Consider the following 72,089-nt stretch of genomic DNA (forward strand, 5'->3'; position numbering starts at 1 on the left):
TTAGAGGCAGGTGTTTTGCGTTCTCCTCTAATTAAGAGTCATATTTAGGTAGGGTGTTCTCACTTTTTGTTTGTGGGTGATTGTCTCCTGTGTCGTCGAATGTATGTACCATACGGGACTGTTTGGCTGTTCGTTTATTTTGATGTCGTCTGTTTCCTGTCCGTGAGTTTACGTTTAGTTATGTAAGTTTATGTTCAGGTTTCGTCAACGTCGTTTTCTTGTTTTGTATTTTTGAAAGTGTTTTGTTTTTTCGTGTTGCCATCATAGTTTTTCCAAATAAAGAGATGGCCTATTTCCCTACTGCTGCATTTTGGTCTGATGATCCTTCTCTCCTCTCCTCGTCCGAGGATGAGGAGAGAGACAGCCCTTACATTGTGAACCTTGCTCTTGACCGCTAGGATACCTAACACCCCATCACCAATGGGCTGGGCAGGCAATGCTATCAGATCTCTCTAACATTTTAGCAGGAGTTTGTGTCCTATGTATTGTGCACCATGTACAACAAATAAATAGTTCAGTGAAACCAATCCAAGTCTCTGACAAAGGGTTGGTTTCCCGGACCCAGAGTCTACTCCTGAACTAAACCACACTGTCAATGGAGATTCTCCATTGAGAATATGTTTTATTCTAGGACCAGTCTTAATCTGGGTCCTGTATTCCAGCCCTTAGTCTTGTTCCCAACTGCTGTTAGGAGCCAGGTCCTCGGGGCATGGAGCAGTTTGGCATTGCTGGAACTTCGGGTGCATGGAGGTTCATAGGGGAGAGTAGGTCTGACAGGTAGGCTGGTTCGATGCCGTTAAGAGCCTAGTAAATGAGGAGAATTTAAAACTAATTTATTTGAGAGACAGGTAGCCAATGGAGATCAGCAAGTGAATAAAAGGTATGACAATATTTCACAAATTAGCAAATGTTTTACATGTCTGATTTTCACCATCCTCACCCCCATTCATTATTACACTGAAATAAGTACACAAAACAAAAATATAAATGCAACATGTGAATTTTTGGACCCATGTTTCATTAGCTGAAATAAAAGATCCCAGAAAATGTCCATACACACAAAAAGATTATTTCTCTCAAATGTTGTGAACAAATGTGTTTACATCCCTGTTAGTGAGCATTTCTCCTTTTCCAAGATAACCCATTCATCTGACAGGTGTGGCAAGAAGCTGATTAAAAAGCATGATCATTACACAGGTGCACCTTGTGCTGGGGACAATAAATGGCCACTCTAAAATGTGCAGTTTTGTCACACAATGCAGTGCCACAGGACAATAAATGGCCAATCTAAAATGTGCAGTTTTGTCACACAATGCAGTGCCACAGATGTCTCATGTTTTGAGGGAGCGTGCAATTGGCATGCTGACTGCAGGAATGTCCACCAGAACTGTTGCCAGAGAATTTAATGTTAATTTCTCTACCCAAAGTAGTTGTTTGGTAGTACGTCCAACCGGCCTCACAACCGTAGACCACTTGTAACCACGCCATTCCAGGACCTCCACATATGGCTTCTTAACCTACAGGATCGTCTGAGGGGGAATAGGGGGGATTCAAAAAAGATTAAAATAATCAAAACTTGATGATTAATTAGTTCATTATTTGAATCAACTGTGTCAAGCCTTGTGGTCCACAGGACCACGTTTGGGAAACATTGCTTTAAGGGTTTGAGCGAGACGTTATCCCACTGACATTCTGAGAACATTTTAGGAACATGACGTTATCCTCGGGACGATAAGAGGACGTTCAGTACAGATCCCGGTTCGGCCACTGATTATTTGCTCTTGCGCTCTCAGTAGTGATGTGCCTAGACACGTCTTTTTTTTTTTATGGTTCCACCCATTGCAGGTCAAAATGTGGTTGGTTCATTCCACAATCCCGCTCTAACACAGTTGATTGGCAGGGAAAGGGGATACCAAGTCAGTTGCACAACTTTCCACCTTACCGTCTCGAATCAGCGACCTTTAGGTTACCCAGCTTCTGAAGACATAGGCAATGGCTGGCTGAGCTACCTAGATTTTTTTTTACCCAGAGACCAACAAAGAAAAATCATGATTGGATATTTTCTCTTCAGTATTAACCCTGCTCTTTCCAAACTGAACAAAACAAACTGAAGAGATACTATCGAAAAAATGAAATAAATAGAAAATAAAACAAAATCTAAAAAGTAATCAGGGAAGCCCCCGGGATAAACTGGGAACTAAAACCTCCAGGTGACAATGACACAATGTCCTGACCACTTTTGTAACGCTCGTCTTCCTCCTCGTCTGAGGAGGAGCAAGGATCAGACCAATATGCAGCGTGGTTTGAATACATACTTATTTATTATGTAAACGAAGACGGAAAAACACTTAAACAAACTACAAAGCAATAAACGACGTGAACAGACCTGAACTTGAGAACATAAAACATGAACGCACAAACAGGAACAAATGAACAAACTAAACAGTACCGTGTGGTGAACAGACACAGCAACAATCAACCACAAACAAACAGTGAGAACAGCCTACCTTAATATGGTTCTCAATCAGAGGAAACATAAAACACCTGCCCCTGATTGAGAACCATATCAGGCTAATAACAATGACCCCAACATAGAAACACATAACATAGAATGCCCACCCAGCTCACGTCCTGACCAACTAAACAAAGACAAAACAAAGGAAATAAGGTCAGGAACGTGACAACTTTAGGCGACCACGTTCCGGGAACGTCCTAATGACACATTTTTGCCAGCAGAATATAATTTTTCAGCCCAATTCTGAAAACTGTAGAAAACCAGAACTTTCCTAGAAAAGAGCCTTGAGGAACATCATACTTAATTGGCGAATTATAAAGATCAGATACCTAATTTGACAAAAAACATTCTCAGTGGCAATACATTACAAACTTCATGCTTTTTAAAAATTATCTTCGGGCCACGTATTTCTATAGTCAATTATAACAACTTAAAAAACACATAATTAAATATTACAAAAATAAACAATAATGTTATGTTTCAGGGTTAAGGCCTCATACCTTTTTACTAGCCTGCCGGATTTTAACAATCCTAATGCCATACATAATAGGATTGAAAAGGGGTGGACATATCAGACAATTAACAAATAAAATAGTGTGAAGTATAGGTGGAAGATCTGCAGTTTCATATCTGCCTTGTAGAGTCAAAAATAACCAGCCAAAGAAGAAGTTCAGCAAAGAGGTTCTATGTGGTGTACAGGTGTTAAATGCTTTCTGTAAAAGACTTAACATATTTAGAGGAGATAGCCAAAGAAAGCACAGTTACAAGACCCCATATTATATTTTTGTGTAATATTTGAACAGGCAAGTAGTTTTCACAATGCACTCTGTCTATAACATTACCACAACATTGCAGTTGCAAACTCAGGGAGATAATGATGGCGTTGATGAAAAAAGAATACACCAAGGACAGGCCATTTCGGTTGTCGATGTGTTCAGATAGTCGCTGGTTAAAGCCCAGGTTGGGGCAAGGTGAGGGACGGAAGCAACACTGTTACACATGGCCACAGTGACATTCCTAAATAAAAATAGTAGTTTGGAAGGATAGTAAAGCACATCAGAAGAATACACATCCTTAATGTTATGAACAGGCTGTGTTAGTGGTCTAAGATCCTGTTAAAACAATGTATGTGTGGGGACCCTCTAGTCTGGTACTCTACAATGTAGAAGAAGTATGTAACATCACCAATGGGCTGGGCAAGCAATGCTATCAGCTCTCTCATTATCTGTTAAGCAGGAGTTTGGGTGCTATGTATTGTGCACCATGTACAGTAAAGAAAAAGTTAATTGAAACCAATCCAAAGCCTCTGACAAATGGACGGTTTCCTGGACCCAGATTAAGTATCGTCCTGGAATAAAATACACTTTCATGGAGAATCCGTCCATTCTTCTTGTTCCCAACCACTGTCAGGTATCTTGGTATTGTTGAGGAACTACCTAGTTAACCTAGTTAGCTTCAGTCTGAATGAGGGAGGGAACACAACAGTCTGAGGAGATGTCATCATTGGTAGCCTGGCCCCAGATCTATCTGTGCTATCATTCCAACTCCTTGTCATGTATGGAATGACAAGGGGTGGAATGATAGCACAAACAGACCTGTACCCAGGCTATATGCGTATTAGAGCACTATAGTTTTTCCTGACCATATGATCTAACCAGGGAAAACAGGGAATAACTCAGGACCCTGAGTCCTAGCTATAGTCTAAAACCTAGGCCCAGAGCCTTTCCTGCTCAGGTAAAAATTAGGACTGTTATTGACACTCTGCGCTTCCCTAGGCCCACAGTACAGTTTCAGAGCCTATCAACCCAGAGGCGATGACAGAAGTTGTGTGTCCCAAATGGCACTCTATTCCCTATATTGTGCACTACCTTTGACCAGAGGCCTCTGATCAATATAGGGAATAGGGAATATATATAGGTAATGGAGTACAATTTGGGATACAATCAAGACCAGCCGTGCCTCTCCTGGAGCCCCTCGGGTCTCTACAGGTTAATAGCTGCATTAATTGGTTCCTAGGGAACAAGGTGATAGAGTGGACTAATGACCTGGTACCTAATGACTCGATAAACATGTTTATTATGCTCTTGATATTGGCTTCTGCTGTCCCCATGGCAAAGTATGGATGGAGTAAAACAAATTACTGGTGTTTCGCACATAATTGTCATTGACAGAACTCCAAAACTTTTGACAGCTTTTTACAGGATGGATAGAGTACATGACAAATGTGTTTTATACATGCACTCATCATCATTACTCTTGCTGTATTCTTTTATTCTGTGGGTCAAACATATCTCACAGTGACCCTGGAAAAACAAGATGGGTATGTGGTTGTCCCACCTAGCTATCTTAAGGTGAATCCACTAACTGTAAGTCGCTATGGACAAGAGTGTCTGCTAAATGACATAAATGTAAATCTGGTCCTCCAATTTATAAATAAAACCAAAACAGTATATGCAGTATATTTGTTATTATCAATGAATTATCTGGATTTTGTGAGGACAGAATAAGCTATTCAAATTAGGCAACATGTTACTCTTGTGTCCCAGGTAGTTTTCTTTCTGGTACTACTCAACATTTCTGAGGAATACCAAAGCTAGTCATCTGTCAGATAGCTGGCACACATATATCATGTTACATTGAACAGTTGGCCCTCAGAAAACATGACATGCATTCAGATCTCAGACAGAATGTAGTTTGTTTTCATGCTACAGTATTTCCCTAAATTTCTCTCTCAAAATGTCAAACAATCCCCAAGCTTGTCTGTACTGTACAGGCCTATTTTCCATTAGGGGTGGATGTAATGGTGACGTGTGGGCTATAAGGTGGGTTTACCTTATCCACATTTACTGTACATCAGTTTATCCGCTGTTACATACTTAGATACAGCTGTCAATTTAAGTAAGAATTCAAAGTAATGAACTTCAGTTTTTTTTGTTCATGTAATAATAATAATGTATTACATTCTTGAAATGCTTTTCATTCTACAACAATATCTCAAAGTGCATCAAATTAAAGATAAACAAAAAAAGAGTACAAAATAATGTACCCTACTGGTCAAAAGTTTTAGAACACCTACTCATTCAAGGGTTTTTCTTTATTAAAAAAAAATTCTACATTGTAGAATAATAGTAGACATCAAAATTATGAAATAACACATATGAAATCATGTAGTAACCAAAGAAGTGTTAAACAAATCAAAATATATTTTATAATTTAGATTATTCAAATAGCCACCCTTTGCCTTGATGACAGCTTTGCACACTCTTGGCATTCTCCCAACCAGCTTCATCTGGAATGCTTTTCCAACAGTCTTGAAGAAGTTCCCACATATGCTGAGCACTTGTTGGCTTCTTTTCCTTCACTCTGAGGGCCGACTCATCCCAAGCCATCTCAATTTGGTTGAGGTCGGTGGCTTGTGGAGGCCAGGTCACCTGATGCAGCACTCCATCACTCTTCTTGGTAAAATAGCCCTTACACAGCCTGGAGGTGTGTTGGGTCATTGTCCTGTTGGAAAACAAATGATAGTACCACTAAGCCCAAACCAGTTGGGATGGCGTATCACTGCAGAATGCTGTGGTCACCATGCTGGTTAAGTATGTCTTTTATTCTAAATAAATCACAGACAGTGTCTCCAGCAAAAGCACCCGCACACCATAACACCTTCTCCTCCAGCAGCTCATGACTGGAGGGCAGCTCATGACTGAAGGGCTGCTCATGACTGGAGGGCAACTCATGACTGGAGGGCAGCTCATGACTGGCGGGCAGCTCATGACTGGCGGGCAGCTCATGACTGGAGGGCAGCTCATGACTGGAGGGCAGCTCATGACTGGAGGGCAGCTCCTGACTGTAGGGCAGCTCCTGACTGGCTGGCGGCTCTGGCGGCTCCTGACTGGCTGGCGGCTCTGACGGCTCCTGACTGGCTGGCGGCTCTGGCGGCTCCTGACTGACGGACGGCTCTGGCGGCTCCTGACTGGCTGGCGGCTCTGGCGGCTCCTGACGGACGGACGGCTCTAATGGCTCGGGACAGACGGGCGGCTCTGAAGGCTCGTGGATGGCTCGGATGGCCCTGGGCAGACAGATGGCTCGGATGGCGCTGGGCAGACAGATGGCTCGGATGGCGCTGGCCAGACGGATGGCTCAGATGGCGCTTGGCAGACGGATGGCTCAGATGGCGCTGGGCAGATGGATGGCTCAGATGGCGCTGGGCAGACGGATGTCTCAGACGGCGCTGGGCAGACGGATGGCTCAGACGGCGCTGGGCAGACGGATGGCTCAGACGTCGCTGGGCAGACGGATAGCTCAAACGGCGCTGGGCAGACGGATGGCTCAGATGGTGCTGGGCAGGCATGCAGCTCAGACGGTGCTGGGCAGACGAGCAGTGCAGGCAGCTCAGACGGCGCTGGGCAGACGAGCAGTGCAGGCGGCGTTGGGCAGGTAGGCAGTACAGACGGTGCTGGGCAGACGAGCAGTGCAGGCGGCGTTGGGCAGACGGCCGACTCTGACCTGCTGAGGCGCACAGTAGGCCTGGTGCGTGGTGTCGGAACTGGTGGTACCGGACTGGAGACACGCACCTTAAGGCTAGTGCGGGGAGCAGGAACAGGGCACATTGGACTCTCAAAGCGCACTATAGGCCTGGTGCGTAGTTCCGGCACTGGTGGTACCGGGCTGAGGGCACGCACCTCAGGGCGAGTGCGGGGAGAAGGAACAGTGCGTACAAGGCTCTTGAGACGCACAGGAGGCTTGATGCGTGGTGCCGGAACTGGACGTACTGGGCTGGAGACACGCACCACAGAGAGAGTGCGTGGAGGAGGAACAGGGCTCTGGAGACACACTGGAAGCCTGGTGCGTAGTGTAGGCACTGTTGGTACTGGGCTGGGGCGGGAAGGTGGCGCCGGATATACCGGACCGTGCAGGCGTACTGGCTCCCTTGAACACCGAGCCTGCCCAACCTTACCTGGTTGAATGCTCCCCGTAGCCCGTCCAGTGCGGGGAGGTGGAATAACCCGCACTGGGCTGTGTTGGCGAACCGGGGACACCATGTGTAAGGTTGGTGCCATGTACACCGGCCCGAGGAGACGTACTGGAGGCCAGATATGTAGAGCCGGCTTCATGGCACTTGGCTCAATGATTAATCTAGCCCGGCCAGTGCGGGGAGGTGGAATAACCCGCACCGGGCTATGCACACGTACAGGAGACACTGTGCGCTCTTCCGCATAACACGGTGTCTGCCCGTACTCCCGCTCTCCACGGTAAGCATGGGAAGTGGGCGCAGGTCTCCTACCTGACTTCGCCACACTATCCTTTAGCCCCCCCCCCCCCCCCCCCCCCCCAAAAAATGTGGGGTTTCTTCACGGGCTTCTTACCGCGTCTTCGTGCTAACCTCATTCGCCGGTATCCCTCTGCACATTGCTCCATCGAATCCCAGGCGGGCTCCGGCACTCTCCCTGGGTCAACCGACCACCTGTCTATTTCCTCCCAAGTGGTGTAACCCAGATCCGGCTCCTGCTGCCGAGCTAGCTCCTCGAAACGCCGCCTCTCTGCTTTTGCTGCCTCCAGCTCTGCTTTGGGGCGGTGATACTCCTCTGGCTCTGCCCAGGGTCCTTTTCCGTCCAGCTCGTCCTCCCATGTCCATTTCTCCTGGTCCCGCTGCTGCTGCTGCTGCCGCTGCTGCCCGTTGCTGCGCTGCTTGGTCCGAGTTTGGTGGGGGGTTCTGTTACGGCAGCCTTCCCTCTCTTCACTAGAAGAGAGAGTGTAGCAGGGATCGGACCAACACGCAGCGTAGCCAGTGCTCAACATGTTTAATAACACTAATAAACAGTGAACACTTAACAAATAACAAAATGTGGCAAACCGATAACAGTCCTATCTGGTGCAGAACACTAACACAGAGACAGGAAACAACCATCCACAATCCCCAACACAAAACAAGCCACCTATATATGATTCTCAATCAGGGACAACGATTGACAGCTGCCTCTGATTGAGAACCATATTAGGCTGGACACAGAAACAGACGAACTAGACAGACAACATAGAATTCCCACCCAGCTCACGTCCTGACCAACACTAAACAAGCAAAACACATAAGAACTCTGGTCAGGACGTTACAGCTTCTCTCCATACATATAACCACAATAAGCACTGTGTTCGTAAAAACTATGGAGATGTATAACACAGTTATTATAATGAAATAGAAGTACTTTAAGTGTCCACTGTCACTATATCCAGCTAGCATAAATGACGTGAATCATGTTGAGTTTTCCATTTTCCTAATAGTACTTATATAAATATTTGTAGATATATTTGGTTCACAAGACAAGGATAACAGTGTCTATCAGGTGAAACTATCAATCTCTTATTGACATCTCATAACTGCCACATTCTTAGAATTGCTAAAAAAAAAATCAGATTCTGCATTATTTCCACAGAACCTGTTACGTGGCTGTCATGGACATTGAGTAGAACATACAGCACACTTAATTCATCCCGAGTGTAGTTCACTAATATTATATATTATACAAATACAATTGACAAACCTTCTTAGCTTACCGGTCTTTGCTCTACTGTTACACTTACAAACACTCCCATCATAGTGTGTGAATCAAACAGGAGGCTAGTCGTGCAGACCCATACGGTGGTAGAACTCCCAGGGATAAGTCATATATACATCTCCCCACCAGACCATGGATCAACCCCTGTGTCCACCCATCTCACTCTTTCTCCCACTTGCCTGTCTCCCCCTCTGATGTCCTTACTGTCTGAATATAAAAAGTACAAAAAACACCTAAAACAACAAAAACAGGACTTCAGTCTAAAAAAGGGTTGAAGTCCGGATCACCTGGTATCTTTCTCCAGACTGCCGTGGTGTAGACATAGGCATATTGTATGTTCTGTGTCAGTGGGCTATTCCACATAAACTACTGTCACATCACTGACCTTTTATACCTTAAAAAAAACAAAAACATTATGCAGCAGTTTGTTTACTCAAACTTCAATGCACTCATGGTCGATCCCCATTTTCCTTAGATCTGTTCATGTTCAAGTTTGTTTATTATATACACATGGTGTACGTGGAGTACACAGTGCAACTGTCACGTTCCTGACCTGTTTTCTGTTGTTTTTTATGTGTGTGATGGTCAGGGCGTGAGTTTTGGGTGGGCAGTCTATGTTTTCCGTTTCTATGTTGGTTTTGGGTTGCCTGGTATGGCTCTTGATTAGAGGCAGGTGTTTTGCGTTTTCCTCTAATTGAGAGTCATATTAAGGTAGGGTGTTCTCACTGTTTGTTTGTGGGTGATTGTCACTGTGTCTGTGTTTGTTGCACCACACGGTACTGTCTCGTCTCGTTCGTTCGGTCGTTCCTGTTTATGTGTTCCTCGTTTCATGTAAGTTCATAGTTTAGGTCTGTCTAGTTCGTTTTGTTGTTTTGTAAAATTATTCAAGTGTTCTTCGTGTGTTTAGTTTCGTCTTGTTAAATAAAGTTCATTATGTATTCACAACCCGCTGCGCCTTGGTCAACTCACTCACCGAAAGAGAGCCGTTACAGCAACGAAATGCTTACTTGCAGGTTTACCTCTCAACAATGCAACACCAATAGGAAAGGAGTTAACTGAATGAAAATAGTAAAAAAAAAAATCTCAATGTTAAAAAAATAGAATACAAATTTTGCTAAAATATCTACAAAAAAGTCACTCAATTTAATTAAAGTAGGATATTTACACATGTGTAGGGGAATTGTGCAATAACAAATAGACATTGTGCAGTATTATAAATACAGTAGGAGTACAGTAGCAGCAGTCATGGAGTGTGTGTGTAGCGTAGGTGTGTGTGTGTGTGTGTGTGTGTTTGAGTGTTTGAGCCTTCGTGTGATTGAGTGCATGTGTGTTAAGGTGGAGTTCAGTAGTCTGATGGCTTGTGGGTAAAATCTTTCTATGAGCCTGGTGGTTCCGGGACCCAATGCTCCGGTTTCGTCTGCAAGATACATACAGTGCCTTGCAAAAGTATTCATCCCCCCTGGCATTTTTCCTATTTTGTTGCATTACAACTTGTTATTTAAATGGATGTTGTGTAATGGACGTACAGTAGAAGTATTAGAAGTTTTGAATCCAGTGTTGTTTTGCGTGTCAGTTCATAAACCATGTGCCATGGAATCGGTACATCAATAATCTCTTTCCAACTTGTCACGTTCGTTGGAATAAATGGACCAAGGGGCAGCATGCAAAGAGTTCCACATGTTTATTAAATGAAACTAACAAAAAATAAAAAATAAAGGTATCCTTTCTGCATAACACAAAAACAGTCATGAAGGAAAACAATTACCTCACAGACCATTCATGTGCTTTCGCATGCATATTATTATTTGACCCTGCTGGTCATCTATGAAAATGTTAACATCTTGGCCATGTTCTGTTATAATCTCCACCCGGCACGGCCAGAAGAGGACTGGCCACACCTCATAGCCTGGTTCCTCTCTAGGTTTCTTCCTAGGTTCTGGCCTTTCTAGGGAGTTTTTCCTAGCCACCGTGCTTCTACACCTGCTTGGCTTGCTGTTTGGGGTTTTAGGCTGGGTTTCACCTCACCTCGATTTTAATTACAGGTTGTAAGGCAACAAAATAGGAAAAATGATAAATAAATTCGCAAGCTACTATATATTTATGCTGTATATATTTTTACTTAAGTATATTTATAACCAAATACTTTTAGACTTTTACTCAAGTAATATTTTACTGGGTGACTTTCACTTTCACTTGAGTCATTTTCTTTTAAGGTATATTTACTTTTACTCAAGTGTGACAATTGGGTACCTTTTCCACCTCTGCAAATTTGTTTATGTCCCTGTTAGTGAGCATTTCTTCTTTGAAAATATAATACATCCACCTGACAAATGTAGCATATCAACAAGTTGATTAAACATGATACTTACACATGTGCACCTTGTGCTGGGGACAATTAGAGGCCACTCTAAAATGTGCAGTTTTGTCACACAACACAATGCCACATGTGTCTCAAGTTTGGAGGGAGCGTGCAATTCGCATGCTGACTGCAGGAATGTACACCAGACCTGTTGCCAGATAATTTAATGTTATTTTCTCTACCATAAGCCGCCTCAAGTCATTTTAGAAAATTTGGCGGTACGTCCAACCGGCCTCACAACCACAGACAACGTGTAACCACACCATCCCAGGACCTCCACATCCGGCTTCTTCACCTGCTGGACCATCTGAGACCAGCCAATGAAACTGAGGAGTATTTATATCTGTAATATGGCACTTTTGTGGGGAAAACTCATTCTGATTGGCTGTACCAGGCTCCCCAGTGGGTGGGCCAGGCTCCCAAGTGGATGGGACAATGCCTTCTTAGTCATGTGAAATCCATAGATTAGGGCCTAAAACAGTTATTTCTGTTGACTGATTTCCTTATATAAACTGTAACTCGGTAAAATCGTTGAAATTGTTGCATGCTGTGTTTATATTTTTGTTCAGCATAGATTATTTTCCATTCTCCTGATAACATAATTCATAGTCTAAATCAAACAATATTATACTTTGCATCCTGCAGTGAAATGATTTATTTATGAAGTATGCTAAATCCATAATTCAGACGACCATTTCTAATCCATGATAATCTGTTTAAACTAAACTCCTCACTTGATTCTTATACTTGTGAGATTGCCATTTTTTTAAACGCCCGCTATAATGTGATATGCAAATGGCCACCAATACCTGGTATTCAAGGAAAACAGGGAGAGAAACAGTTACCATTTTGGAACACAGGCCCTCCAGCATTAAACAGGGCATGTCTAGCCGATGTTTATTGGCTAGCTACTTGGTGGTATGCGCTAGCCCTAGCTTTCAATAGGTGACGTGACTAGGTCTGAGACCCAGAAGTAGCCTTGTTGTTTCACTTGCTCTGGAGCTTTTATGGAGTGACAGGTGCTTCATGGGTGACATGCTTCATGGGTGACATTGTCGATGTGTTCATTGGGTCCCTGGTTTGCGCCCAGATTGGGGCAAGGACAGTGACGAAAGTAACACTGTTACATTGATTCTCAGTTTGATGACTCAGTTGATCACTCAGTTGGTTTCTGCCTGGCTACTGTAGTTGCTGTGGAGGAGATCAGTGAGCGCAGTCGATGTGAAATGACTAACTAGTTAGCAGTGCGCGCTAGTAGCATTCAATCAATGATGTCACTCGCTCTGGGATGTGGAAGTAGTTGTTTCCCTTCCTCTGCAAGGGCTGTGGATTTTGTTGATTGACAGGTAATGATGTTTCATGGGTAATGGTTGTCAATGTGTTCAGAGGGTTCCTGGTTGGAGACCAGTTTGGGGCAAGGTGAGAGACAGAAGCAACACTTTTATAGTACACATGGTCAAAGTGATATTCTTAAATAAAGATAGTAGTTTGGTAGGATAATGTAGCACATCCGAAGAGTACAGACTTAGGGTCAATACTACTGTTGGCTATTGTCATTATGTTGAACACATTTAGGGCAGTAACTTGGAACAGCATTGTGTAAACCTCTGTCCATGTAAAGAACGGTTTAAATGAAAATGTATTGCACCACAAAATAATGTACAAACCAAAAAATGCAATTCTGGCACAGGCTTCTGGAAACAAATTAGATATAAAATAAACAAAAAAAGGCACTGTCGGGAACAGTCTTTTGATGCTTTTATCTTCTAAGGAACTCTTACTCATTGGCCCTCCCACTGCCCCCCATTCACTCACGTGAATATTTCAGGCAGGTTTACATTGCCTATAGTATTTCTGCTTCTGTACCTTTCTGCCTCTTTGATTCACCAAGACTCATACCTGCTGTAAATGGGCAAACAAATATTAGCTGCAGAAGGTATTCAAATGTCATATAAAATGTCATGATTTGGATTGCACTGTACCTGTAACATCTGCTTCCAACTCACACACTTAACACAGCTCACTCTCAAACACCTAGATCCCCTGAACACAGCTCACTCTCCAAATCCCAATCACCTGTTCGCACACCTGTATGCCATTATCACACACTATTTAGTTCAGTTCTTTGTACCCCATCACTGTGAGGTATTGTTTGTTTTGTGACACACGTCTTTCAGAGCTTCAATCTAAACTTACCTAAAAGTGTGTGCCCTCTGGCCTGGAGGGAAGCAAAAGTCAATCCGCTACCCAAGAATAGTAAAGCACCCTTTACTAGCTGAGATAACAGACGAATCAACCTGTTACAACCCTTAGTAAACGTTTGGGAAAAAATGTTGTTTGACCGTATACAGTGCTATTTTACAGTAAATAAATGAACAACAGATTTTCAGCATGCTTATATGGAAGGGTGTTTTTCAACAAGCATGGCACTTACACAAATAACTGATGATTGTCTGAGAGAAATTGATAAAAAAGATTGTGGGAGCTGTTTTGTTTGACATTATCAATCATAGTATGCTGCTGGAAAAACTTAAATGTTATGGCTTTACATCCATTGCTATATTGTTGATTGAGAGTCCAACAGATCACAGAGGGTGTTCTTTAATGGTAGCCTCTCCAACATAATCCAGGTAGAATCATGCATTCCCCAGGGCAGCTGTGTAGGCCCCTTACTTTTTTCAATCTTTACTAATGACCTGCCACTAACTTTGAGTAAAGCCCATGTGTCTATGTATGCAGATGACTCAACACCATACACATCAGCTACTGCAGCGAGTGAAATCACTGCAACACTTAAAGAGTTGCAGTCAGTTTCAGAATGGGTTTCAAGAAATAACTTAGTCGTAAATATTTCAAGAACTTAAAGCATTGTATTTGAGACAAATCAATCACTGAACCCTAAACCTCAACTAAATATTGTAATGAATAATGTGGAAATTGAACTGCTTGGAGTAACCCTGGATTGTAAACTGTTTTGATCAAAACATATTGATGCAACAGTAGCTAAGATCAGGAGAGGTCTGTCCATAATAAAGCGTTGCCCTGCCTTCTTAATTAACAACAATATCAACAAGGCAGGTCCAACAGGCCCTGCCTGTGTCGCAGCTGGACTACTGCCCAACCGTGTGGTCAGATGCCACAGAGGGACTTGGGGAAATTACAACTGGCCCAGAACATGGCAGCATGGCTGGCCCTTAAATGTACATGTAGATCTAACATTAATAATATGCATCAATCTCTCATGGCTCAATGTAGAAGAGAGATTGACTTCATCACTACTTGATTTTGTAAGAAGTATTGACATGTTGAATTAACCATGCTGTGTGTTTAAACCACTAGCACATAGCTCGGACACCCATGCATACCTCACAAGTGTCACGTTCCTGACCTGTTTTCTGTTGTTTTGTATGTGTGTGATGGTCAGGGCGTGAGTTTTGGGTGGGCAGTCTATGTTTTCCGTTTCTATGTTGGTTTTGGGTTGCCTGGTATGGCTCTTAATTAGAGGCAGGTGTTTTGCGTTTTCCTCTAATTGAGAGTCATATTAAGGTAGGAGGTTCTCACTGTTTGTTTGTGGGTGATTGTCGCTGTGTCTGTGTATTTTGCACCACACGGTACTGTCTCGTCTCGTTCGTTCGGTCGTTCCTGTCTATTGTGTTCCTCGTTTCATGTAAGTTCATAGTTTAGGTCTGTCTAGTTCGTTTTGTTATTTTGTAAATCATTCAAGTGTATTTCGTTTCGTGTTTTTCCGTCTTGTCATTAAAACATTATGTATTCATCACCCGCTGCGCCTTGGTCAACTCACTCACCGAAAGAGAGCCGTTACAGAATCACCCACCAAACCCAGATCAAGCAGCGGGTTAACGGACAGCAACGACAGCAGCAGTGGGAAAAGGAGGATTGGACATGGGAAGAGATCCTGGACGGTAAAGGACCCTGGGCAGAGCCAGTGGAGTGTCGCCGCCCCAAAGCGGAGCTGGAGGCATCGAAAGCGGAGAGGCGACGTTATGAGGAGGCAGCACGGAAGCAAGGCTGGAAGCCCGCAAGTACTACCCTACAATTTCTTGGGGGGTGGCTAAGAGGTAGTGGGCCAAGAGGTAGTGGGCCGAGGGCAGGTAGGAGACCTGCGCCCACTTCCCAGGCTAACCGTGGAGAGCGGGAGTACGGGCAGACGCCGTGTTACGCAGTAGAGCGCACGGTGTCTCCTGTACGGGTGCATAGCCCAGTGCGGGTTATTCCACCTCCCCGCACTGGTAGGGCTAGATTGGGCATTGAGCCAAATGTCATGAGGCCGGCCCTACATATCTGGCCACCAGTACGTCTCCTTGGGCCGGCTTACATGGCACCAGCCTTACGCGTGGTGTCCCCGGTTCGCCAACACAGCCCAGTGCGGGTTATTCCACCTCCCCGCACTGGACGGGCTACGGGGAGCATGCAACCAGGTAAGGCTGGGCAGGCTCAGTGCTCAAGGGAGCCAATACGCCTGCACGGTCCGGTATTTCCGGCGCTACCTCCTCGCCCCAGCCCAGTACCACCAGTGCCTACACCACGCACCAGGCTTAAAGTGCGTTTTAAGAGCCCTGTTCCTCCTCCACGCACTCTCCCTATGGTGCGTGCCCTCAGCCCGGTACCTCCAGTTCCGGTACCACGCACCAGGCCTATAGTGCGCTTCGAGAGGTCAGTGTGCCCTGTTCCTGCTCCCCGCACTAGCCTTGAAGTGCGTGCCGTCATCCCGGTACCTCCAGTTCCGGCACCACGCACCAGGCCTACTGTGCGCCTCAGCAGGGCAGAGTCGGCCGTCTGCCCAACGCCTTCTGCACTGCCTGTCTGCCCAGCGCCGTCTGAGCCATCTGTCTGTCCAGCGCCGTCTGAGCCATCTGTCTGCCCAGCGCCGTCTGAGCCATCTGTCTGTCCAGCGCCGTCTGAGCCATCTGTCTGTCCAGCGCCGTCTGAGCCATCTGTCTGCCCAGCGCCGTCTGAGCCATCTGTCTGCCCAGCGCCGTCTGAGCCATCTGTCTGCCCAGCGCCGTCTGAGCCATCTGTCTGCCCAGCGCCGTCTGAGCCATCTGTCTGCCCAGCGCCGTCTGAGCCATCTGTCTGCCCAGCGCCGTCTGAGCCATCTGTCTGCCCAGCGCCGTCTGAGCCATCCGTCTGCACAGCGCCTTCTGAGCCATCCGTCTGCACAGCGCCTTCTGAGCCATCCGTCTGCCACGAGCCATTAGAGCCGCCCGTCTGTCCCGAGCCATTAGAGCCGTCCGTCAGTCAGGAGCTGCCAGAGCCGCCAGCCAGTCAGGAGCTGCCAGAGCCGCCAGCCAGTCAGGAGCTGCCAGAGCCACCAGCCAGTCAGGAGCGGCCAGAGCCGCCAGCCAGTCAGGAGCTGCCAGAGCCGCCAGCCAGTCAGGAGCTGCCAGAGCCGCCAGCCAGTCAGGAGCTGCCAGAGCCGCCAGCCAGTCAGGAGCTGCCCTACAGTCAGGAGCTGTCTTACAGTCATGAGCTGCCCTACAGTCATGAGCTGCCCTACAGTCATGAGCTGCCCTACAGTCATGAGCTGCCTTACAGTCATGAGCTGCCTTACAGTCATGAGCTGCCCTACAGTCATGAGCTGCCTTACAGTCATGAGCTGCCCTACAGTCATGAGCTGCCCTACAGTCATGAGCTGCCGTACAGTCATGAGCTGCCCTACAGTCATGAGCTGCCCTACAGTCATGAGCTGCCCCACAGTCATAAGCTGCCCCACAGTCATGAGCTGCCCCACAGTCATGAGCTGCCCCACAGTCATGAGCTGCCCCACAGTCAGGAGCTGTCCCTCAGCCCGGACCTGCCAGAGTCCCTCAGCCCGGACCTGCCAGAGTCCCTCAGCCCGGACCTGCCAGAGTCCCTCAGCCCGGACCTGCCAGAGTCCCTCAGCCCGGACCTGCCAGAGTCCCTCAGCCCGGACCTGCCAGAGTCCCTCAGCCCGGACCTGCCAGAGTCCCTCAGCCCGGACCTGCCAGAGTCCCTCAGCCCGGACCTGCCAGAGTCCCTCAGCCCGGACCTGCCAGAGTCCCTCAGCCAGGACCTGCCAGAGTCCCTCAGCCAGGACCTGCCAGAGTCCCTCAGCCAGGACCTGCCGCCCCTTATCCCGGTGCTGCCCCTTCATTTAGGTGGTTTTAGTTGGAGGGTGGTCATTGGGAGGGGGATCCAGAAGCGTGGAGTGACTATGGTGGTGTGGGGACAGCGTCCGGAGCCTGAGCCACCACCGTGGTCAGATGCCCACCCAGACCCTCCCCTGGACTTTGTGCTGGTGCGTCCGGCGTTCGCACCTTGAGGGGGGGGTTCTGTCACGTTCCTGACCTGTTTTCTGTTGTTTTGTATGTGTGTGATGGTCAGGGCGTGAGTTTTGGGTGGGCAGTCTATGTTTTCCGTTTCTATGTTGGTTTTGGGTTGCCTGGTATGGCTCTTAATTAGAGGCAGGTGTTTTGCGTTTTCCTCTAATTGAGAGTCATATTAAGGTAGGAGGTTCTCACTGTTTGTTTGTGGGTGATTGTCGCTGTGTCTGTGTATTTTGCACCACACGGTACTGTCTCGTCTCGTTCGTTCGGTCGTTCCTGTCTATTGTGTTCCTCGTTTCATAGTTCATAGTTTAGGTCTGTCTAGTTCGTTTTGTTATTTTGTAAATCATTCAAGTGTATTTCGTTTCGTGTTTTTCCGTCTTGTCGTTAAAACATTATGTATTCATCACCCGCTGCGCCTTGGTCAACTCACTCACCGAAAGAGAGCCGTTACAACAAGACATACCACCAGAGGTGCTCTTCACAGTCCCCAAATCCATAAGACTACGAGAGGCACACAGTACTACATGGAGCCATGGATACATGGAACACTATTCCAAATCAAGTAATTCACCCAAGCAGTAAAATCAGACTTTTAAAAAACTGATAAAAATACACCTTGTGAAACAGTGACGACTGTGAAGAATTATACACACAGGTACAAACACACACATACAAACACACATAACATGCACACTATTCAAACACGTACACCTGGATTGTGTGTTGTAGAGTAGTGGCTGGAGGAAACACACTTAATATATTGTAAAATCTATTTTAATGTTTAAAAATTGTATCATGCATTTTACTGCCTTAATTTTTGCTGGACCCCAGGAAGAGTAGATGCTGTCTTGGCAGCAGCTAATGGGGATCCATAATAAAGACAAATACACATACAATACTGTAGAGTCCAAAGATGTTATTAACTGTCATGTCTGAAGGTGAACAGGCATGTTTCACTACCAGATAGTTGTCACAATATACTTTGTCCATTACATTTCCACACAATTGCAAATAAATAGTTAAAGACAGTGTTATGAGGAATTTTGCAAAAGAGTACAACCATATTACACAAATACACACCCTGTTGGGTGTTAAGATGATGTTATATGGTTGTGAATAACATAAAGCAAGGTACCTGTTCTAGGACATGACTGCTAAATTGCAGAATTCCATAGATTCATATGTGTACATGCAATAGATCTGTAGGTAACAGTACACAGTGGAAACTGAATGGGAATCTGAAACCAAATGAGTCATGAGAGCAGGAAACAAAGAAGTGCTACCATATAACTCATTCACAAACAAGAAACAGATAGACTACATGGACAAAAGTATGTGGACATCTGCTCATCAAACATCTCATTCAAAAAATCATGGGCATTAACATGGAATTGGTCCTTTGCTGCTATAACAGCTTCCACTTTTCAGGGAAGGCTTTCCACTAGACGTTGGAACATTTATTCAGGGACTTGCTTCCACTCAGCCACAAGACAATTTGTAAGGTTGGGTACTGCTGTTGGGGTTGAGGGGTAGGGGGAAAAAATGCATGTAATCTATGCACTTAAATAGCGACTATTTTCATGTGGTTAATTTTCAGTCCAGCCAGGTAGGCTATACTCCTGTTTTAAAATTAAGCAATGTGCTTAATATTAGGAAAGTTGAGAAATAAATATAGTAGGCCTATCCTATAGAAAGCTGATGGGATCCTCTTTTGACTAGATGCCATCAAAACTGTTTTCTCACGCACTTGCATAGCCTACAGAAATGTTGCTCAACATGAGCTCATGGGCTCTCATGAAATGTTTGATTTGATTTTTGATTACATTTGCATTGATGTCAGAGTGATTAGAGGGACAATAGATTGCTGAGTACCAGGCAGTTAGAACATTTGGTAGGCTACTAATGATCATCAGCAGCATCCGAGCTTGGAGAAGCCCAGTTACCGTGACTAAACAGGCACATGGAATATGACTGCGGTCATGACTCGTGACCACATGGTGGTCACATAACAGCCCGTATCAAGATTTTCACTCTCAGGTCACAGGTCAACATAGTATGATCAACAATGTGTTTGTAGTATTTTTCCAGCACAGTCAACTTGTTGTTAGGCCCAGTTTGATATTGTTGCATCATTCACATCAGACCGGTCTGAAGGGAGGCCATTAAGCCTAATGCCACTCTCCACCTTCCTGGGACTAACCCTTTAATTGGTGTAATGAGAGACAAGAGACCGTGACCAAGGGCTACCTCTGTGGTTGTTTCAGCCTCTATGATCTCACAAATAGGTGTTTCTAAATTGTTTTCAATGGAATTGAGAGAAACAGTGGAGTTATCTGAAGACTGATGGCCAAATACAGGTAACATGTTTTCTTGCTGAACAGCTTCTAAATGCATTCAAGTCGCTACTTAACATCCCAATGTCTCTGCGTTTCTATGTGGTATGCACTTTTATATTATATCTCAAATACACAATATTACATATCATTTTTAAACCTTGCCTTGAAGAAATGTCCACATAAATACTGTACGGTGGGAGAATATTACCCCTTTCAAACCACTGAAACCCCAAAGGAGTGCTCTTTAATGACTGCAATTTCCAGCAAGACCAAAACAAGTGGCCATCTGTCAAGTTGCAGGCATAAGGCTATTGTGTTTCCGTCATCCCTAAACCTAATATTAGTCAGGCCTGTGTACAAGAGGTCTAGGATCTTAATATGATCACCCTGTTGTTGCAGGAAATGTCCTACACAGAAGGAAATGCAAACGTAAAGTGTATGAGGTTTAAAAGGCTTCTAAAGTTTGTAATTACCCCTGATATTTTAGACTTAATTTTCCTAAAATTGTATCAACCCGTACAAAAATGTCCATTAATTATATTCTGCACATATCCTGTTACTGGATTATTTTCCTTCTGTGAGAAAATGGTCAAATTAAGGTCCCGTGTGTTCAAGCAAAAAAATTATTATATGCAAAGGTTTCAAGTTAATTATAAGTATTAAATTGTACATTTATTTTACACGTGAAAGGGTTGTGCCAATCAAGAGGTCAGCTGCCATGACTCCTGTGAACAGTACACTAGGGGTAGATAGATGATACGGACCACTTCGATATCAACTCTGTGAAGGTTATGGTACTTTGTACAAACACTTTGTATTTCACACTCTGAAAATATTTTGCAATTTAAATGTTTTTCATTAAATAAAATGAAATCGTTCCTTCATGCAAAAAATGGTTAGTAAAGTCTAGCTCTCCTCTGACTGGCTTCCTGGAGCTGAGCTTTGCTGAGATCTGTGCATTTTGCTGAAAGCCTTGAGACAAAGAAAATGTAACCCTTGTGGTCCAAAGGCCAATTACAGATGTCAGATCTTAATTTGACCCGTTTTGACACAGGAGTAAAATAATACTGCAGCAGGAGGATTTGGATGTCTAAAGAAATATATAGAATTCCCGACGGGGGGCAGCTGGAAGTGGTGTTTGTATGCAATACAGTACCGTAGCTTACCTACTAGCTACAGTTGAAGTCGGAGGTTTACACACACCTTAGCCAAATACATTTAAACTCAGTTGTTCACAATTCCTGACATTCAATCTTAGTAACAATTCCCTGTTTTAGGTCAGTTAGGATCACCACTTTATTTTAAGAATGTGAAATGTCAGAATAATAGTAGAGAGAATTATTTATTTCAGCTTTTATTTCTTTCATCACATTCCCAGTGGGTCAGAAGTTTACATAAACTCAATTAGTATTTGGTAGCATTGCCTTTAAATTGTTTCACTTGGGTCAAATGTTGTTTTGAGTAGCCTTCCACAAGCTTCCCACAATAAGTTAGGTGAATTTTGGCCCATTCCTCACATCCTGACCAACACTAAAACAAGCAAAACACACAAGAACTATGGTCAGAACGTGACAGTACCCCCCTCCTGAGGTGCGGACTCCGAATGCACCCCCTAAAACTCTAGTGGAGGGTCTGGGTGGGCATCTGTCTGCGGTGGTGGCTCCGGCGCTGGACGAGGACACCACTCCACCATTGTCTTTGTCCCCCTCCTTAGCGTCCTTTGAGTGGCGATCCTCGCCGCCGACCTTGGCCTAGGAACCCTCACAAAGGGCCCCATCAGACTGAGGAGACAGCTCCGAACCGAGAGGTAGCTCAGGACAGAGAGGTAGCTCAGGACAGAGAGGTAGCTCAGGACAGAGAGGTAGCTCAGGACAGAGAGGTAGCTCAGGACAGAGAGGTAGCTCCGGACAGAGAGGTAGCTCATGACTGGAGGGCAGCTCATGACTGGAGGGCAGCTCATGACTGGAGGGCGGCTCATGACTGGCGGGCGGCTCATGACTGGCGGGCGGCTCTGGCGGCTCCTGACTGGCGGCTCTGGCGGCTCCTGACTGGCTGGCGGCTCTGGCGGCTCCTGACTGGCTGGCGGCTCTGGCGGCTCCTGACTGGCTGGCGGCTCCTGACTGGCTGGCGGCTCTGGCGGCTCCTGACTGGCTGGCGGCTCTGGCGGCTCCTGACTGACGGACGGCTCTAATGGCTCGGGACAGACGGACGGCTCTAATGGCTCGGGACAGACGGGCGGCTCTAATGGCTCGGGACAGACGGGCGGCTCTAATGGCTCGGGACAGACGGGCGGCTCTGACGGCGCTGGGCAGACGGATGGCTCTGACGGCGCTGGGCAGGCAGGCAGCTCAGACGGCGCTGGGCAGTCAGGCAGGCAGCTCAGACAGCGCTGGGCAGGCAGGCAGCTCAGACGGCGCTGGGCAGGCAGGCAGGCAGCTCAGACGGCGCTGGGCAGGCAGGCAGGCAGCTCAGACGGCGCTTGGCAGTCAGGCAGCTCAGACGGCGCTTGGCAGGCAGGCAGCTCAGACGGCGCTTGGCAGGCAGGCAGCTCAGACGGCGCTTGGCAGGCAGGCAGCTCAGACTGCGCTTGGCAGGCAGGCAGCTCAGACGGCGCTGGGCAGGCAGGCAGCTCAGACGGCGCTGGGTAGGCAGGCAGCTCAGACGGCGCTGGGTAGGCAGGCAGCTCAGACGGCGCTGGGCAGGCAGGCAGCTCAGACCTGCTGAGACGCACAGTAGGCCTGGTGCGTGTTGCCGGAACTGGTGGTACCGGTTTGTAGACACGAACCGCAAGGCTAGTGCGGGGAGCAGGAACAGGGCACACTGGACTCTCGAGGTGCACTATACACCTGGTGCGTGTTACCGGCACTGGTGGTACCGGGCTGAGGGCACGCACCTCAGGGCGAGTGCGGGGAGAAGGAACAGTGCGTACAGGGCTTTGGATACGCACAGTAAGCTTGGTGCGTGGTGCCGGAACTGGTGGTACCGGGCTGGAGACACGCACCACAGGGAGAGTGCGTGGAGGAGGAACAGAGTTCTGGAGACGCATAGGAAGCCTGGTGCGTAGTGTAGGCACTGGTGTTACTGGGCTGGGGCGAGGAGGTGGCGCCGGATATACCGGACCGTGAAGGCGTACAGGAGCTCTTAAGCACCGAGCCTGCCCAACCTTACCTGGTTTAATGCTCCCCGTAGCCAGGCCAGTGCGGCGAGGTGGAATAGCCCGCACTGGGCTGTACTGGCGAACCGGGGACACCATGCGTAAGGCTGGTGCCATGTACACCGGCCCGAGGAGACGTACTGGAGGCCAGATATGTTGAGCCAGCTTCATGGCACCTGGCTCGATGCCCACTCTAGCCCGGCCGATACGTGGAGCTGGGATGTACCGCACCGGGCTATGCACACGTACAGGAGACACCGTGCGCCTTTACGCACAACACGGTGTCTGTCCGTACTCTCGCTCTCCACGGCAAGCCCGGGAAATTGGCGCAGGTCTCCTACCTGACTTCGCCACACTATCCTTTAGCCCCCCCCCAATACATTTTTGGGGTTTCCTCTCGGGCTTCCTGGCCAGCCGTGTTCCCTCATAACACCGGTTCCCCTTCGCGGCTGCTTCCGCTCTCCTAGCTGCCTCCACCTGTTCCCTTGGAAGGCAATCCTTACCAGCCAGGATCTCCTCCCATGTGTAGCAACCCTTTCCGTCCAACACCTCTTCCCAAGTCCATTCCTCCTGGTTCTGCTGCTGCTGCTGCTGCTGCCGCTGCTGCCCGTTGCTACGCTGCTTGGTCCGAGATTGGTGGGTGGTTCTGTAACGGCAGCCTTCCTCCTCTTCGTCTGTAACAGGGATCGGACCAAGACGCAGCATAGCTTGTGCTCAACATGTTTAATTAAAACGATAAACAGTGAACACTTACAACGAATACAAAATAACAAATGTGGCAAACCGATACAGCCCTATCTGGTGCAGAGAAAACACAGAGACAGGAAACAACCACCCACAAACTCCAACACAAAACAAGCCACCTATATATGATTCCCAATCAGAGACAACACAAAACATCTGCCTCTGATTGAGAACCATATTAGGCCAAACATAGAAACAGACAAACTAGACACGCAACATAGAATGCCCACCCAGCTCACGTCCTGACCAACACTAAAACAAGCAAAACACACAAGAACTATGGTCAGAACGTGACACTTCTGGTGTTTAGAAATTGCTCCCAAGGATGAGCCAGACTTGTGGAGGTTTGCAATATTTCTTCTAAAGTCTTGGCTGATTTATTTTGATTTTCCCATGATGTCAAGCAAAGAGGCACTGAGTTTGAAGGTAGGCCTTGAAATACATCCACAGGTACACCTCCAATTGACTCAAATTGTCAATTAGCCTATTAGTTTATCAGAAGCTTCTAAAGCCATGACATCATTTTCTGGAATTTTCCAAGCTGTTTCAAGGCAGTCAACTTAGTATGTAAACTTCTGACCCACTGGAATTGTGATAGTGAAATATAAGTGAAATAATCTGTCAGTAAACATTTGATGGAAAAATTACTTGTGTCATGCACAAAGTAGATGTCCTAACCGACTTGCAAAACTATAGTTTTGTGGAGTGGTTGAAAAACTAGTTTTAATGACTTCAACCTAAGTATATGAAAACTTCCGACTTCAACCGTACATATACAATAAATAATGCAACGTTTTATTTATTGTAGCATGACTAAATAAATAATCAGCTGTTTGATCAAGCAAATGGATTCATCCCTTTTATTTATAGGAAGATATTTGTGTATTTTACTCGGACAAGAAACAAAATCCAACAGTTTTCTAATGAACATTTCCTCAAAATATCAAAAGGATTTGCTAGATCCTTCACTACTAGAGGAATACTTTATTCCCCATTTGTGGAAACAGAATTTATTGGATCGTCACATCATTTTACTCTCTCCCCAACCCCCCTGAAACACATGTACATGTCCACTGACATGCTAGAAGAACGTAGGGTCAGCGACACAGCAGCATCCCTGATTTGACTATACTACAGTGCTTTACAGTACTATGACAGTAAAATACATTTAACGGAAATAAATAAGAATTTACAGAAATAAAATGCAATACAAACGATTATGTTGATGATAAAACAAATGTACAGTATAAGCATTCAGTTCTGGCAGCAGGTCTGGCAGCTCACATTCTGACAGATATTCCTGTCAGTCCTGGGATTCAAACCAGTAACCCTGCCCTGCTGCTGTACCATCTAAAGTCATAATTGGTACCAGTTTAGGTTCAGATTTCTGATCTCCTTGGTCCTAATCCCTATATGATAGGGTGCAACAGTGGTGGGAGCAGAACATAGCCACAGGAAGTAGGGGTGCTGAGGGTGATGCACCCCCTGAAAAATCTGAATTAATAACAAATATTAATATGTTTGGGAAACTTTTTTTCTCATAAAAGTAGCACACTGGGCCTTTACTAGTCCTGCATTAGCGGACCAATGTAGCCTTCTGTAGTGTGGGCATAGTATTTTTTCCCCCACAGCTATGGAACAGAATGAACAGTACTAATATTAACACATTAACCTCCTTGCTAACTGTGCTGTGCCTGTTGTAAACAACAGAAAAGGGAGGGCTGTAGAGAAGTTGATGAAAGTGATCAAGTGGGGAGCACACAAATTAAACGCCTACTTTCGTGACTCCTTATAGGCTTTTAAGCAAACACATAATATTTAAACACATGAGAGCACAGCTAACATAAAACATAAATCCACTAAACTTGCTATGATACATATATCATGAAGGATACTCATTGCACTTTCAACACAGGAGAGTTTAACAACTGCTAAGTGAGAGAAAATGGTTATGGGAATAAAATACAACTGGCTTACAAATGGAGACAAACCTGTCATAAGCCATCACTGCCAGAATAATTAAGCACTCATTACATATACATTGCAGAAAAAACCTGCAATATACAACCTTCGTGAGAGATTCCCTTTATTTCTGCCTCATGGCAAAATGTATAGAACTGCAGAAAATGAACTTGAAAATGCAACAACATTAAAAAAAATTAAAATGACAAATATTTTAGGAAGATGGTCAGGGACACAGCTGTCCTGAAGTTAGGTGGGCCAAGAGTTCAGATTTGGCAGAATGGATCTTCCCAAAGATCCCACTCAGCATCTGTTTGAGCATAGTCGGAAGGTAGGGAGGACAGCTCCCCTTGCTGCTCTGTAGTTATGCAGCTAACTAGCTAATATGACACAAAACATTCTCAGTTAGAATACGTTATAAACTTTTTTAAATCATCTTTGGGCAACAGAGAAATTATGCCAAAATGACACGTGTACAGTATTTGTACTGTCAATTATAGCAACTGAAGTAAGAAAACACATAATTCACCATTACAAAAAGGAACTATCGGGTTATGTTTTAGGGTAAAGTCCTAGTACCTTTTTACAAGCATGCCTGATTTTAACCATCCTAACACCATACATTAAAGGATTGAAAAGTGGTGGACACATCAGAAAATAAACAAATAAAATAGAGCGAAGTATAGGTGGAAGATGAGCAGTTTCATATCTGCTTTGTATAATCACAAATAACCAGCCAAAGGAGAAGTTCAGCATAGAGGCTATATGTGGCGTACAGGTATTAAATGCTTTCTGTTTCGTCTCTTTTGAAGACTTTAAACATATTTGTAGAATTCTTACATATGAGTATATGGTAGGAAATATAATACAAGAAATATAAAGCACAGTGACAGCAAGACCCCATATGTTATTCAGCATAGTATTTGAACAGGCAAGCTTGACGACTGAGTAGTTGTCACAATACACTCTGTCTAGAACGTTACCACAAAATTGCAGCCGCAAACTCAGGGAGATATGAATGGCGTTGAGGAAAAAAGAAGACAACCAGGACAATAGAATTAAGCCACAAATTATTTTAGGTGTCATAATATTGTTATATCGTAGGGGATAACAAATAGAAATGTACCTGTCATAGGACATAACTGCTAAATTACTCAATTCTGTTAGAGTATATGTGTACAACACATAAATCTGAAGGTAACAATAAAGAAGGGAAATATCATGTGTGTCAGAGAGTAAGTAAAACATGAGAGCAGGAAACAAACCAGTGCTCCCATACAACTGATTAACAAACAAAGCACATAGAAACAGATACATGGGTTCATGAAGGCTTCTTTCAATGCAGATAACTCCAATAAGTAAAGCATTGGCAAGAATGATGACAAAATATAATACAGTTACTAGAGCAAAGTAGAAGTACTTCATTTGTCCGATATCACCATATGCAGCAAGCCTGAAGACCTGAAAGTGAGTAGAGTTTTCCATGGTCCTGGGAGTTGTTAAATGTTTGAAGAAGAGTAGCCAATGCTCTCTGATATGGTAGCTTTAAATATTTATATTTAATTCATGAAATTACAAAGAACTGACAACCTAAATTGATAATTCCTTGACTTGTTAATTCAGTGATAGATTTGCTCATATCTATACTCACCAACATAGAAGGCTTTACATTCTCCTCATAACATAATTCATAACCTAAATAAAACATACTATACTGTTCCTAGGCCGTCATTGTAAATATGAATTTGTTCTTAAACTGATGTGCCTACTTAAATAAAGGTAAAATGTAAAAATGTATCCGGCGCTCATGTTACTTATTACATTTAAATGGGAAATAATAAATTGATTACATGAAAAGCAGGTTAAATCCAAAATGTTCACAGACCATTTCTAAACCATGATGAACTGCTTAAACTACGCTCCTCACTTGATTCTTATAGTTGTGAGAGAAAAAGAAAAAACGCCTACCATGCTGTGATATGCAAATAGTCATCAACACCTGGGGAAAATTACATATTTTCAGAGACAAGAAAACCATATAGAGAGAAAAAGATACCATTTTCTGACAGGCCCTCCATGGTGTTCAAAGCCTTTCTTAAATTCTATAGACATACAGTAATTCATAAACAATGGTAGATTAAACGGAGCATGTCTAGCCCATATGAAATGGCTAGCTTGTCAGGGGTACACGCTGGAGTTCAATCAGTGACGTCACTCGCTCTGAGACCGAGATGTACAGTAGTTGTTTCTCTTGCTCTGCAAAGAAAGTGACTTTTGTGGTCTGACAGGTAATGATGCTTTGCGGGTGATGATTGTTGATGTGTTTAGAGAGTCCCTCGTTCAAGCTCAGGTTGGGGCAAGGTGAGGGACGGAAGCAACACTGTTACAGCACACATGGTCAGAGTGACATTCTTAAAAACCTCTACAGGATTGATGCTAATGTGATTAGCATGAGGTTGTAGGTAACAAGAACATTTCCCAGGGCATTGACATATCTGATATTGGCAGAAAGCTTCCCTTCTTGTTAATTTAACTGCACTGTCCAATTTACAGTAACTATTACAGTGAAATAATACCATGCTATTGTTTGAGGAGAGTGCACAGTTATGAACTTGAAAACGTATTAATAAACCAATTAGGCACATTTGGGCAGCCTTGATACAAAAGTTTGAACCGAAATGTAATGGTTCATTGGATCAGTCTAAAACTTTGCACATATACTACTGCCATCTAGTGGCTAAAATCTAAATTGTGCCTGGGCTGGAATAATAAATTATGGCCTTTCTCTTGCATTTCAAAGATGATGGTACAAAAAAAATATGAAATAAAAAAAAATATATATTGCTTTGTATTATATTTTTCCAGATCTAATGTGTTATATTCTCCTACATTAATTTAACATTTCCACACACTTCAAAGTCTTTCCTTTAAAATTGTTTAAAGAATATGCATATCCTTGCTTCAGGTCCTGAGCTACAGGCAGTTCGATTTTGGTATGTCATTTTAGGCTACATTTTTAAAAAGGATCCGATCCTTAAGGGGTTTTTAAATAACGAGAGTAGTTTGGTAGGATATTACTTGCAGCACATCAGAAGAATACACATCCTTAATGTTATGTTATTGAACTGGCTGTGTTAGTGCCCTATGATCCTGTTAAAACAACGTATGTGTGGGTACCAGTGGATGCTGGTTGGGGGAGCTATAGGAGGATGGGCTCATTGTAATGGCTGTAATGGAATAAATTGAACGGAGGTAAACATGTGGTTTCCATATGTTTGATGTGTTTGATACCGTTCCAATTAATCCATTCCAGCCATTACAATGAGCCTGTCCTCCTACAGCTCTTACCAATAGCCTCCACTGGTGGGGACCTCTAGGCTGGTACTCTACAATGTAGAAGAAGAATGTGACATCACCAATGGGCTGGGTAGGCAATGTTATCAGATCTATCGTTAACGTTTTAGCAGGAGTTTGAGTGTTATGTATTTTGCACCATGTACAATAAATAATTAGTTTTCGTGAAACCAATCCAAAGCCTCTGACAAAGGGACGGTCCTGGACACAGATTAAGGCTACTCCTGAACTAAATCACACTGTCAATGGTGATTCTCCATTGAGAATTTGTTTTATTCTAGGACTAGACTTAATCTGGATCCTGTAATCCGGTTCTTCGACTTGTTCCTCACCGCTGTAGGCATCTATCTGTGTATTGTTGAGGCGTTACCTTGCTAGCTTCAATCTGAATGAGCAGTGGTGGAAATACTTGAGTAAAGTAGTCACCCAGTAAAATATTACTTGAGTAAAAGACTAAAAGTATTTTGTTTAAAATATACAAACGCATCAAAAGTAAATGTAATTGCTAAAATATACTTAAGTATCAAAAGTAAAAGTATTAATCATTTCAAATTCAAATTATATTTAGTAAACCTGACGGCAACATTTTTTTGTTGTTTTAATTTACGGAAAGCCAGGGGCACACTCCAACACATAATTTACAAACAAAGCATGTGTTTTTAGTTAGCTAGCATAAAAAACAAGACACATAATGCTGTAATAATGGCAAAAATATTATTAAACTATTGACAACTTCGTCAGTAAAACAGGGGGAAAACATATACCTTACTTACAGTTCTGGTAGTCACACACAGTGATGAATAAATTGGTTAGAAAGGAAAAGATGTCCAAAACTGATATTTTTGCTCACAGCAGTACAGTAGGTGGTGAGCTGTACTTGGTAAAGAACTAAACACTCATCCAGCTTGTGATAGCTGTGATGTCATCACTGAATTCTTAAAGAGACCGTCTTTCTTACACAGCCACCCCAAATGTCTGCAACAACATTCTAACCAGATGGAAAGTCTGTTCAAGGTGGCATGTTATTCTGCATCGTAATCAAGGATGGCTGGGAGCTGCACCAGCAGGGCCACTGGACGTAGGTACAGTTGAAGTCAGAAGTTTACATACACCTTAGCCAAATACATTTAAACTCAGTTGTTCACAATTCCTGACATTTAATAATAGTAAAAATTCCCTGTTTTAGGTCAGTTAGGATCACCACTTTATTTTAAGAATGGGAAATGGCGGAATAATAGTAGAGCGAATGATTTATTTCAGATTTTATTTCTTTCATCACATTCCCAATGGGTCAGAAGTTTACATACACTCAATTAGTATTTGGTAGCATTGCCTTTAAATTATTTCACTTGGGTCAAACGTTTCGGTAGCCTTCCACAAGCTTCTCACAATAAATTGGGTGAATTTTGGCCCATTCCTCCAGACAGAGCTGCACTTCCGCATTCAACAACCCGGTCGTATTCCGCTTCGCTCCACAGGTAGTATCACACTTTCACTTCATTTCATTACAGTACAACGGTTTGATTTGTTTGATCTTAGCTAGCTACATAGCCGTCTTTGTATCAAAGATAATTGTGTAGTTTAGAGCGATTTTCTAGGTTTGCTAGCCAGCTATTTTCGTCCTTTTAACGTAACGTAACGTAATCAACACTGCTAGCTAGCTACCGAATAGCAGCACTGTAGAATCTACTACATTCAACGGAACGACTTGATTAGTGTAGTGTTAGCTAGTTACACAGTTGTCTCTGCTGTCCTTGTATCTAAGATAACTGTGGAGTCTAGAGTAATTTTCGGTTAGCTAGCCAGCTATTTTCGTCCGCCGCGCTGCCGTTCCCCTACCTAGTCAATACTGCTGGTCAACACCGCTAACACTGCTAACACTGCTAGCTAGCCAACTTCTACCGAATAGCAGCACTGTAGAAACTATTACATTACAACGGAACGATTTGATTAAAGTAGTGTTAGCTGGCTAGTGTTAGCTAGCTACATAGTTGTCTTTGCTGTCCTTGTATCTAGGACAATTGTGTAGTTAGACTAATTATCTGGCCAGTTACCGAGGTTACCTAGCCAGCTATCGAGGCTACCTGGCCAGCTACACTTTCAAACAAAGTCAACAACGCAGCCACTGCTAGCCAGCCTACTTCAGCAGTACTGTATCCTTTTAATCATTTTAGTCAATAAGATTTTTGCAACGTAAGTTTAACTTTCTGAACATTCGAGACGTGTAGTCCACTTGTCATTCCAATCTCCTTTGCATTAGCGTAGCCTCTTCTGTAGCCTGTCAACTATGTGTCTGTCTATCCCTGTTCTCTCCTCTCTGCACAGACCATACAAACGCTTCACACCGCGTGGCCGCGGCCACCCTAACCTGGTGGTCCCAGCCCGCACGACCCACGTGGAGTTCCAGGTCTCCGGTAGCCTCTGGAACTGCCGATTTGCGGCCAACAAGGCAGAGTTCATCTCAGCCTATGCTTCCTTCCAGTCCCTCGACTTCTTGGCACTGACGGAAACATGGCTCACCACAGATAACACTGCTACTCCTACTGCTCTCTCTTCGTCTGCCCACGTGTTCTCGCACACCCCGAGAGCTTCTGGTCAGCGGGGTGGTGGCACCGGGATCCTCATCTCTCCCAAGTGGTCATTCTCTCTTTCTCCCCTTACCCATCTGTCTATCGCCTCCTTTGAATTCCATGCTGTCACAGTTACCAGCCCTTTCAAGCTTAACATCCTTATCATTTATCTCCCTCCAGGTTCCCTCGGAGAGTTCATCAATGAGCTTGATGCCTTGATAAGCTCCTTTCCTGAGGACGGCTCAACTCTCACAGTTCTGGGTGACTTTAACCTCCCCACGTCTACCTTTGACTCATTCCTCTCTGCCTCCTTCTTTCCACTCCTCTCCTCTTTTGACCTCACCCTCTCACCTTCCCCCCCTACTCACAAGGCAGGCAATACGCTTGACCTCATCTTTACTAGATGCTGTTCTTCCACTAACCTCATTGCAACTCCCCTCCAAGTCTCCGACCACTACCTTGTATCCTTTTCCCTCTCGCTCTCATCCAACACTTCCCACACTGCCCCTACTCGGATGGTATCGCGCCGTCCCAACCTTCGCTCTCTCTCCCCCGCTACTCTCTCCTCTTCCATCCTATCATCTCTTCCCTCTGCTCAAACCTTCTCCAACCTATCTCCTGATTCTGCCTCCTCAACCCTCCTCTCCTCCCTTTCTGCATCCTTTGACTCTCTATGTCCCCTATCCTCCAGGCCGGCTCGGTCCTCCCCTCCCGCTCCGTGGCTCGACGACTCATTGCGAGCTCACAGAACAGGGCTCCGGGCAGCCGAGCGGAAATGGAGGAAAACGCGCCTCCCTGCGGACCTGGCATCCTTTCACTCCCTCCTCTCTACATTTTCCTCTTCTGTCTCTGCTGCTAAAGCCACTTTCTACCACTCTAAATTCCAAGCATCTGCCTCTAACCCTAGGAAGCTCTTTGCCACCTTCTCCTCCCTCCTGAATCCTCCTCCCCCTCCTCCCCCCTCCTCCCTCTCTGCAGACGACTTCGTCAACCATTTCGAAAAGAAGGTCGACGACATCCGATCCTCGTTTGCTAAGTCAAACGACACCGCTGGTTCTGCTCACACTGCCCTACCCTGTGCTCTGACCTCTTTCTCCCCTCTCTCTCCAGATGAAATCTCGCGTCTTGTGACGGCCGGCCGCCCAACAACCTGCCCGCTTGACCCTATCCCCTCCTCTCTTCTCCAGACCATCTCCGGAGACCTTCTCCCTTACCTCACCTCGCTCATCAACTCATCCTTGACCGCTGGCTACGTCCCTTCCGTCTTCAAGAGAGCGAGAGTTGCACCCCTTCTGAAAAAACCTACACTCGATCCCTCCGATGTCAACAACTACAGACCAGTATCCCTTCTTTCTTTTCTCTCCAAAACTCTTGAACGTGCCGTCCTTGGCCAGCTCGCCTGCTATCTCTCTCAGAATGACCTTCTTGATCCAAATCAGTCAGGTTTCAAGACTAGTCATTCAACTGAGACTGCTCTTCTATGTATCACGGAGGCGCTCCGCACTGCTAAAGCTAACTCTCTCTCCTCTGCTCTCATCCTTCTGGACCTATCGGCTGCCTTCGATACTGTGAACCATCAGACCCTCCTCTCCACCCTCTCCGAGTTGGGCATCTCCGGCGCGGCCCACGCTTGGATTGCGTCCTACCTGACAGGTCGCTCCTACCAGGTGGCGTGGCGAGAATCTGTCTCCTCACCACGCGCTCTCACCACTGGTGTCCCCCAGGGCTCTGTTCTAGGCCCTCTCCTATTTTCGCTATACACCAAGTCACTTGACTCTGTCATAACCTCACATGGTCTCTCCTATCATTGCTATGCAGACGACACACAATTAATCTTCTCCTTTCCCCCTTCTGATGACCAGGTGGCGAATCGCATCTCTGCATGTCTGGCAGACATATCAGTGTGGATGACAGATCACCACCTCAAGCTGAACCTCGGCAAGACGGAGCTGCTCTTCCTCCCGGGGAAGGACTGCCCGTTCCATGATCTCGCCATCACGGTTGACAACTCCATTGTGTCCTCCTCCCAGAGCGCTAAGAACCTTGGCGTGATCCTGGACAACACCCTGTCGTTCTCAACTAACATCAAGGCGGTGGCCCGTTCCTGTAGGTTCATGCTCTACAACATCCGCAGAGTACGACCCTGCCTCACACAGGAAGCGGCGCAGGTCCTAATCCAGGCACTTGTCATCTCCCGTCTGGATTACTGCAACTCTCTGTTGGCTGGGCTCCCTGCCTGTGCCATTAAACCCCTACAACTCGTCCAGAACGCCGCAGCCCGTCTGGTGTTCAACCTTCCCAAGTTCTCTCACGTCACCCCGCTCCTCCGCTCTCTCCACTGGCTTCCAGTTGAAGCTCGCATCCGCTACAAGACCATGGTGCTTGCCTACGGAGCTGTGAGGGGAACGGCACCTCAGTACCTTCAGGCTCTGATCAGGCCCTACACCCAAACAAGGGCACTGCGTTCATCTACCTCTGGCCTGCTCGCCTCCCTACCACTGAGGAAGTACAGTTCCCGCTCAGCCCAATCAAAACTGTTCGCTGCTCTGGCACCCCAATGGTGGAACAAACTCCCTCACGACGCCAGGACAGCGGAGTCAATCACCACCTTCCGGAGACACCTGAAACCCCACCTCTTTAAGGAATACCTAGGATAGGATAAAGCAATCCTTCTGACCCCCCCCCCCCCCCCCTAAAATATTTAGATGCACTATTGTAAAGTGGCTGTTCCACTGGATGTCATAAGGTGAATGCACCAATTTGTAAGTCGCTCTGGAAAAGAGCGTCTGCTAAATGACGTAAATGTAAATGTAAATGTAAGAGCTGGTGTAACTGAGTCAGGTTTGTAGGCCTCCTTGCTCGCACACACTTTTTAATTTCTGCCCACAAACTTTCTATGGGATTGAGGTCAGGGCTTTGTGATGGCCACTCCAATACCTTGACTTTGTTTTCCTTAAGCCATTTTGCCACAGCTTTGGAAGTATGCTTGGGGTCATTGTCCATTTGGAAGACCCATTTGCGACCAAGCTTTAACTTCTTGACTGATGTCTTGAGATGTTGCTTCAATATATCCACATAATTGTCCTCCCTCATGATACCATCTATTTTGTGAAGTGCACCAGTCCCTCCTGCAGCAAAGCACCCCCACAACATGCTGCTGCCACCCCCATGCTTCACGGTTGGGATGGTGTTCTTCGGCTTGCAAGCCTCCCCCCTTTTCCCCCAAACATAATGATGGTCATTATGGACAAACAGTTCTATTTTTGTTTCATCAGACCAGAGTACATTTCTCCAAAAAGTCCGATCTTTGTCACTATGTGCAGTTACAAACCGTAGTCTGGCTTTTTTATGGCGGTTTTGGAGCAGTGGCTTCTTCCTTGCTGAGCGGCCTTTCAGGTTATGTCGATACAAGACTTGTTTTACTGTGGATATAGATACTTTTGTACCTGTTTCCTCCAATATCTTCACAAGGTCTTTTGCTGTTGTTCTGGGACTGATTTGCACTTTTTACACCAAAGTACGTTCATCTCTAGGAGACAGAATGCGTCTCCTTCTTGAGCGGTATGACGGCTGTGTGGTCCCATGGTGTTTATACTTGCATACTGTTGTTTGTACAGATGAACGTGGTACCTTCAGACGTTTGGAAATTGCTCCCAAGGATGAACCAGACTTGTGAAGGCCTACAATTGTTTTTGAGGTCTTGGCTGATTTCTTTTGATTTTCCCATGATGTCAAGCGAAGAGGCACAGGTACACCTGCAATTGAGTCAAATGACGTCAATCAGCCTAACAGAAGCTTCTAAAGCCGTGATATAATTTTCTGGTATTTTCCAAGCTGTTAAAAGGCACAGTCAACTTAGTGTATATAAACTTCTGACCCTCTGAAATTGTGATGCAGTGAATTATAAGTGAAATAATCTGTCTGTAAACAATTGTTGGAAAAATGAATTGTGTCATGCACAAAGTAGATGTCCTAACAGACTTGCCAAAACTATAGGTTGTTAACAAGAAATTTGTGGAGTGGTTGAAAAACGAGTTTTAATGACTCCAACCTAAGTGTATGTAAACTTCCGACTTCAACTGTACATGCTCCAGTTGTTCAGAGATGGAACCTGTTGAGAGTGAGGATGAAGTACCTGCGGTGAGGAACATCGGGTTCGGGCCTCATCCCGAGGATGATAAGGATGATTCTGGCCCAGTGGGACTGAGATTTGTAGAGATTATGGATCCTTGCATTTTGGCTGAATCATATGTGGTGTCAGGTTGGGTGGAGAAGAGGTTGGGGACTGTTGAGTTGGTGAAGGTAACTCGGAATGGACTCATGATGATTTATTGTGTTTCCTCCGCCCCAAAGGAGCGGGCTCTCCGGACAAGAATTATGACTTGCGACAGGGCGCCGTTGAAAGGAGTAATAACAGAGGTGGCATTAAAAACTTCTTATGGCTTGGGGGCAGTATTTCGACGTCTGGATAAGAAGCGTGCCCAAAGTAGAAGCTAGGATATGCATATAATTGGTAGATTCGGATATAAAACACTCTAAAGTCTCCAAAACTGTTAAAATAATGTCTGTGAGTATAACAGAACTGATATGGCAGGCGAATACCTGAGGAAAATCCATCCAGGAAGTGGTATTTTTTTAATGTAGGTATTTTCAATTGAATGCCTAATGTATCTAATGGGTTAGGACCCCGATTGCAGCTCCTATGGCTTCCACTAGATGTCAACAGTCTTTAGACATTGTTTCGGGCTTGTTTTCTGAAAAATGAAGAAGAATGAGACCTTTCTGTCAGTGGACTGTTGAATCATGCAGTGCTGGTTTGCACGCTTGACCGAGTGAGCGCCCTTTGTTGGTTTTCCTTTCTATTGAATACGCTATTGTCCGGTTAAAATATTATCAATTATTTAGACAATTGACAACCTGAGGATTAATTACAAACATTTCACCGGATGTTGTCGAGGTGGGTCGCTAGCGGAACGCCTGCGTCAGAAAGGTTAACCTGTTTGGGCTGCAGGGGCAGTATTGAGTAGCCGGATAAAAGGTGCCCATTTCAAACGGCCTCGTACTCAATTCTTGCTCGTACAATATGCATATTATTATTACTATTGGATAGAAAACACTCTCTAGTTTCTAAAACCGTTTGAATTATATCTGTGAGTAAAACAGAACTCCTTTTGCAGCAAACTTCCTGACAGGAAGTGGAAAATCTGAAATCGATGCTCTCTTCTAGGGGCTGCCTATTAAAGTCCTTGATATTTATTCGTTTAGATGCACTTCATACGTCTTCCACTAGATGTCGACAAGGAGTGAGAGAAAAAATGGAGTGAATAACTTGATCTGGGCTCGTATAAGAGCTCTGTGTATGACGTGTCACCAGTTTCCTGTTTTCTGGAGAGTGCGTCAAGGGACCTGGATTTGCCTTCTGATAAGCTGTCGATATGGACGACTAATATCTACAGCTTTGATTTTATTTGATACATGTGACAATATCATCGTAAAGTAAGTTTTTTCAATATAGTTTAACTTCTTCTGGCTGCAAGCCCGAGGCCGCCCACAATATGACAACAGCCAGCTCAAGTGCAGGGCGCTAAATTCAAAATATATATTTTTAAAATAATTAACTTCCACACATTAACAAGTCCAATACAGCAAATGAAAGGTACACATCTTGTGAATCTAGCCAACATGTTCGATTTTTAAAATGTTTTACAGCGAAAACAGCACGTATATTTATGTTAGCTCACCACCAAATACAAAAAAGGACAGACATTTTTCACAGCACAGGTAGCATGCACAAAGCCAACCTAACTAACCAAGAACCAACCAAACTAACCAACAAACAACTTCATCAGATGACAGTCTTATAACATGTTATACAATAAATCTATGTTTTGTTCGAAAAATGTGCATATTTCAGGTATAAATCATAGTTTACATTGCAGCTACAATCAGAAATTGCACCGAAAGCAGCCATAATAATTACTGACACCAACGTCAAATACCTAATTACTCGTCATAAAACATTTCTGAAAAATACATAGTGTACAGCAAATGAAAGACAGGCATCTTGTGATTCCAGCCAATATTTCCGATTTATTAAGTGTTTTACAACGAAAACACAATATAGCGTTATATTAGCTTACCACAATAGCCAGAAACACAAGCCATTTCCCAGTAGCAAAAGGTTAGCGATCGTAACAAACCAGTAAAAGATATATAATTTTTGACTAACCTTGATATTCTTCATCAGATGACAGTCCTATAACATCAGGTTATACATACACTTATGTTTTGTTCGAAAATGTGCATATTTACAGCTGAAATCAGTGGTTATACATTGTGCTAACGTAGCTACTATTTCCCACAACGTTTTTTTTTTTGACACACATATTCTGACCAAATAGCTATTCATAAACATAACTAAAAAATACATGTTGTATAGGAAATGATAGATCCATTAGTTCTTAATGCAATCGCCGTGTTAGAATTCTAAAAATAACTTCATTACGACATCCAGCTTCGGTATAGCTAGAGTACCCAAAAGTTGGGCGCCGACGACTAGTTCACATGTACGACAGATATATGAAATAGCATCATAAAATGTTTCTTACTTTTGCTGATCTTTCATCAGAATGTTGGACAAGGGGTCCTTTGTCGGGAACAATCGTTGTTTGGATTTAGAACGGCCTCTTTCCCTCTTGAATTAGCAAGCGCACTAGCCAAGTGGCGCGAATCTCTCCATCGTCAACAAACTCAGAGAACGGAACTCGGCAAAACTCCCGAAAAAATTTAAATAATCTGATTAAACTATATTGAAAAAACATACTTTACGATGATATGGTCACATGTATCAAATAAAATCAAAGCCGGAGATATTGGTCGTCCATAACGACAGCTAAACAGAAGGCAAATCCAGGTACCTCCTCGCGCTCTCCAGAAAACAGGAAATGGGGGACACGTCATACAAAGAGCTTGTATTCCACTTCAGACCAAGATAAATACTCAATTTCTTCTCTCACCGCCTCTTGACATCCAAGGGAAGGTCTACGAAGTGCATGTATACTAATACGTATCATGCCCATTTATAGGCAGGAAGTAGAACAGAGCCTCGATTTCAGACTTTCCACTTCCTGGTCAGGAAGTTTGTGCCAAATGAGTTCTGTTTGACTCACAGATATAATTCAAACGGTTTTAGAAACTAGAGAGTGTTTTCTATCCAATAGTAATAATAATATGCATATTGTACGAGCAAGAATTGAGTACGAGGCCGTTTGAAATGGGCACCTTTTATCTGGCTACTCAATACTGCCCCTGCAGCCCAAACAGGTTAATCAGATTATTGAAATTTTTTCGGGAGTTTTGCCTTGTTCCGTTCTCTTCCGTTTGTTGACATGGAGAGATTCGCGCCACTTGGCAAGTGTGCTTGCTAAATGGAGAGGGAAAAAGGCCGTTCTAAATCCAAACAACGATTGTTCCCGACAAAGGACCCCTTGTACAACATTCTGATGAAAGATCAGCAAAAGTAGGACCCATTTTATGATGCTATTTCATAAATCTGTCGAACATGTTGTGCTAGTCGTTTGCGCCCAGCTTTTGGGTACTCTCTCGCTATACCTAAGCTGGATGTCGTAATGAAGTTAATTTTAGACTTCTAACACGGCGATTGCATTAAGAACTAGTGTATCTATCATTTCCTATACAACATGTATTTTTTAGTTATGTTTATGAATAGCTATTTGGTCAGAATATGTGTGTCAGAAAAAGTGTCAGAAAAATATCCGGACGTTGTGGGAAAAAGATGCTACGTTAGCACAATGTATACCCACTGATTTCAGCTCTAAATATGCACATTTTCGAACACAACATAAGTGTATGTATAACCTGATGTTATAGGACTGTCATCTGATGAAGCTTATCAAGGTTAGTCAAAAATTATATATCTTTTGCTGGTTTGTTACGATCGCTAACTTTTGCTACTGGGAAATGGCTTGTGTTTCTGGCTATTGTGGTAAGCTAATATAACGCTATATTTGAGTGAGTGAGTAATGAAATAGTTGCATATCCCAGAGCCAGTGTATTGCTGTGGGCCGGGTATGAGAGGGCTTTCAATGTTGTTCAAATGATGGATATACTTTTATAATGAATTATACGTCTTATTTATTTATTGTCCTATCATGGGGAACTACATTTTTAAAATAAATTATATCTAATTATTTATTATCCTATTTTAATGGTACGGTCCATGGCCCTATACCCTAGACACCCACATGAATGGCCCAGATACTAAGGAGAAGTCCCTAACTGTTTTATGTGCATGCTGTAAACGGTCTGTATGCAGCCAAAATGAGGACAGGGACCATGAGCAGCACTGCCCCCTCAAGATTCTGAGCCTGCTTGGCAGGGTTGGTCCTGCAAAGCCAAAGCCCCCTAAAGGGAGAGCATAATAAACAAGGAAATTCTCAAAGCTGCTAATGAGAACCTTGACGACCTTGTACCTAGCCGGTGGGGATTCCGGTGGGGTGCCCCCACCCAGGCAGTGGCAGTGCTGGCAACACTAGCTGCAGTAACCCATGGGGAGGGGGTCACACTCGGACATTCAGAGAGGGGGTATATTATTGTGGCCCTGGTGGCACGAAACCAATCGGACTGCATGGAGATGCTTGGGAACATGGTCAAAATGGATGACCGTATTGTGGGTGTTTCAGGAAGAAGGTGTACATTTGACCTCCATCATCTAGGATGTGACAATGGTAAATAAATCTCTACATTTATGCTCATTTTTTGCGCGGTCTTGCAGGCCTTCTCATGCAGCTGCAACTGCAAGTACATTTGTAAATCATGACCCATCTTGAGTTGGGCTCTGGGATGGTGCAATTGTTGAGAGGGTGAGCTTATGGTTGTGTGGGGGTAAGGGCTGAATGTGTGTGGGTGTATGTGTGTATCCCACAACTGTTGCGAAGGAAGAAGTAAAAGCTGTTAGGGACTATAGAGGATGATTCACAGCAATATGTAATAAAAATCGAGGTGAGGGCGATGGAAATGCATTTGGCAATGGATCTGCTTCGGTTCGGTGGATGGTGCTGTGTGCACTTTTCGAAGGATGGATCCCAGTCGGTCCGGGGCTGTGCGATGCGGGGGGTCGGGGGTGGTCTGCCGGGCATTGGGATGACAACCCAACTCGAGATGGAGGCTTTTGGCGGGTGGAATAGTGGGGATCAATTGGAGGTTTGCTTAGTGGAGATGCAAATGTCATGGTACAACTATATAGACACTCAATCATTATGTTACTTTTTAATAGGACGTTTACAAACATATATTTTGATAAAAATAATTGAAAGGTGTGTCTCATTATGGTAAGTGGTGAAATAAGTATAGCCAGTTACAATTGTAATGGCTTAGCAGATAATAAGAAAAGACGATCAGTATTTACCTGGCTAAAAGAGAAGGATTATAATATCTACTGTTTACAGGAAACCCATTCGACAGTTTTAGATGAAGTTTTGTGGAAAAAGAACTGGGGGGGCAAAATATATTTCTCCCATGGGCAAAGAAATTCAAAAGGGGTGATGGTTTTAATTAATAATAACTTTGATCCAAATGTGCAACTTGTCCAAACAGATCCTCAAGGTAGATGGATTATTTTAACCTGTCTAGGATCAGCGTGGCGCTAGCGGCACACCCCCCCCCCCCCCCACTGAAAAACCAGTGCCGCGAAATTCAAAAAAAATATTTTTTTAAAATATTTAACTTTCACACATTAAAGTCCAATACAGCTAATGAAAGACACAGATCTTGTGAATCCAGTCAACATTTCCGATTTTTAAAATGTTTTACAGGGAAGACACAATATGTAAAGATGTACATCTATTACCTAAAAACACATTAGCATAATCCACCATCTTTTATTTGTCCACCAACACCAGTAGCCATCACCAATTCGGCTAAACTAAGATATTTATAGCCCCTAACCAACAAAAAAACTCATTAGATGACAGTCTGATAACATATTTATGGTATGGGATAGGTTTTGTTAGAAAAAAGTGCATATTTCAGGTATATGGCATAGTTTACAATTGCACCCACCGTCACAAATGGACTAGAATAATTACAATGAGCAACGTGTTTACCTAACTACTAATCATCAAACATTTCGTAAAAATACACAGCATACACGAATCGAAAGACACAGATCCTGTGAATACAGACAATATTTCAGATTTTCTAAGTGTCTTACAGCGAAAACACATTAAATCGTTATATTAGCTTAGCACATAGCAATTAGCAGCCCAGCATTGATTCTAGCCAAAGTGAGCGATAAAAGTCAACATCGCCAAAAGATATTAATTTTTTCACTAACCTTCTCAGAATTCTTCCGATGACACTCCTGTAACATCACATTACAACATGCATATACAGTTTGATCGAAAATGTTTATATTTAGCCACCAAAATCATGGTTAGACAATGTGAAATGTAGACAAGCTGGTAAAGAAAATGTCCTTGCGCCACTTAGACAGTGATCTACTCTTATACATAAATACTCATAAACGTGACTAAAAAATATAGGGTGGACAGGGATTGATAGACAATTTAATTCTTAATACAATTGCGTTATTACATTTTTTAATTTATCCTTACTTTTCAATACAGTTTGCGCCAAGCGAAGCTACGTCAAAAAACATGGCGTCCTAAGCCACTAAAATGTTTCGACAGAAACACGATTTATCATAATAAAAATGTCCTACCTTGAGCTGTTCTTCCATCAGTATCTTGGACAAAGGATCCTTTCTTGGGAGAAATCGTCTTTTGGTGGAAAGCTGTCCTCTTGCCATGTGGAAATGTCAACTGCGTTCGGGATGAACTGAAAAGCATGCCCAACTTTTCACATCGTTGCAAAAATAAATGTCCCAAAATCGCACTAAACGGATATAAATTGCTATAAAACGCTTTAAATTAACTACCTTATGATGTTTTTAACTCCCATAACGAGTAGAAACATGACCCGAGTAATATTACCCCCTTCACTAATGCTTGGAAAAGGTGCGGGCCGGTGTCCTCTAGGCTCATGACGCAGCTCCAAAAGAATGACTAGCTTCAGGGTTTTTTCATTTGTGGGGCCTGTGAACGCGCAATCGACCCCATTGGAATCGTCATCACGTAAAGGCATCCAGGGGAAGACGTAAGAAGTGTCCGTATAGTCATAGCAACGACAGTGCCCTTTTAACTGACTTCAGAAGAGTGGCCAACATTTCTCAAATCTGACTCCATGTCAGGGAAATTGCTGTAGAATGGGCTCTGTTCCACTTAGAGACAAAATTTCAACTCCTATAGAAACTATAGACTGTTTTCTATCCAATAATAATAATAATATGCATATTGTACGATCAAGGATTTTGTGGGAAGCCGTTTAAAAAATTAGCCAAATTAGCATAAATAGTCTAAACAGCGCCCCCATCCCCAACAGGTTATATGTTATTGGACAATAAACATATATGGCTTATTAACCTATACGGTCTGAATAATGATGATCCAAGCTTCTTTGACAATATATATAAGAATGTATCAACTCTACAAGCAACACTAGACTCTATTATTATAGTGGGAGATTTTAATACGGTCTTAAATACCTCTATGGACCGGAAAGGAAATCACACTACAAACTATCACCCTCAGGCACTTAAGGAAATCAGGAATGTCATGGATATATTGGAATTAGTGGATATATGGAGACTTAAATACCCTGACCTAGTGAGATATACATGGCGGAGGCTTAATCAAGCTAGTCGCCTTGACTACTTTCTTATATCATTCTCTCTGGCACCAAAAGTTAAAAAGTGTTTGATAGGGGACAGAATGCGGTCGGACCATCACATAATTGGCATATATATTACTCTTACAGAATTTCCACGTGGGCGAGGATATTGGAAATTTAATTAAAGCCTACTAGATGATAAATTGTTTAGAACTAGGACAGAAGAATTTATAACTGACTTTTTTAGACATAACATAGGTACAGCAGATCCCCATATTGTATGGGACACTTTTAAGTGTGCCTTTAGAGGCCATGCAATTCAGTACTCATCTATAAAACAAAAGCAATTTCGATCAAAAGAGTCCATATTAACAAAGGAAATTGAAGGACTAACAGTGCAGTTAGATAACAATAAAAACGGTACCATAGAGGCACAGAATAAGTTAGAGGAAAAACAAAAAGAAATGGAGGAACTTATTCAAGAAAGATCCAGTGTAATATATTACAAAAATAAAGCGAACTGGATGGAATATGGGGAAAAATGCACCAAATTATTTTTCAATCTTCAATATAGAAATGCTACCAAAAAAAACGTATTAAAACTTGTTACAAATGATGGAGTCACGCATGATTCACCAAATGATATTTTGAAAGAGGAAGTAAAGTACTTTAAGAATATATTTTCGTTTCAGGCTCCTCCATCTCCATTAACTGAAACTAATTGTATGGATTTTTTCCCTAATAATAATGTAAAATTAACATCTGTATAGAAAGACTCATGTGAAGGCCTAATTACAGAGGAGGAACTACTTGATGCAATTGGGGCCTTTAAGGATGGGAAAACTCCAGGACTGGATGGCATACCAGTGGAAGTATACAAACATTTTTTTGATATACTCAAAGGACCATTATTAGCTTGTTTTAACCACTCCTATATAAATGATAGATTATCAGACACACAACAAGAAGGTGTGATATAATTATTACTGAAACAGGACCCAAGTGGTATACATAAAGATCCAGTCCATTTAAAAAATTGGAGACCTCTTACACTTCAGTGTTGTGATGCAAAAATCCTAGCAAAATGCTTGGCGCATAGAATAAAAAAAGTTTTGTCAGATATTATTCATCCTAATCAGACAGGTTTTTTACATGGACGATACATTGGAGATAATATAAGGCAAGTACTGGAAACAATGGAACACTATGAAATATCGGGGACACCAGGCCTGGTTTTCATAGCTGATTTTGAAAAGGCTTTTGATAAAGTACGACTGGAGTTTATATATAAATGCCTAGAATATTTCAATTTTGGGGAATCTCTTATAAAATGGGTTAAAATTATGTATAGTAACCCTAGGTGTAAAATAGTAAATAATGGCTACATCTCAGAAAGTTTTAAACTATCTAGAGGAGTAAAACAAGGTTGTCCACTATCGGCATATCTATTTATTATTGCCATCGAAATGTTAGCTGTTAAAATTAGATCAAACATTAATATTAAGGGATTAGAAATCCAGGGCCTAAAAACTAAGGTGTCATTGTACAGCTGATGATTCATGTTTTCTTTTAAAACCACAACTAGAATCTCTCCACGGCCTCTTAGAGGATCTAGATACATTTGCTATCCTCTCTGGATTAAAACCAAATTATGATAAATGTACCATATTACGTATTGGATCACTAAAAAATACACATTTTACATTGCCATGTAGTTCACCAATTAAATGGTCTGACGGTGATGTGGACATACTCGGTATACAAATCCCAAAAGAAAGAAATGATCTCACTCCAATACATTTTTATAGAAAGTTAGCAAAAATAGATAAGATCATGCTACCATGGAAAGGAAAATACCTGTCTATTTGTGGGAAAATCACCCTGATTAACTCTTTAATCATATCACAGTTTACCTATTTGCTTATAGTTTTGCCTACACCTAGTGACCTGCTTTTTAAATTATATGAACAAAAAATATTCAATTTTATTTGGAACGGCAAGCCAGATAAAATTAAAAGGGCCTATTTATATAACGAATATGAATTCGGAGGGCAGAAATTATTAAATATTAAAGCATTAGACCTCTCACTAAAGGCATCAGTCATACAAAAGTTATACTTAAATCCAAACTGGTTCTCTAGTAGATTGGTACGAATGTCTCATCCTATGTTCAAGAAGGGCCTTTTTCCCTTTATTCAGATTACACCTGCTCACTTTCGGTTGCTTGAAAAGGAAACAATCTCCAAAATATCTTTATTTTTTAAACAAGCCTTAGAAAGTTGGTTGCAATTTCAGTTTAATCCACCTGAAAGGACGGAACAAATAGTACAACAAATCTTGTGGTTAAATTCAAATATAATAATTGATAAAAAAACTGTATTTATCGAAGAAATGTTTAAAAAAGGTATAATTTTTGTGAATGATATCATAAATAGGACTGGTGGAGTAATGTCACACATGCAGCTAACACAGACATATGGAAATGTCTGCTCTACCCAAAATTACAACCAATTAATTGCAGCATTACCACAAAAATGGAAGAGGCAGGTGGAAGGGGCTAAAAGTAAGGAACTTGTATGTCGGCCTTATATTAAAGAACATAAATGGTTAAAGAAAAGTGTGATAAATAAAAACATATAGCAATTTCATTTAAGGACCAAAAAACTTACAGCTGTGCCATATAAATTGCAAAATAGTTGGGAAGAGATTTTCGATGTACCCATTCCATGGCACATGGTTTATGAATTGATACGCAAAACAACGCCGGATTCAAAACTTCGAATTATTCAATTTAAATTATTGTACAAAATTCTTGCAACTAATAGAATGTTATATATATGGGGGATACAATCTTCCCAGCTCTGTAGATTCTGCTGTGAGGAGGCAGAGTCATTAGACCATTTATTTTGGTATTGTCCGCATGTAGCTCGTTTTTGGTCACAGGTCCAGGAATGGTTGAAGAATTGCAACATTTGCGTAGAACTAACGCTACAGATAGCAATACTGGGGGATCTGAAAAGCCATAGTCAATCAATCAATAATATAGTAATTATTTTAGCAAAAATGTTTATTTTTAATTTACAATCCGTGGAAGCTATGAGAATAGGAAGATTCAAATCTTTTGTGAAGCATCACAGCACAGTTGAAAAATATATGGCAAATAAAAATCCGAAATGGATGATGTTGGAAGATAGATGGGAAAGGTTGAGTGGAGCTGAAGGGTGGGACTAATAACAAGATAAACAATGTAGGGCATACGGGATCTGTGAAATGTGTATAGGTGCGGAGCTATTGTGAAATAGCACAGTTACAAGTGGAAATCAAACTGGATGGACAACAGAAATAGAGGAAGGACTAAGAACAAACAAGAGAGAACTATTATAAAGTAGACTGTGTCTGTAAAATGTGTATAAGATGTATAAATTGAAAGTAAAAACAGAAATGTTTATCAGTTTACTCCAATTGGGGGATCGGTGGTAGGGTTTGCGGGGAATATCAATCAATCAATCAATCAATCAATTTTATTTTATATAGCCCTTCGTACATCAGATAATATCTCGATAATATCTCGAAGTGCTGTACAGAAACCCAGCCTAAAACCCCAAACAGCTAGAATGCAGGTGTAGAAGCACGGTGGCTACTCTTTAAAAAAAGTATGTATGTCTATGTAGGTATGTGTATGTATATATGTTTATATGTATGCATACGTGAATGGATATATATATTTACCCCAAAAAATATGGGGGATTGGAAATGATGCAGACAATTACATTGGAAGCAACATTCTTTCCGCAATATTAAGCTGATCCACCCCCCCAAAAAAGAAAAAAAAAAAAGAAAAAAAAAATATATATATATATATATATAACGCTATATTGTGTTTTCGCTGTAAAACACTTAATAAATCGGAAATATTGGCTGGAATCACAAGATGCCTGTCTTTCATTTGCTGTACACTATGTATTTTTCAGAAATGTTCTATGATGAGTATTTAGGTATTTGACATTGGTGTCTGCAATTATTCTGGCTGCTTCGGTGCAATTTCTGATTGTAGCTGCAATGTAAACTATGATTTATACCTGAAATATGCACATTTTTCGAACAAAACATAGATTTATTGAATAGCATGTTATAAGACTGTCATCTGATGAAGTTGTTTGTTGGTTAGTTTGGTTGGTTCTTGGTTAGTTAGGTTGGCTTTGTGCATGCTACCTGTGCTGTGAAAAATGTCTGTCCTTTTTTGTATTAGGTGGTGAGCTAACATAAATATACGTGCTGTTTTCTCTGTAAAACATTTTAAAAATCGGACATGTTGGCTGGATTCACAAGATGTGTACCTTTCATTTGCTGTATTGGACTTGTTAATGTGTGAAAGTTAAATATTTCTAAAAAATATATTTTGAATTTCGCGCCCTGCACTTGAAGTGGCTGTTGTCATATTGTGGCCGGCCTCGGGCTTGCAGCCAGAAGAAGTTAAACACGTGAAACCATCAGTGAGGACAGTCAAAGTGTGGTCAGAGGGGTCAGACTCATTACTACAGCACCAGTTTCAACATACAGAATGGAGATTGTTTGCCTCTCAGGCCACACTTGACTCCCATACGGACATTGAAACATATGCTTCTTCCGTTCTGGATTTCATCAACATCTGCATCAACAATCTCACCACCCATAAACGAATAAAGACCTTCCCCAACCAGAAGCCTTGTATGAACAGAGAGGTAAAGACACGCAATGCTGCTTTCAGATCTGGCGATGCGGAAGCCTACAGCTCATCCTTGGCCAAACTGAAAAAGGGCCTCAAGATGGCTAAACATGACCACAAACTGCGGATTGAAGAGCACTTCAACAACAACTCCGACCCTCAACTCATGTGGCAGGGCATCCAAGCCTTCACAGACTACCGGCTAAAAAAACTAGAATTTAGCTCAGCATTCAGTACGGTCATTCCCTCTAGGTTGGTCACCAAACTCCATGACCCAGGGATCAGCCCCTCTCTCTGTAACTGGACTTTGGACTTCCTAACCAACAGACCCCAGTCTGTCAGGTTAGATAACTTCACCTCCTCAACCCTGAACCTGAACACCGGTGTGCCACAGGGCTGCGTGCTTTTTCCCCTCCTGTACTCCCTCTTCACCTACGACTGCGTTCCTGTACACGGTTCCAAAACCATCGTCAAGTTTACAGACGACACCACGGTGGTAGGCCTGATCAATGACAATGACGAGTCAGCCTTGAGGGAGGAGGTCAAGCATCTGGCTGCATGGTGCTCCGACAACAACCTGGCCCTCAATGCAAAGAAAACCAAGGAGCTCATTGTGGATTACAGGATGTCTAAAAGCTGCAGCCACGCCGAAGTTCTCATTGATGGCACTGAGGTGGAGCGTGTGCCCAGCTTCAAATTCCTGGGTGTCTACATCTCCGAGGACCTCTCCTAGACCCTGAACACCTCAACCCTGGTCAAAAAGGTGCAGCAGCGCCTGTACTTTTTGAGGAGGCTGAAGAAGGCCCATCTTTCTCCCAAGATCCTGGTAAACTTTTACTGCTGCACGGTCGAGAAAATTCTGACAAACTGCGCCACAGTGTGGTTTGGCGGATGCTCCGTGGCCAACCAGAAGGCCCTGCAACTGATGGTGAAAACCTCCCAGCACATCACAGGTGCCCCGCTCCCTGCCATCGTATATCTCCAGCTCAAGCAGTGTCTGCGTAAGGCGCGTGGCATCATCGGGGACCCTTCACATCCATGTAACCTCATTGCTGCTATTCCTGCATTTCAGTTGCGTGTCTCCTTGCACTTTCAATTTGCCTTCATTGCACATTTAGACTTGCCATTTGTACATCCCATTTAATAACATACATTGTACTTCATTGTTTCAGTTGTACATTTGTGCACTCTTATTTGCAATTCTGGTCAGATGCTAACTGCATTTCGTTGTAATGCACTTGTACTTTCTCAATGACAATAAAGTTGAATCTAATCTAAAAAAAAGTTGAAGAGGGAGTGGTGACAGCATTCATTGGACAACACCTAATAAACAATACTATACAGTTTTAAAAAGTGACATATGTTATCAAAAATGCAACTCAAAGCTAGAAGCATCAGAACCCCTAGAAAGGTTGTTCCAACCTTGAACTTAACTGAGCAAAGTGCCAAGAACAGGAGAGCCATCTATTCCATAGTACACTGTCCTTTGCCAATACATAATCAACTAATGAATTCAATAGAAAGATTGACCTATTTAGTTTCTACAGGAATCTATTCCTGAAGGCCTGGTACAAGCTAAACATCTCTCCAAATACAAACACCAGTGTTTCAGGTCGGGCAATTTCTGTGCCCTCAAAAACACGTTTTTAAGCCCAAGTCCACATTTTGACCCATTGTCCAGAATGTCATACTAAATACATTTGCCAAGCAGGTGAATTTTGATGTGGAGAATCTGTTTAAGAGCAAAATTTACTCTAACCAAAGACAACGTAATGTTTCTAAGACAGAGATGGATGCAGATGAATTATTGTCCAAAAATGGACGGATTGTGGTTAAAAAAGCAGAAAGGGTGACGCTACAGTAGTGTGGTGTAAAGACAAATATCTTACAGAAGACTACCGTCAATTAGACAATGATGAATTCTACCAATCTCTTACCTTCAACCCTACAGAGGACCTATATATTGATGATGTTTGCCTGTTCTGGTCTGGCTTAGAAGATAAATGTATTTCCTTCCACCAATTCCATAACACCATTAACCCTAACATCATACTAACTATGGAGTACAGCAAGGATCATTCATTTTTAAAACCTTGACATCAGTAAAAATGACAAAGGTTGTTTACACACATAAATCTTTAGGAAGCCTACAGATGGGAATACCATTCTGAGGGCAGACAGCTTTCACCCCAAAAGGCTAAAAAGAGAACATTCCATATGGCCAATTCCAAAGAGTCCACAGAGTTTGCGATCAGGAGACAGACTACAGCGTCAAATCTGCTGAATTGGAGAATAGCTTCTTGAATCAGGGCTACAGCGCTCCGGTCCTGAAAGATGCAGGTATTGGGGCAGGACGACTTGACAGAGAGAACTTGATGTGAAGGGGAGTGTCTCGTGATGTACCAGAGAGAGTGTACTTTGTTACAAAATACAGCACTGAAGCTGAGAACATTAAAATAATCATTACAAATAATTGGAGAATCATCCAAAGTGATACTCTACTATGCCAAGTCTTCCCAGAGCCACCAGGCTTAAGCTTTAATAGATGTCCTACCCTAAATTACAAATTAGTCCACAGCTATCTTCCTGGTGACTCTCAAAAAACTTGGCTAGACCACAAACCCAGGGGCCACAAACCTTTTTAAATGCAACCAGTGCAACATTGAAGAAATATATTTTGTTGACACAGCTTCTAATATGCAGTATCACGTCAAGCATTTCATTAACTGTCATATTCAAGGTTGGAACAACCTTTCTAGGGATTCTGATGCTTCTAGCTTTGAGTTGCATTTTTGATAACATATCTACAGTATTTCACTTTTTAATGTGTATAGTATTGCTTATTAGATGTTGTCCAATAAATGCTGCAACCACTAACTCTTCAACTTTTTTTTAGATTAGATTCAACTTTATTGTCATTGAACAAGAACAAGTACAGTACAACAAAATGCAGTTAGCATCTGACCAGAATAGCAAATAAGAGTGCACGAATGTACAACTGAAACAATGAAGTACAATGTATGTTATTAAATGGGATGTATAAATGGCAAGTACAAATGGCAAGTCTAAATGTGCAATGAAGGCAATTTGAAAGTGCAAGAAGGCACGCAACTGAAATGCAGGAATAGCAGCAATGAGGTTACCTAGGTAGACATGTACATGTACATCTGAATAATGTCCCTAATCAGACTTTGCAAAGCAATGTCAGAGTCCAGTAGTGCCATGAAGAGTGCAAAGAGAGTAGTGCAACAAGGTCCTTGAGAGGCAGTACTAAGTGGTGGGCGGGTGGATATGGCTGGTGCCGTGTCACAGAGTTCAGCAGGGTTACAGTAGAAATAAACTGTTCTTGAGCCTGCTAGTGTGGGAATGTAGAGATCTGTACTGCCTGCCTGATGGTAAGAGGGCAAACAGTTTGTGGCATGGATGTGAAGGGTCCCTGATGATGCCACGCATCCTACGCAGACATCGCTTGAGCTGGAGGTCTACGATGGCAGGGAGCGGGGCACCTGTGATGTGCTGGGGGGTTTTCACCATCCGTTGCAGGGCCTTCCGGTCGGCCACGGAACACCCGCCAAACCACACTATAGCGTAGTTTGTCAGAATTCTCTCGACCGTGTAGAGGTAAAAGTTGACCAGGATCTTGGGAGACAGGCGGGCCATGCAGCTGAAACGCGTCTGAGTTTTTAAACTTCAGCCTCCTCAAAAAGTACAGGCGCTGCTGCACCTTTTTGACCAGGGTTGAGGTGTTGAGGGTCCAGGAGAGGTCCTAGGAGATGTAGACACCTAGGAATTTGAAGCTCGGCACACGCTCACGTAATCCACAATGAGCTCATTGGTTTTCTTTGCATTGAGGGCCAGGTTGTTGTCAGAGCACCATGCAGCCAGATGCTTCACCTCCTCCTTGTAGGCTGACTCGTCATTGTCATTGATCAGGCCTACCATGGTGTCGTCTGCAAACTTGACGATGGTGTTGAAACCGTGTACAGGAACGCAGTAGTAGGTGAAGAGGGAGTACAGGAGGGGAAACAGCACGCAGCCCTGTGGCACACTGGTGTTCAGGTTCAGGGTTGAGGAGGTGAAGTTATCTAACCTGACAGACTGGGGTCTGTTGGTTAGGAAGTCCAAAGTCCAGTTACAGAGAGAGGGGCTGATCCCTAGGTCATGGAGTTTGATGACCAACCTAGAGGGAATGACCATATTGAATGCTGAGCTAAAGTCTATGAACACTATTCTCACATAGGTGTTGGTTTTGTCCAGGTGGGTCAGGCCAGAGTGTAAAGCTGTGGAGATGGCGTCCTCTGTAGACCTGTTCGGTCGGTAGGCAAACTGTTGGGGATCCAGTGTTGGAGGAAGGCAGGACTTAAGGTAGGCCAAAACCAGTCTTTCGAAGCACTTCAGGTCGGAAGTCATTCAGGCTTGATATGGTCGACTGCTTTGGCACTGGCACAATGGTTGCGGTGGGGACAACCGCCTGGGCCAAAGACAGGTTGAAAATTTCAGTGAAGACCTCGGCCATCTGCCCGGCACATGCTCTGAACACATGACCGGGGACGCCATCAGGACCAGCAGCCTTGCGTGCATTCACCTTGCTCAGTGCAGACAACACATCTGCTATGGATAGTCTGAGGGGGAGCTCAGCTTTGATGGCTGGATCTTTGTTGTCCATGTCGAAGCGAGCATAGAACCTGTTTAACTTCTTATTGCTGGGGGCAGAATTGAGTAGCTTGGATGAATAAGGTGTCCAGAGTAAACTGCCTGCTCCTCAGTCCCAGTTGCCAATATATGCATATTTGGATGGAAAACACTCTGAATTTGTCAGGACCCGGTGCGAGAAACAGTCACTAATAATCAGCAGAACCCAGAAGATGAGGCAGACACAGCAGTACTAAAGATGGTGGTTTAATAAAATAACAAGATCTTCAGACAAAGAATATATATACACAATGTCCAAAATAAAGCCAAAAGGCAAAAAATGGATATCTTCCAAAATACAAAGAAAATCCACAAAGTGGTAAGAACAGCAAGGGAAAAAACAAACCTCAAAAGACTAATCCAAAAAACACAAGAACAAAACCAGAGAACCTCTGGAAAATCCAACAAGAGAAAATATATGTTCATAACAAGGCTTGGGCTGGGGCTGGGTGCTAACATACAAACACTGAGCAAAGAACTGAGGAACACACAGGGTTTAACCTGTCTAGGATCAGCGTGGCGCTAGCGGCACACACCCCCCCCCCCCCACTGAAAAACCAGTGCCGCGAAATTCAAAAAAAATATTTTTTTTAAATATTTAACTTTCACACATTAAAGTCCAATACAGCTAATGAAAGACACAGATCTTGTGAATCCAGTCAACATTTCCGATTTTTAAAATGTTTTACAGGGAAGACACAATATGTAAAGATGTACATCTATTACCTAAAAACACATTAGCATAATCCACCATCTTTTATTTGTCCACCAACACCAGTAGCCATCACCAATTCGGCTAAACTAAGATATTTATAGCCCCTAACCAACAAAAAAACTCATTAGATGACAGTCTGATAACATATTTATGGTATGGGATATGTTTTGTTAGAAAAAAGTGCATATTTCAGGTATATGGCATAGTTTACAATTGCACCCACCATCACAAATGGACTAGAATAATTACAATGAGCAACGTGTTTACCTAACTACTAATCATCAAACATTTCGTAAAAATACACAGCATACACGAATCGAAAGACACAGATCCTGTGAATACAGACAATATTTCAGATTTTCTAAGTGTCTTACAGCGAAAACACAATAAATCGTTATATTAGCTTAGCACATAGCAATTAGCAGCCCAGCATTGATTCTAGCCAAAGTGAGCGATAAAAGTCAACATCGCCAAAAGATATTAATTTTTTCACTAACCTTCTCAGAATTCTTCCGATGACACTCCTGTAACATCACATTACAACATGCATATACAGTTTGATCGAAAATGTTTATATTTAGCCACCAAAATCATGGTTAGACAATGTGAAATGTAGCTCAGCTGGTCAGAAAATGTCCTTGCGCCACTTAGACAGTGATCTACTCTTATACATAAATACTCATAAACGTGACTAAAAAATATAGGGTGGACAGGAATTGATAGACAATTTAATTCTTAATACAATTGCGTTATTACATTTTTTAATTTATCCTTACTTTTCAATACAGTTTGCGCCAAGCGAAGCTACGTCAAAAAACATGGCGTCCTAAGCCACTAAAATGTTTCGACAGAAACACTATTTATCATAATAAAAATGTCCTACCTTGAGCTGTTCTTCCATCAGTATCTTGGGCAAAGGATCCTTTCTTGGGAGAAATCGTCTTTTGGTGGAAAGCTGTCCTCTTGCCATGTGGAAATGTCAACTGCGTTCGGGATGAACTGAAAAGCGTGCCCAACTTTTCACATCGTTGCAAAAATAAATGTCCCAAAATCGCACTAAACGGATATAAATTGCTATAAAACGCTTTAAATTAACTACTTTATGATGTTTGTAACTCCTATAACGAGTGAAAAGATGACCGGAGAAATATAACAGGCTAAACTAACGCTTGGAACAGGAGAGGGTCGGTGTCTTCCACGCGCGTTACGCAGCAAGAAAAGACTTGCTAGCTAAAGGTTTTTTTCATTTGTAGGGCCTGTGAACGCGCAATCGACCCCGTTGGAATCGTCATCACGTAAAGGCATCCAGGGGAAGACGTAAGAAGTGTCCGTATAGTCATAGCAACGACAGTGCCCTTTTAACTGACTTCAGAAAAGTGGCCAACATTTCTCAAATCTGACTCCATGTCAGGGAAATTGCTGTAGAATGGGCTCTGTTCCACTTAGAGACAAAATTTCAACTCCTATAGAAACTATAGACTGTTTTCTATCCAATAATAATAATAATATGCATATTGTACGATCAAGGATTTTGTGGGAAGCCGTTTAAAAAATTAGCCAAATTAGCATAAATAGTCTAAACAGCGCCCCCATCCCCAACAGGTTAAATACTAACAAGGGAACGACATACAGGTGCAAACAATAATTAGAGCAAGGAAAAAACAAAAGGTTCAAAAAAGGTGCAATGGGGACATCTAGTGACCAAAATCAGAACAGTCCTGGCCAAAACCTGACAGAATTTTCTAAAACTGTTTGAATGATGTCTGTGAGTATAACAGAACTCATATGGCAGGCAAAAACCTGAGAAAAAATTCAAACCAGGAAGTGGGAAATCTGAGGTTGGTCGATTTTCAACTCAGCCCCTATTGAAGATACATTGGGATATTGGTCATGTTGCACTTGCTAAGGCTTCCTCTAGATGTCAACCGTCTTTAGAAACTTGTTTAAGGCTTTTACTGTAAAGTGGAGCTGAATGAGAGGGGAATGAGTCAGAGGTCTGGCAGAATGCTTTGAGCTCGTGACGCTCGTTCATGTGAGAGCGAGCTCTGTTCCATTTGCTTTTCTGAAGACAAAGGAATTCTCCGGTTGGAACATTATTGAAGATTTATGTTAAAAACATCCTAAAGATGGATTCTATACATCGTTTGACATATTTCTACGGACTGTAACGGAACTTTTGGACATTTCTTCTGCTCCTAAACGCGCTAACAAAAGGAGCTATTTGGACATAAATGATGGACATTATCGAACAAAACAAACATTTGTTGTGGAACTGCGATTCCTGGGAGTGCATTCTGATGAAGATCATCAAAGGTAAGTGAATGTTTATAATGTTATTTCTGACTTCTGTTGACTGCACAATATGGCGGATATCTTTTTGTCTTGTTTGTGCTCTGAGCGCCGTACTCAGATTATTGCATGGTTTGCTTTTTCCGTAAAGCTTCTTTTTTTTTTTATCTGACACAGCGGTTGCATTAAGGAGAAGTGGATCTAAAATCCCATGTATAACACTTGTATCTTTGATCAATGTTTATTATGAGTATTTCTGGAAATTTATGTGGCTCTCTGCAAAATCACCAGATGTTTTTGGAACTACTGAACATAACGCGCCAATGTATACTGATATTTTTCTATATAAATATGTAACTTTCCCGAACAAAACATACATGTATTGTGTAACATGAAGTCCTATGAGTGTCATCTGATGAAGATCATCAAAGGTTAGTGATGAATTTTATCTCTATTTCTGCTTTCTGTGACTCCTGTCTTTGGCTGGAAAAATGGCTGTGTTTTTCTGTGACTTGGCGGTGACCTAACATAATCGTTTGTGGTGCTTTCGCTGTAAAGCCTTTTTGAAATTGGACACTGTGGTGTGATTAACAACAAGATTACCTTTAAAATGGTATAAGATACTTGTATGTTTGAGGAATTTTAATCATGAGATTTCTGTTGTTTGAATTTGGCGCCCTGCACTTTCACTGGCTGTTTCATATCGATACCGTTAACGGGATCGCAGCCATAAGAAGTTAACTCGTCGGCGATGGAGACGTCGCTGGCTGTGGGGGTAGGGTTTTTTGGCCTGTAGTCTTTGATGGCTTGGATGCCATGCCACATGCGTCGAGGGTCAGGGGTCTGTTGGTTAGGAAGTCCAAAGTCCAGTTACAGAGAGAGGGGCTGATCCCTGGGTCATGGAGTTTGGTGACCAACCTAGAGGGAATGACCGTACTGAATGCTGAGCTAAAGTCTAGATTTTTGGGCCGGTAGTCTGTGATGGCTTGGATGCCCTGCCACATGCGTTGAGGGTCGGAGTTGTTGTTGAAGTGCTCCTCAATCCGCAGTTTGTGGTCATGTTTAGCCATCTTGATGCCCTTTTTCAGGTTGGCCCTGGATGAGCTGTAGGCTTCCGCATCGCCAAATCTGAAAGCAGCATTGCGTGTCTTTACCTCTCTGTTCATACAAGGCTTCTGGTTGGGGAAGGTCTTTATTCGTTTATGGGTGGTATCATTGTTGATGCAGATGTTGATATATACCAGAACGGAAGAAGCATATGTTTCAATGTCCGTATGGGAGTCAAATGTGGCCTGAGAGGCAAACAATCTCCATTCTGTATGTTGAAACTGGTGCTGTAGTAATGAGTCTGGTGCTGTAGTAATGAGGGGTAAATACTTGGGGTAAGAACAGTGAAAGGTGATCAGACTGTCCCAGGTGGGGGAGGGGAATGGCTTTGTAAGCCTCCGGAATGTTTGTATACACGTGGTCTAGTGTATTATCTCCTCTAATGGGGCAGGAGACATTTTAGTGGAATTTGGGAAAAACAGTTTTCAGATTTGAGTGGTTAAAATCCCCTGCAACTATAAAAGCACCATTAGGATGTGCAGTTTGCTGTTTGCTAATAGCAACCTGCAGTTCTTTCATTGCTAGTTTAGCATTAGCATCCAGAGGTATATAGGCTGCAGTAACAACAATGGATGTCAGCTCCCGAGGCAAGCAGAAAGGCCTGCACCTAATTATCAGGTACTCTAGATTGGTTGAGCAGTGACTCCCAGTTAAGTTACTGTCTGTACACCATGCTTTGTTTACATAAATGCACAGACCACCGCCTCTGGTCTTACCAGTCCTCTGCCGTACGATCAGCCCTGAAGAAGTCACACCCCTGTAGCCCGATAGCGTTGTCGGGTATGCTGTTGTTTAGCCACGTTTCTGTGAAAATCATGATGCTGCAATCCATAATCCTTTTTCTTTAGATGATTCTTAGTCGTATTTCGTCCATTTTGTCCGCCAGTGACCGGAAGCTAGCGAGGAAATGGCTAGGCAGTGAAAGCCGATATGGGGTCAGCTTTTGCCAAGCCCGGAGGCCACCCCGCTTCCCTCGCCTTTGTTTACGATCTCAACGCCGCCTCCGGGCACTTCCTCTCAGCGATGTTTCAGTCTCCCGGGGCATCTTCGCGATCTCCAGTGGAAGTTGTAAGTTGTCAAAAACTCGCATTATGCATTAAGAACTGTTAAGTAAATTACAACTAATTCCCAAAATATGGGTAGACGCCGAGCCTCGCGTTGTACACGCGCCACCATTCTATCAGGTCATCTATAAGTCCTTGCTAGGTAAAGCTCCGCCTTATCTCAGTTCACTGGTCGCGATATCAACACCCACCCGTAGCACGCGCTCCAGCAGGTATATCTCACTGATCATCCCAAAAGCCAACACCTCATTTGGCCGCCTTTCCTTCCAGTTCTCTGCTGCCTGTGACTGGAACGAATTGCAAAAATCGCTGAAGTTGGAAACTTTTATTTCCCTCACCAACTTTAAACATCTGCTATCTGAGCAGCTAACCGATCGCTGCAGCTGTACATAGTTCATCTGTAAACAGCCCACCCAATTTACCTACCTCATCCCCTTACTGTTTTTATTTATCTACTTTTCCGCTCTTTTGCACACCAATATCTCTACTTGCTCATGATCATCTGATGATTTATCACTCCAGCGTTAATCTGCTAAATTGTAATTATTCGCTCCTATGGCCTATTTATTGCCTACCTCATGCCTTTTGCACACAATGTATATAGACTCTTTAAAAAAAAAAAAATCCTACTGTGTTATTGACTTGTTTATTGTTTACTCCATGTGTAACACTGTGTTGTTGTCTGTTCACACTGCTATGCTTTTTCTTGGCCAGGTCGCAGTTGTAAATGAGAACTTGTTCTCAACTAGCCTACCTGGTTAAATAAAGGTGAAATAAAAAAATAAAAAATAAAAAATTCCTGCTGAGGCAAACTGGCTCAAATGAAGATCCTACATTTGTAGTTCAACTGATGGGCCATCAGCTCATATCAGCTAGTCAACTCAGCCAGGGAAACACAAATTAATGTTTTTCACACCTTCCATTAATGTGACATATTGTGACCTGCTGTCAAATCTTCCCTCGGAGAGGAGGCCATTCCCCAAACTATTTTAATAAACTTTGATATTGCATTTTGTCTCTGTTGTTCATCCAGTTAAGACTTCACTCATTGGAACTAATTTTGAAGTGATTGGAAACTTTAATAAATGTGCCTGTTATTTGTTTGTTTTAAAAACGTTCTCTTTCATGCTCCATTGCACTCCATTCCGTAGGCTACCTCACTATTCAATCTGGAATCAGGGGTAGACGTAACATAGTTCATGTAAATCGGTCTCCCTCCATTTATTATGATATGTTACTAATTACAACTTGTAATGTTTCATAGCAACCAACCAACTGCCCACCCCCCTTTAATTTTTGCCCTAAGTAACCTTTTGTCTAATGTAACCATACCAAACATAACAAATGATTATACAAATGTGTTGTCTGAATTTACATTTCCCATGTTACGTCTAGTTTATGAGACCAGGCTGCATAATTCTCACTTTCAGCTACATCTAATATTATACACCTATGTGTTCAATTTGTTTTGATAGGCTACAGTAGGCTATAGTTTAGGTGTAGCATACAGCTGCATTTCTAATACACTTGACACCTGTATGTCGTAGTGGAGACTAATATCTATCTTATTATTAAGCTATATAAAACAACGGTTATTGATATGTATGGATGCATTTCAGAGACATTTCTGCAGTGATTGGACCTAGGTCTACTGTAGCAGTAGGACATTTACTAATATAATTAATTCTTTAGCGTTTGAGCGAGAGAGAGAAGGAGAGAGGAGGATTTTGATAGCAGGACCTTGTGCGAAATAGCTTTTGCACTGGATCAAATGGCTATCCATTATCTTTAATCATTACAAGTAAAAGCCAAGTATTGACAAGTCATGATAAAAACAGATCTCATGACTTTGGAAATTCTGTGAACTACACCAGTCCATGTAATGAGTTTTGGAAAGAAGCATATTCACACATGCTAAAATCTCTTAACACCATGGCTGATTTAATTTGATTTGATCATTGTCCTCATTTGTCCCGATCAGTTCAGCAGCAATCTTCTCCAAACCTGTGCATAGTAGCCTAGTTTTTGGAATTACTTTATATATTTGAATGTCTTATTAAGAATCTTACACTTAAGGTATTGTAATCTATATTCATAAGACTATTGTCATTTCATGATTTCAAGATCCAATATCAAACAAGGTACTTGCTGACGGAGCAGCCAGAGGAACTGCCCTTCTCTACCTTCAGGCTATGATCAAACCTTACATACACCCCAACCCGAGCACTCCGTTCAGGCACCTTTGGTCTCTTGGCCCTCCCAACCCTGAACTTACATATGGATAACACATAATTGGGAATGAAGATGGACATCTGTTGATCACAGATACTGTAAAAAAAAAAGATAGGGGTGTGGATCATAAAACCAGTCAGTATCTGGTGTGACCTCCGTTTGCTTCATGCAGCGCGATACATCACCTCCGCAAAGTGTTGATCAGCCTGTTGATTGTGGGCTGTGGAATGTTGTCCCACTCTTCTTCAATGGCTGTGCAAAGTTGCTGGATATTGGCAGGAACTGGAACACGCTGTCGTACACGTCAATCCAGAGCATCCCAAAAATGCTCAATGGGTGACATGTCTGGTGAGTATGTAGGCCATGGAAGAACTCGGACATTTTCAGCTTACAGGAATTGTGTACAGATCATTGCGACATGGGGCCATGCATTATCATGCTGAAACATGTAACAGCAGCAGATGAGTGGCACGACAAAGTATCTCTGTGCATTCAAATTGCCGTTGATAAAATGCAATTGTGTTCGTTGTCCGTAGCTTATGCCTGCCCATACCATAACCACACCATGGGGCACTGTTCACAACGTTGACATCAGCAAACCACTCACCCACACGACGCCGTACAAATGGTCTGCGGTTGTGAGGCCTGTTTAAAGTACTGCCAAATTCTCTAAAATGGAGGCGGCTTATGGTAGAGAAATTAACATAAAATTCTCTGGCAACAGGTTTAATGGACATTCCTGCAGTCAGCATGCCTATCGCACGCTCCCTCAAAACTTGAGACATCTGTGGAATTGTGTTGTGTGACAAAACTGCACATTTTGGTGGCCTTTTATTGTGTCCAGCACAAGGTGCACCTGTGTAATGTGCATGCTGTTTAATCAGCTTCTTAACATGCCACACCTGTCAGGTGTATGGATTATCTTGGCAAAGGAGAAACTCTCACTAACTCTCGCTAACTCTCACCGTAAACCGTAAACAACCGTAAACCGTAAACAAACTTCTGACCCAAATTTGAGAGAAATAAGCTTTTTGTGCGTATGGACAATTTCTGGGATCTTGTATTTCAGCTCATGAAAAATTTCGGGGATCTTTTATTTCAGCTCATGAAACGTGGGACCAACACTTTACATGTTGCGTTCATATTTTTGTTCAGTATACTGTAGTTACTAGACCAATAAAAAAAGAGTTCCAAACCTTTCTGCCAATAACAGCTAGTTTTCAGTTTTCCCCTCCCCACTCAGATCACTCCCAGACAGTCCCCAAAAATATTCTTGCTTGAGAAATTGTGTCCTTGCTAAGAAGCAATTTTTGTTTGGTTTCAATTAAAGTGGTCAAAAATAACCACAGTAAGGTACTTAAGTTGTTACCCATAAGTGTTTTGATATTGAGATAAAAATGGCTGCATTTGACATTTAAGTGAAAATAGCTGTTCATAGGTCTACTCTATACTGTATGTACTGTATATATCCTTTTCTTATATTGGACTTAAGAAGACATTTGATGAATTGTTATCTTAGGCCTACTACTGATTTTAAGTTAATTTCCCCCCATTTTTGAAGCACTAATTTTAACATTGATCTATTTCTATGGGGACAAGCACTGTTTATGACACAAACTGTTCACACCTCTCTTGTTGGCGGAGAGAATTTTGCAAGTTTAATGCTTATTTCCTGCAATTCTACACATTTTGTCATCGGGTATAAAGAAAATGTTGCAATTTTAAAGCAAATGTTCTTGCAATTCTATACATTTTGCCATGTCTTATGTGTATCCATGTGATATTTGAGTGACTAAACAATTACAACAATGTCTATGGACAAGAAATAAATAAAAATACATTAGCTGACATGGGCTAATTGATCTGTACATTTCTGGCAAGTTGTAAATAGCTCTCTAAGGTATGCAATGACTAACATGACAAGAGGAACTGATGATGCACTACCTAATTTTTTGGGGGGGGAGGTAGTGCTGACACCTTGCGCAGGAACCACTGACTTAGAATGTTATGCTGTAGTCGTTCTCTATGTTAAAACGAACACAACTCACAAGCTTTTCCTCTCAGGGACATTATCATTAGATAGTGGTATTAAACAACACCTGTGCTTAAATGACAGTGTGAACATATATTTAAGAATTAAGCAGAAACAGACGGGCCAGGTATTTAGGGCAAATGCCCTGATCCACCTTTAGCTCTGTGACCGGTCTAAAAAGTATGTAACCATAGAGATAGATAGAGGACTGTAGTGCCCTAAAGCCGGTTTTAGCATGGGCTGCGGCATTGAGGACTTTCACCATTTTGAAGTAGTAACTGGGGGATCAGCCAATGAATTATACTTATGAGCAAACGTTCCATAACTGCAGGTGGCAGTAAATCACCAACCTTGGCTTAATACCTGTTCTAACAACACTCTCCAGGTGGCAGAATGCACCCTTCCAGTATGTTTGAAAACTCGTAGAAGTAGTAGAAGAAAATGGACTACTTCAAAATGGAGATTGCCTCAATGGTGCTTCCAGTGCTCTCGCAGATGCCATAATGGGACAGATACACTGATGTGATGTTGATCTAAGTCTATAGATCTTTCACAACTAGAGGAATAGTTTACTGCCCATTTGTGGAAACAGAACTTATTGGAACCTTACATCATTTTGCTCTTTCCCCAACCCCCCTGAAACACAGATACAGTACATATCCACTGACATTCTAGAAGAACATAGGGTCAGAGCCACAGCAGCATCACTGATTTGACTTTACTACAGTGCTTTACAGTACTAAGACAGTAAAATACATTTAACGGAAATAAATAAGAATTTACAGAAATAAAATGCAATACAAACGATTATGTTGATGATAAAACAAACAGTATAAGCATTCAGTTCTGGCAGCAGGTCTGGCAGCTCACGTCTTGATAGATATTCCTGTCAGTCCTGGGATTCAAACCAGTAACCCTGGCCCTGCTGCTGTACCATCTAAAGTCATAATTGGTACTAGTTCAGGCTCAGATTTCTGATCTCCTTGGTCCTAATCCCTATATGGTAGGGTGCAACAGTGGTGGGAATAGAACATAGCCACAGGAAGTAGGGGTGCTGAGGGTGATGCAGCACCCCCTGAAAAATCTGAATTAATAACAAATATTAATATGTTTGGAGAACTTATTTTCTCACAAAAATAGCACACTGGGCCTTTACTAGTCCTGCATTAGCGGACCAATATAGCCTTCTGTAGTGCGGGCATAGTATTTTTTCCCCCATGGCTATGGAACAGAATAAACTGTACAGATATTTCTGGTTACTGTAAACAACAGAAAAAAGGATGGCTGTAGAGAAGTTTATGAAAGTGATCAAGTGGGGAGCACACAAATTAAAAGCCTACTTTCGTGACTCCTTTTGAGGCTTTCAAGCAAACAAGTAATATTTTGACATATGAGAGCACAACTAACACAAAAGGTGAAACCACTAGACTTGCTATGAAACATATACCATGAAAGTTCCTCAGTGCACTTTCAACACAGGAGACTTTAACAATTGCTAAGTGAGAGAAAATGGTTATGGGAATAAAATACAACTGGCTTACAAATGGAGACAAACCTGTCATAAGCCATCACTGCCAGAATAAGTAAGCACTCATTACATATACATTGCAGAAAAAACCTGCAATATACAACCTTCGTGAGAGATTCCCTTTATTTCTGCCTCATGGCAAAATGTGTAGAACTGCAGGAAATTAACTTGAAAACTGCAACAAAATTTAATAAATCAAGAAGACAAACGTTTTAGGAAGATGGGCAGGTACACAGCTGTCCTGAAGTTAGATGGGCCAAGAGTCCAGATCTGGCAGAATGGGTTGGGGTGTAGGGTCTTCCCAACAATCCCACTCAGCATCTGTTTGAGCATAGTCTGAAGGTAGGGAGGGCAGCTCCCCTTGATGCTCTGTAGCTATGCAGTTAACTAGCTAATATGACACAAAACATTCTCAGTTACAATACATGATAAACTTGATGCAATATTTACATTCAATTATAGCAACTATAAGTAAGAAAACACATAATTCTAAAATACACAAAGGAACTATCAGGTTATGTTTCAGGGTTAAGTCCTAGTACCTTTTTACAAGCATGCCTGATTTTAACCATTCTAACGCCATACATTAAAGGATTGAAAAGTGGTGGACATATCAGAAAATAAACTAATAAAATAGTGCGAAGTATAGGTGGAAGATCTGCAGTTTCATATCTGCCTTGTAGAATCACAAATAACCAGCCAAAGAAGAAGTTCAGCATAGAGGCTATATGTGGTGTACAGGTGTTAAATGCTTTCTGTTTTGTCTCTTTTGAAGACTTTAAACATATTTGTAGAATTCTGACATATGAGTATATGGTAGGACATATAGTACAAGAAATATAAAGCACAGTGACAGCAAGACCCCATATGTTATTCAGCGTAGTATTTGAACAGGCAAGCTTGACTACTGAGTAGTTGTCACAATACAGTCTGTCTAGAACGTTACCACAAAATTGCAGTCGCAAACTCAGGGAGATAACGATGGCATTGAGGAAAAAAGAAGACGAGCAGGACAGCAGAATTAAGCCACAAATTATTTTAGGTGTCATAATATTATTATATCGTAGGGGATAACAAATAGAAATGTACCTGTCATAGGACATAACTGCTAAATTACTAAATTCTGTTAGAGCACATGTGTACAACACATAAATCTGGAGGTAACAATAAAGAAGGGAAATATCATGTGTGTCAGACAGCAAGTAAAACATGAGAGCAGGAAACAAACCAGTGCTCCCATACAACTGATTAACAAACAAAGCACATAGAAACAGATACATGGGTTCATGAAGGCTTCTTTCAATGCAGATAACTCCAATTAGCAAAGCATTGGCAAGAATGATGACAAAATATATTACAGTTACTAGAGCAAAGTAGAAGTACTTCAATTGTCCGATATCACCGTATGCAGCAAGCCTAAAGACCTTATAGTGAGTAGAGTTTTCCATGGTCCTGGGAGTTGTTCAAGATGTGCTGTCAATGTTTGAAGAAGAGGAGCAAATCCTCCTACTATAGCTTACATATATATATATATATATATATATATATATATTTATGTTACATTTCTGAAATCACAGAGAACAGACAACCTAAATGGATAATTCCTTGACTTGTTGATTCAGTAATAGATTTCCCCACATCTACAGTATACTCACCAATATAGACTGCTTTTCATTCTCATGATAACATAATTCAAACAATATTATTCTTTGTATCCTGCACTCATGTAACTTATTACATGTATTCTAAATCCAAAATGAAGCCTGCTCATTTCTAATCCATGATGACCTGCTTAATCTCAGCTCCTCACTTGATTCTTATACTTGTGAGATATAAAAATTAAAAAAAGCCTGCCATGGTGTGATATGCAAAGGATTACCAATACCTGGGGATACCTGGGGATAATTAGATATTTTCAGAGTCAAGGAAACCATATAGAGGAAAAACAGATTCCATTTTGCATCACATGCCCTCCAGGGTGTTCAAAGGCCTTTTTTAAATGAAAAATCCAGCCAAAATGCTCATTCTTATAATGTAAATAACACTAATATGTGAGAACAATATTTTTTGGTGAACCAATATTTCATTTTGGCTTTTTAATAGAGATGGTAGCAACATATGAAAATTGCTGTGGAAATCTGTTGCATCTCAAGTTAAAAATCCACATTGCAATGCTCTCTCTATGGGCTGGCTGGCTAGCTAGAAACATAGCTACGCACAATAATACCAAAGACAATATCAGTATGTGACGTAGCTAGTTAGCTGTAAAATTGCCTTATCCAACTGCACTTATTTCAGGAGTCTACAAACGAATCATGTTCAACCTGCAGATCGATGTGTCTCCCCGAGTGGAGTCTGACATTCGCAACGACACCATGCAGTGGAACCTGGACTGAAGAGGCAGAAACATAGAAGAAATGTGCTGGACTGTCTGTAAAATTACACATTTCTTGAGGTAGGAATATCTGTCCCGCTTTAAATGACATGTAGCTTATAAAGGCTTCATAAAGCCTTCATAAACACTACATTAATGTGTTACAAATAATCTATAACCATATGTTATGCTTTATAAAGGGTTCATAAATTTGGCATAACTGTGTGACATAATCACCGATGTGAAATATGACAAACTTGTGCTTTATAAAGTGTAGCATAAGCAATGCTTAATAAAGGCCGTATAAATCATTTTAAATTGAAGCTTCACAAAGCATTTATAACCTTGTCATGCATCTTGGTAGAGTATTATAACGCCAGGATAGTGGGATTGACTCCCGGTGCCACCCATACATAAAAATCTCTTCGCACATTACTAAGTCACTTTGGATAAAAGCGTCTGCTAAATTTGATATTAAATTTCTCTAAAACATTTCTAGGATGGCCCAACTTCTTTCCATCTTGGGTGCATAGTCAATATTGGACCTGACCTCAACTTTCCACAAAATGCTGTACTGCAGGATAAAACTCTAAAGTGCAGTCAAGCACAGAAAAAAACCTGTTTTAATTTCTTGTCTACTTCGGTTTTTCCCCCTGTCACGATCGTGTTGACATGAATGAGAGGACCAAGGCGCAACATGATATGAATACATCTTCTTTATTTACAACGACGAAGATGAACACGAAACACTTATTCAAACTAACAAAACAACAAACGATCGTGAAACTTCAAACGCAAGTGCACACACAAACTACTTACGTCGACATAAACATATACAATGACCCACAAACAGCTAAAGCCTATGGCAGCCTTAAATATGGTTCCCAATTAGAGACAACCGAAACCAGCTGTCTCTAATTGAGAACCCATTCAGGCAACCATAGACTTTCCTAGAAAACTACACACCCATAGACACAGCTAGATACATACACTCAACACAAACCCATACACTACCACCAACACCACCTCTACCATATAAATACCCCCAAACACACACAAACCCCATGTCACACCCTGACCTAACAAAAATAATAAAGAAAACAAATAATACTAAGGCCAGGGCGTGACACCCCCCCAAATTCCATTTTCTCAGTTTAGTTTTTCCAGTTTCGTATTTCCCCCATGTTTTTCCAGTTTCCCCCAGTTTCTTCCAAACTTTTTAAATAGAAAAACAGCAACATTTGATTTTCTGTGTTCACAACAATGCTTAAGCCACATCATGTGATGAAGAAACTTTGATTTTTTTGTATATTTGCACTTTGTAGTTGCCCACTATTGTTTGGTTAGAAGGTTTTCTGTAGTGCAGTAATCGCACATAAGATGATTATGTATTCCATATAGAGTGATTCGCATTGTGGCCACCAATTGAATGGGGAGAGTAAAAGGCCAACACTTCGTATTATTCAGAACTCCATGAAATGAAGCCAGATATACATTCTACAGACCCTGTTGAGTACACCCAACAATACTTTTACTCCGGCACCCAGAACAGTTTTTGCTCTATAAGCCAATATGTATTCCATATACTGTACAGTGGGGATATTTATATGACCTTTGAACATGTTTTAAAACCCACATATAATGCAAATGTCACTTTAATATGAACAAAGATAAATCATTGTTAATTTTTAGACAATGATTTTTCATATCATTAATAAATACAGGTTGTTGACACGTTTATGCTATTACGTGGTGGACTTTTATTTAGAATATTTCGGAAATTACGTTACCCGGAAGTACTTTTTAGTGTTGCTGATGAGACTCTGATCATGTGATGAGTTCGCAAATCAAATACCCAATTGTGGTGCCAACCTGACAGCAAAAAACAAGTGAACCTTTATTTATTGTAGTTTACATTAGTTTGTAGTAAAGCGTTGAGATATATTACATACTGTAGCCACCTCAGTCATTATTTCAAATAATTCTGGTGACTTTACAGCAATTAATAGCTAGCCAAAATTTTGCTAGCTAGCTAAAGTAGCTAAATACATGTCTCGTCACGTCATGAGATTTGTAAATGAAACAGGAATATAATAATAAGAATCTAAGGGGAAAACTCCCTTAGATTTGTATTATTACACTGCTCAAAAAAATAAAGGGAACACTTAAACAACACAATGTAACTCCAAGTCAATCACACTTCTGTGAAATCAATCTGTCCACTTAGGAAGCAACACTGATTGACAATAAATGTCACATGCTGTTGTGCAAATGGAATAGACAAAAGGTGGAAATTATAGGCAATTAGCAAGACACACCCAATAAAGGAGTGGTTCTGCAGGTGGTGACCACAGACTACTTCTCAGCTCCTATGCTTCCTGGCTGATGTTTTGGTCACTTTTGAATGCTGGCGGTGCTTTCACTCTCGTGGTAGCATGAGACGGAGTCTACAACCCACACAAGTGGCTCAGGTAGTGCAGTTCATCCAGGATGGCACATCAATGCGAGCTGTGGCAAGAAGGTTTGCTGTGTCTGTCAGCGTAGTGTCCAGAGCATGGAGGTGCTACCAGGAGACAGGCCAGTACATCAGGAGACGTGGAGGAGGCCGTAGGAGGGCAACAAACCCAGCAGCAGGACCCCTACCTCCGCCTTTGTGCAAGGAGGAGCACTGCCAGAGCCCTGCAAAATGACCTCCAGCAGGCCACAAATGTGCATGTGTCTGCTCAAACGGTCAGAAACAGACTCCATGAGGGTGGTATGAGGGCCCGATGTCCACAGGTGGGGGTTGTGCTTACAGCCCAACACCGTGCAGGACGTTTGGCATTTGCCAGAGAACACCTAGATTGGCAAATTCGCCACTGGTGCCCTGTGCTCTTCACAGATGAAAGCAGTTTCACACTGAGCACATGAGCACATGTGACAGACGTGACAGAGTCTGGAGACGCCGTGGAGAACGTTCTGCTGCGTGCAACATCCTCCAGCATGACCGGTTTGGCGGTGGGTCAGTCATGGTGTGGGGTGGCATTTCTTTGGGGGGCCGCACAGCCCTCCCTGTGCTCGCCAGAGGTAGCCTGACTGCCATTAGGTACCGAGATGAGATCCTCAGACCCCTTGTGAGACCATATGCTGGTGCGGTTGGCCCTGGGTTCCTCCTAATGCAAGACAATGCTAGACCTCATGTGGCTGGAGTGTGTCAGCAGTTCCTGCAAGAGGAAGGCATTGATGCTATGGACTGGCCCGCCCGTTCCCCAGACCTGAATCCAATTGAGCACATCTGGGACATCATGTCTCGCTCCATCCACCAACGCCACGTTGCACCACAGACTGTCCAGGAGTTGGCGGATGCTTTAGTCCAGGTCTGGGAGGAGATCCCTCAGGAGACCATCCGCCACCTCATCAGGAGCATGCCCAGGCGTTGTAGGGAGGTCATACAGGCACGTGGAGGCCACACACTACTGAGCCTCATTTTGACTTGTTTTAAGGACATTACATCAAAGTTGGATCAGCCTGTAGTGTGGTTTTCCACTTTAATTTTGAGTGTGACTCCAAATCCAGACCTCCATGGATTGATAAATTTGATTTCCATTGATCATTTTTGTGTGATTTTGTTGTCAGCACATTCAACTATGTAAAGAAAAAAGTATTTAATAAGAATATTTCATTCATTCAGATCTAGGATGTGTTATTTTAGTGTTCCCTTTTTCCCTATTTTTTGAGCAGTGTATATTCCTCTTTCATCTCCCCATTTAGAGTTTATGGTTTAGCACAGAAATGCCCTTGTCAAGATGGTGTGTTAAAAGCATTTCCTAACAGACCTGCTAACTTTATTTGTTGGATAAAGTTGTTGGAACCAACATGCAGTACCTTCAGCAGGCAGAGAGGCAAGAACCATTCATCCACCAGCTCAGGGACAAGCTACACTATTCTCAGTCCTTTTAGGCTGGACAATAGAACGAGTCAAAATTCACCCAAGGCTGAAAAACGTCTTAAGAATGTTGGCTAAGCTGGAACACTAGCGCGAGCTCATGGCAAATTAATGGAATCAAACGTTCTCAGAGCCTGTTTTGACCGGAGTGATGCTTAGAATTCCATTTCGCCTAAATGGCACAAAAAAGATCCCTTTTTATTTTACCACTACAATCTGTTCGTTGGACGAAACTGGGGAAAAACAACTTGTGTAGAACGTAAACATCTGCACCTCGATTGTGTCAACTGTGCTTATGGCTGCATAATGAGGAAGTACGGAAAAATTAAAACTTCTGACTATTTTTGGTCTAGCGATCGATGACAAATGAGCTCGCTGCCTAGACTTTTCCTATGGAGAGGCATGGGTGGAGCTCAGCGTTCCAAGTGAAAAAAGTATTTTCCGGCTAGCGCTTGATGACAATGGAGCTTGCGGCCCAGACTTACATAATTAGAAAGAGAAGATTATCCCGATTAAAATGGCGTCCGACTTGAAAAAAATATATATATACACATTGCGAGATATTTGGCGAAATAGACAGACACGCCTATATTTCTCCTTTAGGAAACAATGGGACGACCTCAGAGTTCCAAGATACATTTTTATTTTATGTTGTTTACATTTTAACTATAAACAACGTGAGCAGGTCTCATTGCCAACAATAGTGAAGCAGGCATTGTGACGTTGAACAAGCTGGGAAGCTAGGAATAGAACGTTCGGAAGGCGAGTTGATGCCACAGTGCTCAATAGAACAAATAGGAGCTGGCAGGGTGAAATATGCCCTAAAATAAGGCCTGTTTTTTCATGATTACTTCAAAACGACAGCAAACAGCTGGGAAATATGTTCATATTATGAAACTGAGCACCACAGCAAATGCAATGAACAATTTTTTATCCGGAAAAAAAAAACTATGTTAAAAATGTCATGTGTCCAGCCTAGTCCTGTGTCATGTTTAATTCATTGCTGGACTTTTTTAAATATACAAATAAAAGGAAATGTATATTTTAAACAGAAACAGAGAACTCTGACACATGCGAGAAGTACCTTATTTAGGGCTCCCGAGTGGCGCAGCGGTCTAAGACCCTGCATCTCAGTGCTAGAGGCGTCACTACACACACTCTGGTTTGAATCCAGGCTGTATCACAACCAGTCGTGATTGGGAGTCTCATAGGGCGGGACACAATTGGCCCAGCGTCATCCGGGTTTGTAAATAAGAATTTGTTCTTAACTGATTTGCCTAGTTAAATAGAGGTTACATTTTTTTTTTAAACAAAAAAAACATTGTTTTAGTAGTTGGGGATAATTTCCTAAGTGTTAATACATTTGTGTTTACATCATTAAGTCTTTTTTATGTGTTATGAATTACCAAAGGTGTCTGACTTTATAGTAAGTCATATGATACAAGGCATTTATGTACGTGCTATAAATGACTGAAGGTGTCTGACTTTATAGTAAGTCATATGATACAAGGCATTTATGTACGTGCTATAAATGACTGAAGGGGCCTGACTTTAAAGTAAGTGCAGCACCATGCGATATACAGTCTTTATGGATGTGTTATGAATGACTGACGGTGTCACACTTCAAACTAAGTATTACAGGACACTACATAAAGTGTCAATAAAGAGGTTATTAACATTCTACTGATTTATGAAGGTTCTCTCATGATCCATAGGTTACTGTACGGTGTGAGAGGTATTTAAATGGGTTGATGGACCTGCATAGCTTGTGTGTGTATCAGAGCCAAGATGATTTGGAGTTGTCCAACCTGAGACCACAGCA

The 72,089-nt window shown here is 42.6% G+C and overlaps 2 protein-coding genes and 1 pseudogene across 2 annotated transcripts; all 3 read right to left on the minus strand.

Moving 5' to 3' along the window:
* Positions 1 to 687: 687 nt before the first annotated feature.
* On the minus strand, positions 688 to 25,320 carry LOC129831592 (olfactory receptor 2K2-like; annotated as a pseudogene).
* Positions 25,321 to 26,484: 1,164 nt separating this feature from the next.
* LOC129831546 (olfactory receptor 2A25-like) lies at positions 26,485 to 27,417 on the minus strand. Its single transcript, XM_055894908.1, has one exon. The coding sequence runs from the start codon at positions 27,415 to 27,417 to the stop codon at positions 26,485 to 26,487; it is 933 nt and encodes a 310-aa protein (XP_055750883.1).
* A 37,066-nt stretch (positions 27,418 to 64,483) lies between these two features.
* On the minus strand, positions 64,484 to 65,416 carry LOC129831547 (olfactory receptor 11A1-like). Its single transcript, XM_055894909.1, has one exon. The coding sequence runs from the start codon at positions 65,414 to 65,416 to the stop codon at positions 64,484 to 64,486; it is 933 nt and encodes a 310-aa protein (XP_055750884.1).
* Between the last annotated feature and the right edge of the window lie 6,673 nt (positions 65,417 to 72,089).

This window comes from Salvelinus fontinalis, chromosome 33 (genome assembly GCF_029448725.1).
Source record: "Salvelinus fontinalis isolate EN_2023a chromosome 33, ASM2944872v1, whole genome shotgun sequence".
NCBI classification, from domain to species: Eukaryota; Metazoa; Chordata; class Actinopteri; order Salmoniformes; family Salmonidae; genus Salvelinus; species Salvelinus fontinalis.

Coding starts and splice junctions, on each gene's coding strand:
- LOC129831546 (XM_055894908.1), bottom strand. CDS start 27,417: ATGGAAAACTCTACTCACTTTCAGGTCTTCAGGCTTGCTGCATATGGT.
- LOC129831547 (XM_055894909.1), bottom strand. CDS start 65,416: ATGGAAAACTCTACTCACTATAAGGTCTTTAGGCTTGCTGCATACGGT.